Source organism: Hibiscus syriacus, unplaced genomic scaffold (genome assembly GCF_006381635.1).
Source record: "Hibiscus syriacus cultivar Baekdansim isolate YM2019G1 unplaced genomic scaffold, ASM638163v2 tig00110819_pilon, whole genome shotgun sequence".
Classification (NCBI taxonomy): Eukaryota; Viridiplantae; Streptophyta; class Magnoliopsida; order Malvales; family Malvaceae; genus Hibiscus; species Hibiscus syriacus.
Window position 1 is genome coordinate 1,134,842 of NW_024062875.1, and position 72,089 is coordinate 1,206,930.

Genomic DNA, 72,089 nt, shown 5'->3' on the forward strand with positions numbered 1-72,089 from the left:
CTTACCATTCCGAAAAGTATAATGAATTCAAACTTTGCAAAGAAGAGACACAATCTCATGCAGTGCAATCCATATTCGATTTTCTTACCGATAATTTCTAGTGATCATAGAATCCATCTTTCTTCACAACACGAACAATAATAATTATTGTCGTATTTAGCAGCAGTAAGAATTCGTTTCTAAATTGTTGGTAAAATAGACTGCTGCAAAACGAGGCATTAGCACTAACAGTAAAAATATATATTGAAATATATAAATAAAGAACCGATGCCTTAGAAACAAATTCGCTCCGATGTATGAAATCGCTACAGTAGGCGATCCGTCCCCCGAGTTTAACACGGTCGCTCCAAATTTCGTACACCCGAAATCGGAGAGTGAATTCAGAATGTTGAGAGTAAGTTGAGAAGCTGAATTCAACTCTCTATTTATAGGCTAGAAATAGGGTTAAAATCGTCCATATAAAAAATCAGGATTAAAATCATTCTTTGTAACAGCTGAAACGTCTAGATGAACCTGACTCAGAAATAGTCCAGGTTCATTGCACCATTATTTAGCTGTTATAACTCCTGAAATTATATCATATAACTCCTGAAATTAAATCATATAACTCCTGTAACTCCTGATATTAACAGTTTGTCTCCTCTGTACAAAGCTGGAAATCAGTCCAGATACATTTTAACGTTTTTGATTTAATTTAGGAAAAAACTATTTAATTTATGATAACTCATAAACCAATTGATATCAGTTGAAATCTTTCACATTTTCCATTTGTTTCTTTCAAAGAGAAATTCCACGACCACGAGCTGATCCGTGTCGTGTCGTGCCGAGACGAGACGGACGGCGGCGACAGTGGTGCGCGAGAGTCCCCCTTGTTCTCTTTCACTCAATAAGGAAGTGGGAAATCCAAACCATAAATACCCATTCCCAATAGTGTTTCCAATATTATATGGGATTGAGCATTATCAACACTATATGCGTGTTAATTAGTACTTACAAGTCTTAGTTAATTTTTTTTGCTTTTATATAATGTACATTTCATATTTTTTAACAATTAATTATACAATTTAGATTTATATTTAACATATCGATAATATATAATTATATATACTATTAGTTAATTAAATCATGGCATGTTATAAAAAAATGTAAAATAAACTAATTTATAATAATATAGCATTATCTTATACAAATGTATCAAATATTAATAGAAGCAATAATTTCAAAAAGAATAACTAAAATAAAAACAAATGATCTTATTATAATTTGCAAGTGATTACCATTTATCATTTTCTTCACCGATCCAAAATATATGTGTCGCGACCGTCTTTCAGGTTGAGCTCGGAATTGGGCTTCGACTTGAATAATTAGGTTAGAGTCGCCACCGATCATTTAAAAAAATATTTAGGTTGATCGAAAACCATCTTACTTGATCTGCGTCTTACCAGAAATGTTTCGGATTCGGGAGTCGGTTACAGTCAAGGAAGGATTAGCACCCTTGTACTGCCCTTTCGGTACCAATTAATTTGTCGGTTGTCTTAATTGCGAAAATTAAAATTTCAACTAAAATTTAAGAACCTGATTCAAATTGCTTACCTTTAATCGATTAAAAATATCTCTAAAAAAATCGGTTACAATAGTGTATTGAACATAAGTAAAATAGACATATCCTAGGAATATAACAATTAAAGGTTGAACAATTACATGGAAAATGGCAGAAGTGAAGACATTGTGTTGAATAAAATAATAGATAAAAGATGCATTGCACATCGAAAAGCTAATGATAATCATTCATATTTGTTGCCATTTCACAGAAGATGTAATCATAAAATTACCTCAAGGACATCAAATGAACATAATTCTTTCATGAATGTAACCACAAATGATCGTGCAGTCACTCTTCACCGGCACTGAACATCTCATCCACCATCTCGATAAAAATGAAATGTGGGAGTGTAACGAATATGCTGTGTTGTTTCGGGGCATTCATCGATATCATGAGGCTCCATAATTGATAACAGTCCATTAAGATGAAAAGGGTTTACGGGAGTTTCGGAGGACTTGATACGAAGAGGACTGTCGTTGAGACTTTCATCGGACGAAGCACTGATCAAATTTCCAGGCTTGTTCGGTGGAAGATCCAATCATGTGCCTTCAAATCCTTTCTTTCTTCTATCTCCGGAGTCTCCCATGGTTTTTCCTCCAACTCTTTAACTCTGATATTTGCTGTCCCCGTTACCTTTTTTATGCTTTTAATCTTTCCATAGAGAGTTGCTTCCCTCCGAGCCTGAGTGATATCACCATGCAAAGCCTCACATTTAAAGTTTCTTGACATGGCATATGCAAGCCGATCATCACCACGCTTTGTTTGAGTAAAAACAATACCCTTTCCTCCATTCCCATGGTCTGTATCAAAAAAAGAAATAATAGAAAGGAAAGCCCCCTGAAACGCTTCCAGATTTTTGTTTATATTCAAAAAATAAGACCCCACGTCCTCAGCAAAAGATGTGAGGTGAGGAGATAATGGGTGCAACGAGTTTCCCACGAAGAAGAACAGTTAAGATACGTAGGGGTCCCACATGGGCCTTATGCATGGCATCACCACCCGGAAACTCACGTGGCCTAAACAATAGCATTGGCCCTTATCTTGGTTTTCATCTCACGTGCTCCATTAACACCTCAACTCCTGTACATTCACTCCTTCGACCCAAAAAACCATCCGTTCATACATCGATGAATTGTACATCACCAAAAGGATGCAACAAAAGAATTACAAAAGATTCGGGAACACTCGAAACTGGAACCAAGAACAATTATCAAAATTAACATTTGGGAAGATCAGACGGTGAGGGTTCCACATGAGCCTAAAAAATAATTGTAATTTATAAATTAATAATAATAATAATAATAAATAAATAATATTTTTTTAAACCTGGACAAAAATGGGTGTCTACAGCTGCCCCTCTTTGCACATTCTTGTGTTAACAAGGATAGGACAAAGACGAAAAAGGACAATCAGTTTTTTGTTCGGTTCTCTTTTTTTCTGATTTGATTTGGGGGACGACATTGCTCATAGGTGATGTAACCTCCTCAGACCGATGCGGCTAACCCGATCTGATCTGGAGTGTCAAATTAGGGCCACCGGAGCGACCCACTGTAAAAATAGCGGAAAAATTTAAAACTTTTATTAAAACATGTAAATTATAAAATGATTTATCAGTACGAAGAGATAACACATATTTTCAGACTCGTATATAAAACAAATACAATTACATGCCCCCTAATCACATGTAGCGTACTCTGCAAGCAACCTCGGAAGAACTCCCTTACTGAATTCGATAGATGCACTGGTACAATTCTTTTAACATGCAATGGTGAGTAATAGAGTGAGCTTCGGAAAGCTCAGTAATACAGAACTACCAGATGATGCTACATGACATGCAGATAAATGGGAAGCCATAATTTCCTTATTGAATCAAACGTATACCAATTACGGAATACTCTGGGGTTCCATTAGTAGTTCATCGAGTAGAAGCCATGAATCTCAATTCATAAGAAACCTTTCATACAATCATGTTTTCATGAGGTCGAATAGGATGTTTAGTGTGTTCCATCAGTACGATAAAATCATAATAGGTACACTAATCAAATGATAGTTCAGTGAAATCCCATAAACCATACTGTAGTGGAGCTTTTTAAACTCGTATTTTAAAACCATCTTACAAAGAGTTAACCTAAGGGAACATCTTAGGGCCTGAGAGCCTATCCAAGAAAGTTCGAGGCCACGGGGCCTACCTAAGAACACATCTTAGGGCCGTGGGGCCTACCCGAGAATAATCTCAGGGCCGCAGAGCCTACCTAAGAGTCACATTAGGTCCATAAAAGTTGTCCAGCTTGATCAGAGCTGTACTTTACAAATATGTATCTCCAAGATACAATTTATACCATGATACAAATCCATAAGCTATCACCATTTAGTCGGTGCATCCATAAAACAGTAACCATAAATTTCAGTGTACCTCATGTTAAAACAATAAAACAATTTATTAAAATATAAGGAACACATTAGAGAAATCCCATTATTTATCAGAGGCATTTTGTAGTCATCAATATGGATAATAGAAAACTTATGTAATTTGATCATATTCCAGGAACGAGGTCCTATTGAAGAGAATCGTTACTAATCGATCTAAACAGACATTTAAGGTTAATACTTTAGAATCCCATTATGTTTTCATGTGTATCCAGGATAACCGGAGTGATTTGAGTCGAAAAAGAAGAAACGAATATTCAGGGCAATTAACATCCATGACAATCGATTGGATTATCGAACAACTTGAGCTGAACAATTTTCAGAACTGATGTATGTCGATTGGTCAATTCATTACCCTTCGTGGTATTCACTCTATAATACCAACAATTCTTGTCCATAAATCATCTTCAGAATCATCGCTAAATATACCTTAAGGAATCGAACATGCATCCTTATAATCTTTATTTTCTTTCCACATTACAACAATATCAAGAATTGGTGACGTATTTGATTCTTAGATCATAACCATAGGGATCGTACATCATACAAGTTTATTGTATTTCCAGACTCATCCAATTACTTACTAAATTCTCCGTCATTAAGATTCCTTGGTTCATTTAGCAATTAATGATATCTTAGTTACTTCAGAGTTTTCCAGAGTAATTCAGACACTTCTGAGTTTTGGATACATGTTGTACTTCCGTTCAGTTCACTTTGGTCATATACTAAAATCATTTTGGTATTCGTGATTGATTTATCTCACGAATATCCACTTCTTAATATCGTACGCGCTCTAGCGTTGAGCTGAGTACTTCCATAATTATTATCAATCCAAACTTGAGGAGACGAACTATCATTCAAGTGGTATCTATGCCATTCAAGTACTGATATAGCACTAGCAATGTTTGACCGGCTTAAATTGTGTTTCATAACATTAAAGAGCAGTACAACATCCGTGTTTATTTGAATTTCTTAATTAATCCAAGACATTTACTTAGTATAGACCATAAGGGCATTTTGACCATTTTGGTTCTTAATGTTTTTCCATTAATTTCAAAGCTTGAGGATATCTATTCATTCCTGAACTTGGTGATATTCTTAAGTCATTTCCATTACAAGGGTATTTTGGTCATTTTACAAATCCCAAGTATTTTAATCAGTTCATTCCGTCTGATCTTATTATTTAATTCAGACTTATCATCTATTCCATTCTATACGAACAATTCTGACAGAAGAGTACCCTCGATAATTTATTCTTCAGGTATTTACTCATAACTCGAAGATTTCGAGTTAAATACTTTCTCAGATGTTACTAACGAATTATCAGAAATTTTCCATACAAAAATAGGATCTCAACAAGTAAATCAGTAATTTATGGAGTTTAAAATGAATCCTTAAAGTATTTTCTCATTCAGGGTCAACTCGGACTACTTTATCACTCAAGGGTATTTTCGTAATTTCATAGCCAGATAATTTCGATATTAACTCTTAATGAAAATAACTATAATTTAGAGATCCTATGGTTAATCGCTTTCCTGAATATTCTTTGATCTTGAAATGATTCCTTAATAGACTTCTAGTATCTTGTATAAATCCTCTTGGGTTAAATATAGGTTATCCAAATTTCCTAAGTAAAACTAGCATTTCTTATGCACATAAGTAGTTTCATAAAATCAATATATCTTTTAGAGTTATCAATGAACTTCCAGAGACAATTCTTGTCATTTTCCAACATAAGGGTAATTTCGTAATTTTACTTAATCGAAATATTTCCGTACCTTATCAAATGAGATAAATTATAAAATTTCATATATAGTGTTGATTCCTATATCACTTAATCTCATAACTTGTAATTGAATTCAAAATGTTCTTCAATTCCTTATATTAGTCATCTGATCCATATTCAGTTACCAAAATTTTTACTGTATTCGAATCGAGTGTAGAACTTCATTAATTACACATATGAGACCAAACATTTCTTATTCATGTATTTACCAATATCAACATGTTCCATAAAGCATAAAGAGGTAGTAATGAATTACCTCGATTTCTTTGCCATACTGATTAACCATTAAATTCCATTTGAACGCCCTCAATCTTGAAATCAACTTCCAATATTTTTCTCACGATCCAGGTCATCAAAATTACTAAATCGTATCCAAATAATTTCCTCGACATAAAGATAGCTTATTAGAATTGAAATAATAATTTGTAAACCCAATTAGTATAATTGAATACTTGTGGGGTTACTATAATAATTAATCACTAAAATTAGGGATTGAACCGAAATAATTTACACTATTGGGCCATAAACAAAAACTAATAAAAACTAGGAGACAAGGCTGAGTTCTTACCAAACCCGTACGACTCATGACACGATTTGTCCCTTTATTCTCCTAGACACCACCCACGTGATTTTTCAGGTTGGAATCACAACCCCCATTTTCCTTCGTCTGAGCAGTTTCTTCTCTTGCTGAAACTCCATTAATTAGAACCAAGATAACTTGTGGGCGATTTAATAAATGTGTATTCATAACTTCACACGGGTAAATCAATGGGTATTGAAACACTTATCTCTTTCATCAAGAATCATACGCAAAGTTTGAGCTTTTCTAATTTCCTTCGTTAGTTGAGGATGAGTATTCCGCATCTTCAAAATGTTTTCACTATTGTTTCTGCTCGATTGCATTTGGTAACTTCATATGAACAAGTTCTTAGAATCTTTTCCAAGATTATGATACATGTTGGATCATTGTCAACAACAAGCACACACAAACCAGTAGGGAACTGATCTAGGACTGAATCTACTGCTTTCCAAGCATCACTCGAGTTAGCAATCGACATGGATCCTTTTCCACCACTTGAAAACCAGATTCGAAACCAGAAAACAAGGGAAATTTTGCAGAAAGATGTTCGGTTTCACATGTTTGAACTTCCACTAACTCGACAAGAATCCCAAAAAGAACAAAAGATTGATACTTGATATACAGAGTTGAAAATTCAAAGAAACCCCAAAATAATTAAATATTGAGCAATGATATAAGGCTACTCAACCACTTCAATCACTATCCAACACTATATTATTTTATATATATATAATTTCATTTGGACCATTATGCTGGAAATAATGGTGAATACTAGCATAAAGTGAAAGCCGGAAACAATGGATTCCAGCAATGTCATTATAATAATTTAATCCCATCAAACCCAACAATTTGTCCACATCTACCTAATTCATCATCCTCATTTGTTTAATAAAATAATGGTATAATAAAACAATTATTTTCCAACCAACTTCATATTTAATCTATAAGAAACATAACCCTAAATTGGGGTGTTACAGGTGATAAAAAGGTATGATCTTCTAAGGGTGATAACACGGTTCCTATGACACTAGGTTGATTTATTGGGCACGATATCATTCTTCGTAAAGTTGAAATCGTGGACCTTTTGAGCGCGATAACCCTCGTTGTGACGTTGAAATCGAGTTCAAAGTATTTAAAAGTAGCTCCTAGATTGTCTTCTAGACCTATATACTTTGTTGTGAAGCTAAAATTTGACTTGAATGAAACATGTTTTTTATTGTTGTGTCACAGATGACTCATTCATCGTGAAGTTTAATCAATCTTTTGGGTACGATATCCTTCGTTGTGAAGTTGAAATCGTAGGGTGGCTCATTCGCTGTGAAGTTGAGCTTTGAATTGGATACCCTTCGTCGTGAAGTTGAAATCCAATCTTGTGTAAGTTGTATTTTTTGAGTCCAATATCCTTCGCCGTGAAGTTGAAATTGACTCTGAATGAAACTGGAAAGCCCCTTCGCTGTGAAGTTGAGCTTTGAATTGGATATCCTTCGTCGTGAAGTTGAAATTGGCTCTGAATGAAACTGGGAAGCCCCTTCACTGTGAAGTTGAGCTTTGAATTGGATATCCTTAGTCGTGAAGTTAAAATCTAAAAGTTGCATTGTTGCTTATGGGCACGATTCCCTTCGTCATGAAGTTGAAACCGTGGATGACCCCTTCGTTGTGAAGTTGAGCCTTGAATTGGATATCCTTCATCGTGAAGTTGAAATCCAATCTAAAGATAAATGTTGCTGGTGAGCACGATTCCCTTCGTTGTGAAGTTGAAACCGTGGATGGCGCCTTCGTTGTGAAGAGCCTTGAATTTTATATCCTTTGTCGTGAAGTTGAAATCCAATCTTAATATGAATGTTGCTGGTGAGCATGATTCCCTTCGTCGTGAAGTTGAAACCGTGGATGGCCCATTCGTTGTGAAGTTGAGCTGTGAATTGGATATCCTTCATCGTGAAGTTGAAATCCAATCTAGAGTTTGCACGATATCCTTCGTCATGAAGTTGAAATCGTGGATGGCCCCTTCGTTGTGAAGTTGAGCCTTGACTTGAATATCCTTCGTCGTGAAGTTGAAATCCAAGTATTGTATGTTGCTTTGAGTTGTATATCATTCATTGTGAAGTTGAAATTCAATCTAAATATGAATGTTCTTCGAGTCCAATATCTTTCGCCGTGAAGTTAAAATTGGCTCTGAATGAAACTGGGAAGCCCCTTCGCCATGAAGTTGAGCTTTGAATTGGATATCATTCGTCGTGAAGTTTAAATCCAATCTAGAGTTGGCACGATATCCTTCGTCGTGAAGTTGAAATCATGGATGGCCCTTTCGTTGTGAAGTTGAGCCTTGACTTGAATATCATCCATCGTGAAGTTGAAATCCAAGTATTGTATGTTGCTTTGAGTTTGATATCCTTCGTTGTGAAGTTGAAATCCAATCTTGAGTAAATTGTGTCGCTTCGAGTTCAATATCATTCGCTGTGAAGTTGAAATTGACTCTGAACGAGACTCGAAAAGTTGTTTTGTCGTCATACGGTCGCCCCTTCGTTGTGAGGTCGAGCAACCACCATCACCTTTTGAATGTGCTTTTGAACCGAGTATCTTTCATCTTGAAGTTGAAACTTGACTCAAAAAAGCTGCAAAAAATTATGTATGCTAAAAATGATAAATGTGATGCTCTTAAGTATGTCTAAGATGCATGCAACATGAATTAATTCTTTTTTATCTCTTGAACGGAGCCTCATTTTTGTCTCCTGGTCTTGTCCTTGGACTCGACCATGCCCCATTTTCTTCTCAGGTTGTTCTATCTGGTCTTTTGGACTGGTTGTCTCGTGAAATGCTTGAAATTTGGCATTGTTCGTTCTTTCTTCAATAGATGCAAAATGAGCCTTAGCACATTCTAGGACCTTTCACATTTAAGACTGTCCTATTTGAGAATGTTTTTTTCCTTTCTCTTATCTTAGGAAGGAAGAAAAAAGATAAAAATGCAAGAACTTTGTAAAACATTGCCTCTTAATTCAGGCTTGCAATCGAATCAAATCATAAACATAAGCTCAAAGAATATCAAAAGAATCAATAGCTCTTTACCGCTTTCAGAGTTATAGCTCTATACCGCTTTCAGAGTTATAGCTCTTTGACAAATGTGAGTTGGGTTTTAGGTTGGCTTCCTATTTCTTAAGGTTTCGACCACCAAAATGTTATTTTTCGCGTGTTCTTTTAGACATCACAACATGCCCCTATTTCTTGGCTTGGCATTTTAATCGGATGTGGACAAAATGACGCAACTAGCATAATCAATTACTAGACCTTCAATTTCGGTCCTCTGAAATCTTCCATTTGTTCAAGCTTTGTAGGCTCCTCTAACAAAGGCAGAGCAAAAATATCGGTTTAAAAATAAAATTCTTGAGTGCTCGTGTGAAATTGACTATAACAGGTGTTCCTTAACTCCCTTAGTCCATCATTACCGAATATTTCTTGTTTTGATAAATTTGATTTAATTTTCCATTGTTTGGCTAGCCGAATCCATAAAGCCGGGGCGTTTAACCAATTATTTTAGAGGGACAGCTTAATATTATAATCACTTTTATCATGTTTAACTGAAGGGTTCATCTCATCACAAAGTCTTCGACATGACAAAAGCAGTGGAGTAAACACCGAATTGCCAAGTGTCCGAGCAATGTCATGGTTTGAATGCAATCTATTCATAAAGTCAGGACTTTCGAGTTTCTTCTATAACCAATTTCCTTAGTGGAATAGCTCAGCTTTACGGATTTAATTTCTTAAGATTATCAAGAAGAACCTGTTATAGTCTAGGTGTTTATTGAAAGTCAAAAATTTCATCTTTAGAGTTCAATTTCTGAGCAACTGACCTAAACTATATTCACCTACTCGACTATTCCATATGTAAAGATCATGATCATCATTGAACGTCTTAAACAAAAAGTATAGTAATTGTCACATACAAAAGATGCCTCATGTTGTCCGCACCTATGCACTTCTAAATACCAAGCCTTATGAAGGGAGAAGGCTATTTGCAAGAGAAGGATATGGTGTTCGAGTGTATATTCTGGGTAATGTCAAAGACCTTTGTTTTATTACTTTGTCAAAGATCTGTAACTCTGAATCATTTACAAAGTTTTTTAATTTAGCTGATATTAAAAGAATTTCAAGTTGTAAATTTAATTCAATGCTCAGCGCAAATTCATTAAAATGTCCTCATAAAAAGAAATATGTCAAAGTTCAAAAACAAGTTACAAAAAGAAATATGAGAAGGTTCAAAAAAACAAGTCCAAACAGGACGCTGCAAAATGGAATAAATCCTCATTAGGATGCCCCACTTGCCCAAGGATCATTCATTTGATTCAAGCCAGACAACCGTGAAATAATATGGTAAACCAATAAGTCTTGATTCCTAGTGATGGAATCCAAGGTACTTTGTTGATTTTGATTTATTTCTTCCAATTGTAATCTTAGCATGTTCTCTTCAAGTTGAGCAATCTTTTCTTCCGTTTTCCTTTGCACGAGTGTTGTGAGGATGACACGTGTCCGAAGCTTGTGGAGGTGCGTCCAGTGTTTGTACCCCTTTGTTTATGAAAATCTTTTGTTAGTTCGTGTGGATGCAATGAAAAAAAGAAAAATTATGCGAAATATGTAAGAATACATGATGCATGAAATGTTCGAGGCATTGATCCAAAAATGTGTTTATTATTATAAATAATCCTTATTGGGAACAAAAGTGTTACGTCTTAGGAGACAAAAAATATTTTAAAGGTATAGACCCCGAATAGCTTCTGACAGGTTGATTCGTCTTCCGCATTTTTCTGTCACTGGTTGAATGCCGTGTCGAACCATTCCGACTTCTCTAGCTAAACTATACAAGTGACGAGTTGTTTGCTCCTAAAAGTCTTGAATAACTGTATCTCCCGCTTTCACTCTCTGTTGAGCCTGTTCCTAATGAAAGTGCTTTTGGAGCCCTCCATCGATAGGAACTATCCAAAGTTTATCTGCTTGTTTCTTGAATTTGTCAACAGTGGTCTCCAGCTTAGCTAGGGTTTCGCCATCTTGTTCTTGTTGTCTTTGAAGAGATTCTCCAGGTCAGTAACCATCTTCTCGTATGCCCCTGCAAATTTTTGCCAACTCAAAAAATTAACTTATGGTGTGCTCGGTGTAAATCTCGGACCCTTCTAAACTGGACTTTTGTGTTTTTCACCTCTTGTATTATAACTCCTTTATCCTTTAATATAGATTATTTATGTTTAATGAACACATTTTTGGTGAATCAACACCTCTTTTGAATGAATGATGCAAAAAATAAAAATAAAATAAAAGAGAACAAAAATGAAAAAGGTTAGTGAGGTAAATCAAAACAATAATGAAAATGAAAAATCTTACTCCGCATGATATCTACCCCACATGCTTATTATTCCTACTTGGACATGATCTCTATCCCGTAAGTTGATTTCGAACAAGTCCTAACCGGATAAATTTCTAGTTCACATGCTTTGAACAAAAAATAAAGCAGGAAATAATCAAAACAGCCTTAAATGAGGTTTTGGGTGGGATCTAATTCCATGCAGTCTCCCGGTTTAGGTTATAAAAAAAAGGTACACGAGTTCTCCTTGCCGGTGCCCCCTTGGGCTTTCCAGACCCTTAGTCCTAAGCCCATTACAAGCTTATGTGGACTAAGTTAAACTCGAGAAGAAACATTCCCTTATGTCTATGCGGTGAATAAATTCACACGAAGACATAAGGTATATGAATCCCGAAAGCTACTTGCTAGGTTTGTGCGGAGAATAAATTCTCACGAAGGCGTCGCTTTCACCCCTACTTAAAAAGGGTTTGAAGCTCGGGTATAGAGCCAGAGATAGAAACTTTTCAAAAATCTGAAATCATTGAAAAAAACGTAGTGCAACTATTTATTTGAAAAATAATCAAAGGTAAATAATTGGAATCGAATAAATAAATTAAAATTAAAATTTGCAATTTTCGCTCAAAAAGACAACCAAAAATTAATTTTGGTCTGACTCACTTACTTGTCCCCAGCGGAGTTGCCAAGCTGTCGCGACCGTCTTTTGGGTTGGGCCCGAAATTGGACTTCGACTTGAATAATTGTGTTAGTGTCGCCACCGATCATTTAAAAATATTTAGGTTGATCGGACACCATCTTACTTGATCTGCGTCTTACCAGAAATGTGTCGGGTTCGGGAGTCGGGTTCGAGAGTCGGTTACAGTCAAGGAATGATTAGCACCCTTGTACTGCCCTTTCGCTATCAATTAATTTGTCGATTGTCTTAATTGCAAAAATTAAAATTTAAACTAAAATTTAAGAACCAGTTTCGAATTACTTACCTTTGATCGATTAAAAATATCCCTAAAAAAGTCGGTTACAATAGTGTATTGAACATAAGTAAAATAGACATATCATAGGAATATAACAATTAAAGGTTGAACAATTACATGGAAAATGGCAAAGTGAAGACATGGTGTTAAATAAAATAATAGATAAAAGATGCACTGCACATCGAAAAGCTCAATGATAGTCATTCATATTTGTTGCCATTTCACAGAAGATGTAATCATAAAATTACCTCAAGGACAGCAAATGAACATAATTCTTTCAAGAATGTAACCACAAATGATCGTGCAGTCGCTCTTCACCGGCACCGATCATCTCATCCACCATCTCGATAAAAATGAAATGTGGGAGTGTAACGAATATGCTGCGTTGTTTCGGGGCATTCATCTATATCATGAGGCTCCATAATTGATAACAGTCCATTAAGATGAAAAAGGTTTACGGGAGTTTCGGAGGACTTGATACGAAGAGGAATGTCGTTGAGACTTTCATCGGACGAAGCACTGATCAAATTTCCAGGCTTGTTCGGTGGAAGATCCAATCATGTGCCTTCAAATCCTTTCTTGCTTCTATCTCCGGAGTCTCCCATGGTTTTTCCTCCAACTCTTTAACTCTGATATTTGTTGTCCCCGTTACCTCTTTTATGCTTTTAATCTTTCCTGAGAGAGTTGCTTCCCTCCGAGCCTGAGTGATATCACCATGCAAAGCCTCACATTTAAAGTTTCTTGACATGGCATATTCAAGCCGATCAACATCACACTTTGTTTGAGTGAAAACAATACCCTTTCCTCCATTCCCATGGTCTGTATCAAAAGAAGAAATAATAGAAAGGAAAGCCCCCTGAAACGCTTCCAGATTTTTGTTTATATTCCAAAAATAAGACCCCACGTCCTCAGCAAAAGATGTGAGGTGAGGAGATAATGGGTGCAACGTGTTTCCCACGAAGAGAAACAGTTAAGATGCGTAGGGTCCCACACGGGCCTTATGCATGGTATCACCACCCGGAAACTCATGTGGCATAAACAATAGCATTGGCCCTTATCTTGGTTTTCATCTCACGTGCTCCATTAACACCTCAACTGCTGTACATTCTCTCCTTCGACCCAACAAACCATCCGTTCATACATCGATGAATTGTACATCACCAAAAAGATGCAACAAAAGAATTGCAAAAGATTCGGGAACACTCGAAACTGGAACCTAGAACAATTAATTATCAAAATTAACATTTGGGAAGATCGGATGGTGGGGGTTCCACATGGGTCTACAAAATAATTGTAATATATAAATTAATAATAATAAATAATATTTTTTTTAAACCCGGACAAAAACGAGTATCTACAATATGAAAAATCCTTGAAAAATTCTGGAGCCATTCATTTATAAATGGAACTTTATCTTTTCAAGCATGCTTTTTGATCAATTTGATATCTTTGTTCTTAAACATGTAGAAGATTGATATTAAAGGACCTTATACTATCCCTATAAACCTTAGAAACAGATCCAGACCTTAACTTGAGTGTTTAGAGAAGTTATATATATATATATATATATATATTGAGCTTGAAATGATCATTTCTGGTACATTTATTGTATAAAATTGTAATTAAAAAATGGGTAAAATATTTTGGGAGTTTTAATACCCATGCTTGAGGTATCGACGCGAACCCTTTGATATCGATATTGAAATTTGGCCATAAATACTAATAGCAAAGTTAGGATTCTAGTGTACTATTTTAGTATTAATGTTGCCTAAGAATATTGATATCCTATGGTTTAGTATCGATATTGCTTAATATTGATACATACTGCTTAAAATGTTAAAGTTTAACTTCTAAAATATTTATGGGAATGATGGCCAACTCAAAGTGAGAGAATAAGCTTAAATGAAAGCCTAATGACTAAATATAAGCTTAAATGAAAGCCTAAATGCATTAAATGACTAAAGTGCTCTTAAGATAGGTAAATTACCAAAATGACCCTATGTGGATAAAATTATGAGAATACCCATGAACATTTAAAAAATTAAAAATGGGTATTCAATTGATAGAACATGTAAGATAACCTTAGAAATAGGGTTAAGAGAATTACATGGATTGAAAAATAATGAAAATGCTTAATGCATAGGACGTCTAAACGTGTCATAAGCTATTAAAAGATTATCATAACATCTTAAGAGAGAGATAAAACCATATAGTGATATGAGAGGAAATGTTTTCACACAATTAATGTGTATTGATTTAGTTGTATAGTTAAATTATCTTGATTGCCCTTATATGAAAAATGTGAATATGCGTAGTTTATGGGCATTTATGTATGTTACAATCATGTATGACGGTAGATTATTGTTTATGTGTGATCAGATAATAGTTTCTTGCATTATGTTGGTATTAATTGTTACCATTTACCAATACAATTAGTGAGACTGAGTTCCTTATTCTATTATAGGTGTCTAGTGCTATGTGACATCATGTGCTAACTAATATTGTTTATTTACACATGCTTAATGTATCAATGGGATATTAATTGATTTTAGGTGAAATTAGGAGCCGTTTGAGGTTATTAATATTGTGGGTATAAGCCGTAAAGCTAGAAATTAAACCATGAATGATGATCTTATCGTATAAATCATAGACTAATGATGGCTAGCATGTTACCCTATTAATGACATCGCAACATGTTTAATTTCACGAAATATAGTAACGTAGAAGTGTGCCATTGAGTTTTATAAAGCTCAACGTTTAGCTGATTGTAGTTTAGTAGACCATGTTTGTTCGAGGAGCACTATCACAACAAGGCTTCCAACACATTCTCTTCAAAGTACATTACTTAATTACTTTAAAAGGTATGTGTATTCATAAAACTCTTATTTATATTTTGATCAATAATTCTATTGGCATTTTGACTTATTTGGTGTCATATTAAATTGTCATAGAGCTCTGATTTTATAGTAACACTTTTATAATTGGTCTGAATGTCATTATTTTATTATGTTATATTTATGATATGATTGAAATAAAAAAGGAGAGATAATTATTAACTTGGTGTTCGTTTTGACGGTCTAATGTGATATTTTATATCCATAATGTAATGAATTAGGTTTTGGGTATTAAATTAAAAAATATAATTATACATGTAATTAAACCAATTCTCACCTCTAAGAATATAAAAGTATAGAGATGACCATTAATTATACTCGATTCAACAAAAACACACAATTTACAATAATTGATCATATACACCATAAGCTTATAACTCCATCCAAATTTAAAACGACTTTCCAAACATACATCATTGTTTATTTGAATTATAATTAAAAAATCAAATTTAAAATAAAATATGTTTAGATCATTTATTCAAAAATAAGTTCTATCTTAAATACAATAATTTAATCAAATTAAAATAAAAATAAACATTCTATTATTAAATTTTATTTTTAATAATTTTATTATCTTAAATTTAAAATTTAATCATTCTATTTTAATTTGAAATTTTACATTTATAAATCTATTATTTATTAACAAACTCAATTTGATAACAGCTATTAATTTTTTGTCGTAAAACTGATGACATAATATTTCAATGTAAAAGATTATTTTTTATTGTCTTTATTAATAAGAAAATTATAAAGAATATAAATACACATCAGCACTTCAACAATAATAATTAATGTTGCTATTAATTTAGATTCAATAATAATATCATAAAATAAAAAATATCCTATCATATTAAATTAAAGGGTAAGCTACACGGATGACCAATCAATTATTGCTCCCTTTCATTTTGACCATTGATGTTTCGATTTCATCAATCAAACCACCCAACTATTTAAATTCTTCAATCAAGCCATTGATTGTAAGCTTTTAACGGAGGAGATGATGTGAAAGTTAAAAAATTTGGTATAATCACACATTTGGTTCCTGTTACTTACACAAGATGTCAATTTGATCCTAATTTTAATTTAATTCAATAGATTTAATCTTCTAATTAGATTGTGAAACGTGTTAATCTCTAATTAGATGGTTATTTTTTATTTATATAAATCATTAAATTTATTTTCATAATATAAGTAGATGATTAAATTTATTGAACTAAATTAAAATTAGGATCAAATTGACACCTTGTGTAAGTAATAGGGACAAATATGTGATTGTACCAAATTTTTTAATAAAAGCTAACCGCTATTGGCTTGATTGAAGTATTTAAATACTTAGATAATCTGATTGACAAAATCGAAATATCAATGATTAAAATGAAAAGAGATAACAGTTAAGTGATCACCAATGTAGTTTACCCTAAATTAAATAATTAAGTTTTAAATTTAAGCATAATAAAAGAATAAGAGGTATGATTAAACTTGACCCACCCGGTTAGAGGAAAAATGGATTTAATTTTCATAAAAGGAAAAATAGAAAAGATAATGTCAGGAAAAGGGTGGGTAAGAGTGAAATTATTGAATAAAATTCAAAGAATGGAAAATGTAAAAATAAATAAATAAATAAATACAGCGAAAGGAAGGGGGTAGATGTGAGACTGACAGAAGCATCTGCACATGTACCTTTTCTTCATATAAAATCCCATCTCTCCTCCTTCCTTTTCTGTCAGCTTGACGTTCTCTTCTTCGAGGGTAGTTATGCGGCGTCTAAAAAACGGTTAATATATAGCGTGATCGATTAAATAATTAATCGGTTAAAATTTATATCGGTTATGTTATATTATTTAACCGGAAATATTATAAAGTACAATAACATATTAGGTAGCGCTTATATAATGTAATAGGTAGCGCTTATATTTACCTATTTTATAAGTAAACCGGTATATTTATACCAATAGTATTGCAAATTTACCTATTACATTGTATTATATTGAAAGTGTCCATATTTTTTATAAAAAGGATCGATACTTCTTTTAAAGTTATGTAATTTATGTTTCAATTTTTTTTAATAGTGTTTCATATTTTCCACCTACAATATTAATTTAATAATTTCATTTGCACAAAAAATTATTTGATTTTTTGATATTTTATAAAATATTATTTAGAATTTTTAATTTAATAATAATATATATCGTAACGTAAAAAATAAATTATTAGACGCCTATAATTACTAAATTAATATCTTAAAACTCACTCAAAAGATAACCCTAAATTAATATTTTCCACAGTGAAAAAAGTATGGACACTTTTATAAGAAGGATAGACACTTTACAATATAACCACTACCTATTACATTATATAAACGATACATATTACATTATATAAGCGCTACCTATTACATCATATTTTTACCTATTATATTGAAAGTGTCCATACTTTTTATAAAAAGGATCGATACTTCTTTTAAAGTTATGTAATTTATGTTTCAATTTTTTTTAATAGTGTTTCATGTTTTCCACCTACAATATTAACTTAATAATTTCATTTGCACAAAAAATTATTTGATTATTTGATATTTTATAAAATATTATTTAGAATTTTTAATTTAATAATAATATATATCGTAACATAAAAAATAAATCATTAGACGCCTATAATTACTAAATTAATATCTTAAAACTCACTCAAAAGATAACCTTAAATTAATGTTTTCCACAGTGAAGCAATTGGACTACACATATTTGCCCGGGACTTTGATTCAAAGTAGGTGGACTGATGATGCGAAGGCTTCTGCACCCAGCTATGTTGATTTGAATGTGTCTCCAGAAGTGATGCAAATGGCAAGGTTCGCTGCTCTACGTTCAACGTCAAGTAGGTTATGATACATTGCATCAAAGACAGACGAGTCTTTCAAAACCGCAAGAGATGAAATGAAAAAACTAATAGAAGAATTAGAAAACTCGTTTGGTTTGAATCATTCAGTCAACCAGAGCATTGTAGTAAACAATGTTCGTGACCCTCAACGAAAACAACGCAAGCGAAAAGAAGTGCCGAAGAACAAGGTCGAGAAGAAAATTAGGCGATGTGGGTACTGCAACGGTGAGGGGCATAACAAACTAACATGTCCTCAAGTCAAGCTCAGTTTGAGTACAAGCACACAGCCTACATCAACTGATTTTTTTGAAGACGGAATGAAATGACAACGATCTCCATATAATATATCGTAAGTATCAACATGACTCCTATTGTATGTACATATAAATATTTTGAATGAATGAACAAAAACCGCGTTACTTAAAATTACCGACACTTTTTTAAATGGTATCGACACATTTTTCTTCCAATCTGGGCATAAAGTACCGACACAATATTATAAAGTGTCGATATAGGTTGTAGACCTATTCGCTCATAAAACCGGTATATTTATACCGGTTATATTACAAAATTATCTATTACATTATAAATCTGGGTTCCGATGTGTAAATGTCGATACTTTTTTAAATCGTATCGACACATTTTTCTTCCAATATGGACATAAAGTACCGACACAATATTAAAAAGTGTCGATATAGGTTGTAGACCTATTCGCGCATAAAATCGGTATATTTATACCGGTTATATTACAAATTTATCTATTACATTACAATTATGGGTTCCGATGTGTAAATGTCGACACTTTTTAACAATGTATCGACACATTTTTTTTCCAATCTGGACATAAAGTACCGACACAAGATTAAAAAGTGTCGATATAGGTTGTAGACCTATTCGCGCATAAAACCGGTATATTTATACCGATAGCATTGCAAATTTACCTATTTTATTATAATATGTTGAAAGTGTCCATACTTTTTATAAAAAGGATCGATATTTTTTTTAAAGATATGTAATTTATGTTTCAATTTTTTTTAAGTATGTTTCATGTTTTCCACCTACAATATTAATTTAATAATTTCATTTGCACAAAAAATTAGTTGATTGTTTTGATATTTTATAAAATAATATTAAGAATTTTTAATTTAATAATAATAAATATCGTAACATAAAAAATAAATCATTAGACGCCTATAATTACTAAATTAATATCTTAAAACTCACTCAAAAGATAACCTTAAATTAATGTTTTCCACAGTGGAAAAAGTATAGACACTTTTATAAAAAGGATAGATACTTTACAATATATTAAAAAAGTATAGACACTCAAATGTATATGTACACATAGAAGCAAATATGGAATAATTAATGAAAATATACACACAATATAATCACACCAAAATATAAATACACAAGAATGTTCAAATAATGTACCGACAAACAAAATTAATCCGATGAAAAAGGGTTGTTTCTAACGAAGTCCGGAACATTAGAGGCATTCAACAAATTTTCCAAACACTCAATAAATTTGTGTCATACCTAGAGCTTTGTCGTTCGAATGGGAAGCAGCGTCAAAGGTATGTGGATATATGTAATTGTATTTCTATATAAACACATAAGTTGTTAAAATAATCAATGTCTGAACACCTGTTCAACTGGAAAAACATATTGCATAAATGCAACTTACCGGATTATAAATCATTTTTTCCGCTGAATCATCGACCAAAAGTGTATTTAGCTCGTTAAAATCTGGACACGCGTTCCAAACATCATTGAGATCTTTACAGTAGGTAACAGAATCGTATGTTTTGCATTTTTTTTGATCCTGTTCACAAACAGTCGAACATAAATATGTAGGAATCATAGACAACGAAAAGTCAGCAAACTGTAATGACATTCATCTTACCCACACGAATAGAAAATGCTCGGAAAATACAGGTAGTTTCTCAAGTACACGGTCGACGTTATGCCTGAGATTGTAATCAAGTTTGAATGTTAACATTCAAATGTATATTAACGATTTTGACTACAGTAATTCAATTGCTTCAAACATGTTCTAACCTCATCTTTGAAGACCAAAGGGCAACAACAAAATTGTCGACACAAAATTGCATAAATTCAAATAATCCTCTTCTGAGGATAACATCTACAACATGAAGAAAATGAGATTAAAGTTCTACGCTTATATGTTAAAATAATGGATACAAAAGAATAGAATTAAAACCTGTCGGTAGTCTTGGGATGTAGGCAAGAACACCATTGAGATCAAAAATTAAAAGTTTTCTTGAAGGCGGCGTTGCAGACACGATATACTTGTTTGGATCATCATCTTCATCATCATCGTCATCATCGTCATCATCTTCATCGCCAGCTTCATCGTCATCTTCATCGTCATCTTCATCGTCAGCTTCATCTTCTGCGACCGCTTGGTTATCCACATCTGTTAAAAGAAAATAAAATAAAGTTCAGAACGTGTAAATGTTAAGAAACATAGATAATGAATTACCTAACTCGTTTGATGTCGTTGACGTAATTCGTTACGGAACATGGAGACTTCACGTTGCAATGATGAAATATCGGATCGCATTCCACTCACAAGGGAATCAATATGCTCCCGAAAATTGACCATGTATTCCATCAGGGTCTTAATTGTGACATCCTCTGCAACTGGAGCTTCTTCCATCATTGCGTCTCCACTTGGTTGCTCTTCTTCATGGCCAACGGAGTCCATTTCCTCCCTCTCTTGATCTAATCCGACCTCCTTGACACGCTTCCAACCGAGTTTTTCAACAAAATCATATCCCGCTTTTTTAATAAATACCATGTCAATCTTGCGGGTTAATCGAACAGGGGCGTCATGCGAAAAATCAACTTCCTTCTTCTTCAACAGATGGGTGATGACACATCCATATGGTAGTGTAGTTGAAATTGTTGCTCCCTTTGTGACCATATATACAATTGTATTAAATATGAGTTTTGCAATGTTTGGAGCCGTTTTGGATTTATACTTTGCTATCCACCAATAATCGTTGTCTCGAAGCATTGAATGTTTTCCCCCACTAGGCCGGATATACCATGTGAGCATTTTGTGAAACATTCTCGACTCTACATCGAGGTGAATTGGGCTATTTCTAGTAACCCGTTTAATTGTAGACCAATCTACACCGTTTTCATCTGAATCCCCTGTATTCGCTACACCTAAACCCTCCGCAATAGTTTCTGGAGATATATATATATCCTTCCCCATGACATGTGTATTAATTCCTATTATATTAGTCTTATTAGGCTCGTGCTGTAAGGAAGCATTGTTGTAGAAGACTCTAACTAGGTTGGGATAATATCTTGGTTCTACACCAAGGAATTCAAGCCAACCCCAAGATGTAAATGTGGATTTAAAACTAAATACATATTTATCATCAAACAAGAAACCCAGGTCAATGACACGTTCGGGACGAATCTTCCTTACTTTAAAACTCGTCTGCCATCTTTGTTTCTCCATGTCGGATCTAAAGTTCAGAGTTTCGAAGGACCTGATTTCCTCAGAAGAATCGTTTGTTACAGAAGGAGGTGGTTGAGAAGAACTGGGTTGAGAAGAGCTTTGAGAAAGACCTCGCTTCTGACGCTGACGTTTTGGAGCCATTTTGGTTGGATGCTATTACAATGGAACACAAACACATTCAGGAAAAAAACTCCAATATAGAAATCAATCAAACCCATAAAATATCAATAAATTTACCTAAATATCTGATCGTCACTTATGATAACGGTAGAAGAAAGAGGAAGAGTTATCTTCTGTCTGCTTGCCTTTATGTTTAGGGTTTCTCGATTAAGAGTACTATATATAGTAAACGGTGGAAAAACACTTGATATTTAAATTAGTATCGACACAAACTAAAACGTGTCGACACATTATTTAGACATATTCTCTCATAAAACCGGTATACTTGTACCGGTTAGATTGAAAAATTACATATTACATTATACTTTTGGGTTCGATGATTTTGGGATCGACACTTTTTATATATGGATCGACACTTTATGGGTGCACCCTGTTTTCCATTCATTCTGGAACAAAAATATCGACACAAACTAAATTAGTGTCGACACATTATTTAGACATATTCTCTCATAAAATCGGTAAACTTGTACTGGTTAGATTGAAAAATTACATATTACATTATACTTTTGGATTCGATGATTTTGGGATCGATACTTTTTATATATGGATCGACACTTTATGGTTGCACCCTGTTTTCCATTCATTCTGGAACAAAAATATCGACACAAACTAAATTAGTGTCGACACATTATTTAGACATATTCTCTCATAAAACCGGTAAACTTGTACTGGTTAGATTGAAAAATTACATATTACATTATACTTTTGGATTCGATGATTTTGGGATCGATACTTTTTATATATGGATCGACACTTATGGCACCCTGTTTTACATTCATTCTGGAACAAAAATATCGACACAAACTAAATTAGTGTCGACACATTATTTAGACATATTCTCTCATAAAACCGGTAAACTTGTACCGGTTAGATTGAAAAATTACATATTACATTATACTTTTGGTTTTCGATGTTTTTGGGATCGACACTTTTTATATATGGATCGACACTTTATGGGTGCACCCTGTTTTCCATTCATTCTGGAACAAAAATATCGACACAAACTAAATTAGTGTCGACACATTATTTAGACAAATTCTCTCATAAAACCGGTAAACTTGCCGGTTAGATTGAAAAATTACATATTACATTATACTTTTGGTTTTCGATGTTTTTGGGATCGACACTTTTTATATATGGATCGACACTTTATGGGTGCACCTTGTTTTCCATTCATTCTGGAACAAAAATATCGACACAAACTAAATTAGTGTCGACACATTATTTAGACATATTCTCTCATAAAACCGGTAAACTTGTACCGGTTAGATTGAAAAATTGCATATTACATTATACTTTTGGTTTTCGATGTTTTTGGGATCGACACTTTTTATATATGGATCGACACTTTATGGTTGCACCCTGTTTTCCATTCATTCTGGAACAACAATATCGACACAAACTAAATTAGTGTCGACACATTATTTAGACATATTCTCTAAAACCGGTAAACTTGTACCGGTTAGATTGAAAAATTACATATTACATTATACTTTTGGTTTTCGATGTTTTTGGGATTGACACTTTTTATATATGGATCGACACTTTATGGTTGCACCCTATTGGCCATATTGTAAATTTGCCTTTTACTTCAAAGTATCAACATGACCCTTAATGTGTATAAGAAACATGTACAACAACATACTGCTAACTTTTCTCATCTCATTCATAATTATATTCACATACAAAAATATAAATCGTATACAAAATTATAAATCTTATACAAAATTAACCCTACATTTACATCATTGCATCCTTTTGTTATTCTTATGTAATATTGCAGCTTTTGTTATCTCCTGTCTTCGTTCATTTTGATTGTGGCTTACGAGATCGTTTAATATTCGCGATCGATCCCAGTCTCCAACAACCTATATTCAAATTGTCAGAACGTTAAGTATTGTCAACTACAGCATTCAATCTACGACTTTTAACAATTTTACCACAAACGAATTTTTCTATCCACTTACAAAATCACCAGTTGCCCTTGTAGAACCAATCGATTCCATCCACATCATCACATACATGCCGCAATCATGTCTGTTACAAAATTGAAAACCACACATGTCAATTATGATGAATACTGCATAAATTAAGCTTTCTATTTGTGATAACATCTCATACCCATTCAATTGCTTATTCTTCTTATGCTCCACAAATTTGAAATTTTTCAAGGGATACTTTCCTAGAGATCCACAGGATTCAACCCAAATGCGTTTCTTATTATAAGAATCTAATATTTTAATCTGCATTAAAATAGAAGAAGTTATGCACCAAAAAAATTATGCATTATAATTTACATAATGTCCTTTCATACATACATACATACCAATCTCTTAGCATCCTTCACTCTCTGTTTAGCTGCTTCAGTTGTAAACATACTATCATATATTGTTACAACACGATCTACCATATCCAACACCAACAGATACCAATGTGAATTATAGTAGTTTATTGTGATCATGATCTGCAACAAATTTCACACCCAATTTGACAAAATTCAACATTCTATATCCGAAAACATCATTTGCAATTAGTATGGTGTCTTATCTTCTCACAGTCGGTGAATTTCACATAGTTATCCAATATGACACCCCAGAAGGTAGAAATACTCTCAACACTATCTTTGTTGTTGGCATCCAACGCCTGTTGCTGTAATTACGCAACAAACATTATTAATTTACCATCTATAACACTACTTTTCAATATTTATTAATTTAACTCACCGCTAAGAGGTATGGAAGGTAGCCAATCCTCCGGAGTGACTTTTGAGAATCGTAGCATATGGTCCAGGCGAGCAAATCGATAACCTAACAAAATTAATTACACAATCAGAACATATTCAATAAGTTTTAACATTTTCTACTTTCTACTTACCACACCGCCAACCCATTCCGTAGGCTTCAACGTTGCAACGTCGTATACAGTAGCGAATTGATTTCCCATTGAGATTACAGAATATCTGTATGAATCATTAGGATTAATATGTTGTCATGAAATATTTAAATATCACTCACAAAACAATATATTTCACTTACTCCGATTCTAACTCGCTATTCCATAAATAATCACAAATTGCAGCTTCGATGTCATCAATTCCGCTTGGAATATCCGCTTTTTCAACCTACAATTTTGCATACAAATTTTTGTCACAACAACATAATAAAAATCAAATTAAGTTTTCTTTTATTCAACTTACCTTCTGCTTCTTCTTCTGGGGTGCAGGACATTCCGAATCCAAATCTGCTGCTATAACACTCTCCGGTGTATAAATAACATTGACTTCCTCCTCACTTCTTTCTCTCTTCTTCTTCCTCCTCCCTTTTCTTCTTCATATTTTCAATTCATCGTATTTTTTTTTCTACATAGCTCTTCATCTCGTTATTTCACCCTTCAATTGATCTTCATCCAAGTATTTATCAACCACCCCCTTCACCCCCGTAAGTTCACTCCTCAATTCCACAACCTCCTTAACCACTCCTCAAATTTTTCACTCGTCACCATCTTAATATCACCCTTAACACCCCAACTTCTTTCACCACTTCACCCCTCAACACCTCAACTTCTTTCACCACTCCATCTATTTTTCCTTCCACTACCCCCTTATGTCTCTCAAGTGTATCTTCGACTCTCTCAAGTTTCTCTTCGACTCTTGATTGTCTTTGCATGATTTCAAATTGGATTTTTTTGATATCAGCCAATTCAGACATCAAAATGTCGAAGTTACTACGTTTTCCCTCACCGTCGTCCCACTCACCGTCATCCCCCAATACAACCATCCCTCCTTTCTTCTCCTCTGCCTCCACTGCCTCCTCTACATCCTTGCCAATAACCTTCAAAATTAAATTACAATATTAAGACATTGATTATATTCTTAATATTATTTAATTACATTTATTACCCTTTCTTGCTTCTTCGCTCTATCCAACTTCAACTTCACCATCACTCTAACCACCTCTTCCTTCCCCCATGCACGGATGCGTGCCACTCCGGTTCTTTTATAAGCCGGCACTGCCTCACAGCCCGACCAAAAATCGAACAGTGCAACCTGCATTTATAATAAAATTTATATTTTTATATAAAAACACAAAAAAATTCTTCAACTCATTTACCTCTAAGATTGCTATGCACCCTTTGAGGTATCTCTGGCTGCCCTTTTTAAAGTTGATTATTGATTCAATCAATCTCGAATGGATATATTCAGCCCAGTTGAATTCACCCTTCAAGCCTTCATCACAAATGAGCTTCATATGTTCTTTGTTCGTTGACGTATTACCCGTTGGACAAAGAAATATACCGACAAGGTATAATAGAACTCTGGCCTTCAGCTCATCCCCAACGTAAGATCCACTTTTTATTTCCTCTTCAATTTCAGCATATGTCACCTTATGCTTCAAACCATATTTGGAGGCAAGTGCTTTCCAGTCCTTACTTTGACAGACTTCTACAACACTTTTGCCTTCATTTTCTACCCCCAATACGGCTGCAGCACATGGGATCCCGAGAGGAAATGAAAAATCACCATATTTAGCAACATATTGCCTGACATCAAATTGCGCCATCAAGGATCGACACAATTCCCTCCGAATAGGTCGATCCCTTACTCCTACCAACGATCCAAAACCTATTTCTCCCAGCACATTCAACTGACCATTCTCCTTAAGGTGTTTAATTAATAAATTCACTCTTTTAATGTTGCATCTTGTCGACACTTCCTACATTTTTTAACAATATATAAATGTTATAGTTCTTATATATTTTGTATCAACGTATTTACAAGTTTAATGAATACCTTATTTTCATGTGCTTTCCTCCGTTCTTTGTATTCTTTACTATCATTCCTTGACTGTGTGATGTAAGGTTCCTTTTCAGCATCACTCATTGAATTCCATTTGGACCTCACATCTTTTGTCACCTAATATAAAACATAAACGTTTCTTAATCAATACATTAACACTAAATACTACTCAATGTCAATTTCATTTTACATACCGAACCGCTCTGTGTGCCATCTTCCTTCATCCTTTTGCATTCGGCCATACTGTTAACATTTAAAATTTATCGATACTTTAATCCAATTACCATTTCAACAATAATAACAAAAAAGACATCAATACTTACTAGAAGTACATATATCCACCCTTGGGTTGCTTTCGAGTCTCGGCCTCAATTTCAAAGTCATCTGCTCCACCAACAATTTTCCAACCTATTGACTCCATTTTTCCTTCATATATCAGTTTACGCAAATCAAATTATTTTGTTACATACACTTTATTCAATATACAAATATAGATAACTACTCTTGTGGTAAAACGGTTTTCTTCAAAAGAATTTGAATGGCCACAACAAAATGTGTCGGCACATTTATACAACCTATAATATCATTTTCTACCTATAATATTTAATAAAAGTATCGACATTTATATTTTTCCTTGAATATCACTTTCTACCTGCAATCGTTCCCAAATGCTTCTTTACTCCAAAACCCCAAACAACACATAAAAACCCTATCGCGATTACTGTAATAATAAAAAATTAGGGTTTCGACAACATACTTTTCGATTAGACTGCAGCAACAAACAAACAACTTCGCTTTAGAAACGCCTTCTGAAATGCAGCAACAATTACGCTTCGCTTTCAAAAACTCGTCCGTTCTATCTATTTTCAGAGGAGATTTAGCTTATATTTTGATCGGATATGTTATTTATATTTAATCGATACAAATACAAAAGTGTCGATACTTTTATGTCAGGTGTCGATACTTTCGAAAGGATAATTACCTATTTCTTTGAAAGTGTCGATAATTTATTACACGTACTTACGAAAGTATCGACACTTTCAATATATCCGGTATCATTTTACCGGTTTTATCATTTTGATACCGGTTTTATCATATTTTTACCTGTTATATCGTTGTGGATCGATATATTTTTTTAAAGTATCGACACATTATAAGCGCTAAAACTGCTTCTCTTTTAAATTCACAAAGTGTCGATCCTTATATAAAGTATCGACACTTTCAATATATCCGGTAATGTTTTACCGGTTTTATCATTTTGTTACCGGTTTTATCATATTTTTATCTGGTATATCGTTTTAATATTTCTTCATGACTTAGACATACTTTTATACGTATGGACACTTTTATAAAATGATATATACTTTTTTTAAAGTTATGTAATTTATGTTTCAATTTTTTTAATAGTTTCATGTTTTCCACCTACAATTTAATTTAATAATTTCATTTACACAAAAAATTATTTGATTATTTGATATTTTATAAAATATTATTTAGAATTTAAATTTAACAATATTAACCAAAGATAATAATAAATATGTTTTCCACAGTGAAATAAGTATGGACACTTTTATAAAAATGATATATATTTTTTTTAAAGTTATGTAATTTATGTTTCAATTTTTTTAATAGTGTTTCATGTTTTCCACCTACAATATTAATTTAATAATTTCATTTACACACAAAATTATTTGATTATTTGATATTTTATAAAATATTATTTAGAATTTAAATTTAACAATATTAACCAAAGATAATAATAAATATATTTTCACAGTGAAATAAGTATGGACACTTTTATAAAAAGGATAAATACTTTACAATATAACAGGTAAAAATATGACAAAACCAGATTCATTATGACAAAACCGGTCAAATTTACTTGATATGTTAAAAGTATGGACACTTTTATAAAAATGATAGATACTTACCGATAACCAAAGTTTACCGGTTACCAAATTTTTTAATAGTTTTTCATATTTTCTACCTAAAACATTATTAGTTGTCAACATAATAGGTACCGCTAAACCGAATTTATTAAATATATTTTAATGTATCCGATACTACCGTATATTAACCGTATATTAACCCGCCTTTCCTGACCCTTCTTCGACAGAACGACAAGCTTTTAATAACAACATTTCATAATTCCCTTCCTTTTCATTACCAATTACATCAAATATGCAGGCGCTTTCTCCTTCGCATAATCTCAATTCTCATTCTATCATTCGGCGCCTCAACCGCTTGACTCGGCTCGCCATCCGTTGCGTCTACCGCCATGACTCGGTTCAATTCCCTAACGGAGTCGGTTCAAGCCGTGCCGATTGGCAGAGCTCCTGCACTATTCTATCCAGCAAAGTCTTCTCTCAAGATCAAGGCTCCGGCGACAACTCCACCCCTCCTTCCAACTCCGACCACATCGCCGCCGCCGTCAACGGCCACAAGACTTCCTTAGACCTTAATCTTGTCCCCCTCGATAAAAACAACAAACTGCAACCGCCTGCGCAGAAACCGTTGTACATCACCGATCTCTCCTCTGCCCCGATGCACGGATTTCAGCTGCGTGTAGCTTACCAAGGAGTCCCCGGAGCGTACTCCGAAGCTGCAGCGGGTAAAGCTTATCCTAATTGTGAAGCTATCCCTTGTGACCAATTCGAAGTCGCATTCAAAGCTGTTGAGCTTTGGATCGCCGATCGAGCTGTCTTACCGGTGGAAAACTCACTAGGCGGTTCCATTCATCGGAACTATGATCTTCTCCTTCGGCACCGTCTCCACATCGTTGGCGAAGTCCAACTCCCAGTCCACCACTGTCTATTAGCTCTACCGGGTGTGAGGAAGGAGTACCTTTCACGCGTCATTTCTCATCCACAAGCTCTCGCCCAGTGCGAACACACGCTCACCAAACTCGGACTCAACGTCACGCGCGAAGCCGTTGATGACACCGCCGGAGCCGCGGAGTACATAGCTACCAACAACCTCCGTGACACCGCTGCCATAGCGAGCGCACGTGCCGCCGATCTTTACGGACTCCAAATCCTAGCCGACGGTATCCAAGACGATTCAAGTAACGTGACGCGCTTCGTTATGTTAGCTCGGGAACCAATTATCCCACGCACGGACCGGCCTTTCAAAACGAGCATCGTTTTCGCCCACGATAAAGGGACGAGCGTGCTTTTCAAAGTGCTATCGGCGTTTGCGTTTAGGAACATCAGTTTGACGAAAATCGAATCGCGGCCGCACCGCAATAGGACGATCCGTTTGGTTGACGACGCCAATGTCGGAACCGCCAAGCATTTCGAGTATATGTTTTACGTGGATTTCGAAGCTTCAATGGCGGAGGTTAGAGCTCAAAACGCGTTGGCTGAGGTTCAGGAATTCACTTCGTTTTTGAGGGTATTGGGCAGTTACCCAATGGATATGACGCCTTGGTGCCCTTCCAGGGGAGATCACCAAGTCCCATGAAAACCATTTTCTCTTTTACTAATTATAAATCCATCAATGGATTTCACAACAAACCAAAAGATTTTGTTGTTGCCGTTCTTGATCTTGTTATTGTTTAGTAAATACTTTCGTCCTTCCAAAAATTATAAGTTATCCCCTTCTTTACTTTTGTTCATACACATCTGTATTTTATTCTTTATATTTTATGTTTTGATTTCCAAATTATCATTTTCATCACCATCATTTTTAAGATTTAAATAATTAACATTTATTCATAATATTTATTTTTTAAATAAAATAATATGATTAATTAAAAATTATAATCATAATCATCAACTATCATTTAGTCTGATAAAATAAGATTTTTAAAAAATAATATTTAAATTTTAAATATTAATATTATAAATAAAATAAATTAATTATAAGGACCGCATATAAGTGTTATAAAATAAACTAAAATCATGATAAAATTAAGTTTTATTTAAAGTAAAAACCAAATCAGCTACCAATAAAATCGAGGCATAAATTCATATATTGTAGCACCAGACTATATAATCTAAAACCATTATACCTTCAAAAAAAACTATTAGTTATAATGATTCTCTGTTTTACATTAGGATAGGTCTCATTAGCCTAAATAAGGCTTAAGTCTTCTAGTTACCACATGAGATTTATAAATTTTGATTTCATGAATTAGAGTTGGATTTTTAACATAATCTATATTTAATTTATTTTCATACTTTTATAAGAATATTTTTCATAATTTATTTGTAAATAAACCTGAATTTAAATTTTCAAAATCATCCTATAAATGTAACATTGGAATTGAAATAGGATGTTAGCTTACATATTAACAAAATCGGGCAACCCAATTTAAATTATATAAAAAAATCAACAACATCAGTTTAGTGAGATAAGACACTAAATTCTTTAAATAAGATTAGAAGTTCAAATATTGACGCTTATGAATAAAACAAATTTGGTTAAGAAGATCGCCCTTCATACTAAATATTGACGTTAATGAATGAAATAATCAATTAATAGATCAGATATTGATGATTAAATAAATAATAATAATAGAAAAAGAGGTTGGTGAGGGGAAGAACATGAACATGATGAAGATGGGAAAATGGGGTGTGGTAGGTGAGAGAGGTGGCCTTGCTTTGTAGTTGAACTTCAAACTTACCTACTCTTTTCTTATCTATCTCTCTCGTACGTCGGCATTTCCTCACCGGTCATTTGAGTACATTTGATCATAATTATACAATGCCAACATTACATAAAAAATAAATATTATAAATATATAATATAAATATAAATAATTTAATCGATTAAAGTTTAATGTAATTAATGATTATTATTATAATATTTTTAATAAACCGAGTTTAAATTCATTTAATGATATATAAATTTATAATTTAAGAGTACAAATTATAATATTGAGACTAGAAAAATAAAAATTAATATAGTAACTCATGTGTCCCTCCATGTTCCATTTTCATTTCAATGTTTACCTATTCGACACCCTTTTCTTGTAAGCATGTTGATTTCATAGGTGGAAATTAAAGACATTTTTATATAATAAAAAAATACTTTTTTCTTATTAATTTCAAATGGTATTCGTTTGCATATATAGTAAAATAATAGAAGATATAGATAATTGAATATATTTTTATCTTACGTGATACAATCAATTAGATTAAGATATTGTTTCATTGATAAAATAGAAAGGCATGTCTTATGAAGGATTTTTTTTCTTCTCTTAAATGTAGTAAGAAATTTGATTTAGAGTTTAAAGGTTTACGGTGTTAGTTTTAGATTTAGATTTTTTTAAAATTTAAGGTTTATCATTTAGGGTTTACTTTTTTGAATTTAGGGTTTGTGGTTTAACGTTTGTGATAGTTTTACTTTAAATTTTATTCACATATTAAATAAATATAAATTAGAATGAACTCATTGTAAATAAAGATAGGTTAAATATAATTTACTTTGAATTATATATATACATATATATATGAGATAAGATCCTGCTACACAAGGTGAACATTTTTTATTTTTTTCCCGGTGAATACTATCATGGTCCTAATTGATTTCAAACGATCTTTCATATTTTTATGCAATAAAGAATTCGATAATACTATAAGCCCAATGTCAATCTCGTTCCTTTTTTTCTTTTTGATAGGAAGGAACTCATGTTCATATAATTTGGAGATTTGTGAAAGCGTGTATATATCATCCATGTATTTTTTTTTATATAAATAATATGGACATATGAGCAAGCGATTATGGCGTGGGACATGAACACCTCACTGCTTGAAAAACTGTAATTACATAATTGGTATTGAAAATTCATCCGATACAAGTAGGTTGCGACATCTTCCAAAAGTCGTATCATCACCGTAACATGAAAACTATGATTTGCACACAGAAAATTTTGAATCAACATCACATTTGATTTCGCAACGTTGACTTTTAGTTGTGTCTTAAATTTCAGATGAAAAATAAGTCAAACTCATCATAACAAATGCTTCTCTGTTCAGATTTACAAACAACGAAGACAGCATATAATAAATTGTTTTCACGAAGTAATTATGAGAAAACTGTATGTTCCATTTAAAGATAAATATATAGTTATGTCAAGATATCGATCATATAATTATATTGATATCCCCATCATATATATAAACTCGCGTCTTTTTATAGATCACAACTATGTAATCATAGTTGTGTTATTCTTTTTCTTTCAAATCTTCCTCAAACCAACATGGTAGCAGTTGCTATCCTAATCAATTTTGTTTAGAATTCATTAAATATCTCAATATTAAAAAAGAATGTTAATTTCATTAGAGAATCTTTTTCAGAGTTCGAGCAGCAAATTATGCATTGTTAGTAATTAAGAAATATTTTGAACAGATATTATCTTATGATTATCACATATTATTAAAAAAAATTGGCATAATATTATTAAAAAATAGAGCTATAGAATTTGATACATTATTTGGATCTACAATAGGGATGATGCCAATTAGGTTATGCTATATTTCTTAGATTTTTTAAATTCAATTCTTATTTTTTACATTAATTTTATGGTTTATTTTTATTTTGATAAAATGATATTGTTCCTTTTTTTTACATATATTTGATAAAGTTTCAATTTTTTCCATAACCAATTTTGAAAAATATATCGATTAATTTTATTTGAACTCACTTCTAATGTAGATCAAATCCAGATATTTTGATAAAAATATATTAATTAATGTGCTTGTTTAAACTCCAAATATTTTTAAATTGTAACATTAAGCACTATATCAGTTATAAATATTTATGATATTAATTAAAATTGTTTATAATATTATTTATCACACTAATTTGAACATTTTATGAATGTAATAGTAGTGCATTCAACATTCACATTAAAGTGATCTTTTTCATAGTATGGAATGATTATAAAATAATATATGTTTTTAAAAAATAGTTTATTGACAACAAACATAATAGCTCGAATATGAATCTTTTAAAAAATAATATTATATTTTATCATTGAAACCATTTAATGAATTCTTCACTCTAAAACTCTTAAATTTATAATTTACATGATATAAAATTTAAGCACATATTATATTCCTATTGAAAGAAAATAAGTCGTCATAAATGATTAATTGATCCAAAAACTATTCGACACACCAAGAAAAAGTCAATGGCATACCAAATTAGAACATTTCTGAGAAAGCACCAAAAATTTCATCACACGACCCTTAATTGCGTTTGAATTTCTTTTATTCTCGGTACATGCTAATATGAAATCAACAAACAAACAAAATGTGCTTGAGGATTGTGACCATTTCCCTGTAACTTGCTTGGAAGAAATATATTACAAGTATTTTGCGTGTATCGAGTCGATGTTGAATTTAAAACATTTGTAACATTTAACCGGAACATCTTTTTTGAAAAAAACACAAACTAAGGTAAACGAATTGTTGTTATTCCTTGAGGTTTTGGGTTCGAGCACTATGAATACAAGGGATATGGACTTTCAATGTCAAATGGTTGATAGTTATCTTTAAACAAATATTATCTTACACTCACCCTAAATAAATTAAAAAAAAATATTTGTAATATTAGAAGACTATTTTAGAAATTTTAATAGTTGAGGGACTCAATAAAACAATGTACTATAGTCTAAGGATCATTTTGTAACTTTTAATAGTCGAAGAACCATTTGTGTACTTTACCCTCTATAAACATAATCGGATCTCTTGCCACATTGAATGTGCCTAAAAAGTTAAATTTATGTAGAATTAAAATTGGGTTCATACTTTCCTTCCAACAAACAAATGAAAAGGTATTTAATTGGTGTGTCGACTCCTTTGAAATTTACCAACTCTTGGTGGAAGTTGCCTTTAAATGCCTCTCTTTTTTTTCTTTCTAAAGTCAAATTATTCTTATTTTAATTGTTTTTGTTTTTATTTTCATTTTCATTAATTATCAAACGCGAATTTGTGTCCAACAATAATCATTGTGGTAGCATTTAAATTATAATTGATTTCAGCCCACTTGGTAACATTCATCAAATCATTACCTAAGAGAAAAATTCTAGAAATATTTCCAAACATCATCGCAATATTCCTATCCATGAAATTTCATAATTTTCCCTTTTTTGAGAAATATTTGGAAATGGGCCCATACCTATTGGGAAATTGTTAAGGGTCTTAATAAAAATTTGTTGGACTTCAATAAACTTTATGGATTTTTTTTAGCATTTTGGTAATCAACGAATAGTAACGAGGAAGGGAAGTTAGATTGCCAACAGTGATTGATTAAAACAACTTTTTAATAGTTTTTAAGGAAAACAGTGAGAAAGTAGCTATGGTGGATGGATACGAAGAACGGCCAGTGATCGGAATGTGTAAATAAGTGATGAGCAGTTGAGTGTTTGATATTAATTTAGTAAGATGAATATTGAGAGAGAAAATATTAAATGTGTACTCTGAATTAAAGTAAATTGCAATACATCGCTCTTTAACTAACTAGTTAACACCTTCAACAAACTATAACAAATATTTAACAGCTAAGCATTCTATCACAATATTATTCATCATAAATTGTTATGACGGTATCATAATTGTTAATGTCGAGTTTTATTAATTAAAAGGTCACATTGATTATTTTCTTAGTTTAAAAACTACATTGAGTGCAAAATAAATCTAAAAACCACATTCGTTTTTTTTTTAAAATTAAGGACCACATAAATACTTCATTTGCATGTACGATATTGATACTTTGAGGATCTAATTATAATGATTTAAAGTTCAATAAACAAAATCGAAATATAACAATTGTTTGGGAAAACTTGTTGAGAGTGGGATTTGAACCCACGCCCTTTCGGACCAGAACCTTAATCTGGCGCCTTAGACCAACTCGGCCATCTCAACTTCGTTGTCCGTAAATCAACGGGTATATTATATAACTAAATCTATTAGCTTAGAAGACCTTGTAGCTGCTTTTTATGAGTTTTGACCCTAAAATACTTGAGCTTTCTTGTCAGCTTGGACATGACAGCACATTGGTAAATTTAGGAGTCATAGGCTTATTCGCTAGCCATTAGTGTGTGTCAACTTAATTTAAGATTAATTGAATGTAATTTCAACAGAAAATATTATTATTTTCAACTTGAAAAGTTATATAAATTTATTATATTTTTTATTTAACCTAAAAAATTATATAAATTTCTAATATTTTCAGTTTAATCTAAAATGTCACTTTGTCCAACCTAAAATATTAAGTTTTTGATAACATTTTTTATTATTATAAACCGATTTCTACCATTTTCTAGTCTTATATTAACAAGTATTATAGACTCTCCACTAACCGTTGCTTATAAAAGGATTCAAAAGCAAAAGCTTTTACTATGGGAAAAACCAAAGCCACCTCCATTTATTCTCTCTGTTGAAACATATAAAATTACCATTTGTAAATTCTTATTAGTAGCAATGAATGAAATATAAAATTGAAAATTTTGTGGTGACTTTGGCAGCTTTTGCTTTTGAAAAGGACAGCACTTCTTCGGGAATGTATATGCAGGAATCAATAGGGTTTGGAATCAAATCTGCATGTGAACGATCATCCATGCATATTAAAAAGAAGAAGAAGAAAAGCTTCGAGTATTGTTGATGGGAGTAGGGGTGGAGGGTGTTTTCAAATAAACAAAGAAACCCCAAAGACTGAAGAAATAGGTTGAGAGTGATTGGATGTCCTAATTTACTAATTTAGTAGAGACAATAATTAACGTACTGATCTCCTAATTTACTAAATGCTGTCAAGTTATTCGGTGTCCAAAAGGTTGAGAATTATTGGACCACCATGGCAGACCGTGACCATTAATGCTGTTACCTCTCTTCTCTTTCTCTCCTAATGTTGCTGCTGTTGTCACACATTTAAACAACTTAAAAAATATAAACATTATTATTGCAATCCAAGACCATGGTGTCTCTCTAGCCTTTAGCCCCACATCTTTTGTAATTTTATAGATTTTTTTAGTCTTTCATGTGATTTACAGTGCCTAAGCTTTCTTTGCACGTATTTATACTATACCAATTCCCAGCACTTTCAAGCACTCGCTTTCTCTTTTTAGTCTATATGTGTTTCTAAGTTTGTGAGCAAACCATGAAGCAAAGCTTTCTTTCTGGTGTTCTTCTCTTCTTAGTATTACTTATCTCCTTTTACCATTTATCTGCTCGTTTCATAGCAGACAAACGAGGTGAGCGTGTCTCATAGTCTCAGTTTAATTTCGGAGTCGAATCAGATCAGATCTTTTAACGACGATCAATGAAGCTAAAATTCAGTAGCTTCTATGCAGGAAAAGAAGAAGTAGAGCTTACTCAAATCACAGATAGGGAAGACACTGAACTAATGAATGTAAGCTTAAACTTACCCTCTTTTTTCATCAACGTTGGTTTCTATCCTCTAATGTTTTGGCTAAATATTTGATGTTTCTTGTTTTCCTATGCTTTGCAGCAACTATTTGGAGTAGAAGCTTGTGATGCTGGAGATGATGAGTGCCTGAAGAGAAGAATGATATCAGAGGCTCACCTGGACTACATTTACACCCAGAACCTTAAGCCTTCAAAGACTCTTCATTAAGATTTACTTAACCTTGCATAGTCTGGGTTCTGGTTAAGGTCTATGTTCATATGTATCATGTATGTTAATCTAAGCTTAAAAATGATGATTAATGTACATGTAAATGTTAAACCCAAAATTTGTAGCCAAATGGTTTTATTCTTTGTTCTCTCTAATCTAGGTCGCCAAAGGACAACGTTGAAAGCAAAGCGCTAACTGTTAAGCAGTCCCCTGAAAGTAGTACCAAAATTAAATGGAGACAGTTGGGGGAATTTATGCTCTTTGAGAATATAGTGACAGATGATCCAGCTGCATTTATTCAGTTTCATCAGTTGAAAATTCCAAATCTTAGGGCCTAGGTGGTGCTGAAATTGCAGATTCCACGGATTACACTAAATAACATCTTTGCACTGTCTTAAATATCAGTACTTCAAATTGAGTAATGTTGGTTTAAGGAAGAAGAATGAATGGCAGCCTCTTATACAAACCATGGTGAAAGACATTATTAGATTAAACCAAGGTCCCATCCCTTGTACGTGGATAAGATCACTCTCAAGTCCCAACCAATCAACAGAAGCTGATAGATGCTAAAATTTATGTTGAAATCGATGCGAGAGCTCTATCAACTATGTTACAGGTTCCATGGCTTCCTCATATACGTGTCCATTACAGTATATTTGAGCATTTAGATTAATTTTGCGCAGAAAAACCCTGTAGTTTCTGCAACAAGTATCCGGATGCCAGAAAGGTTACACTCCCTAATGTCAAAACCAAGTTGCTGCATGCACAGAACATTCCCCTATTTGAGAATGGATTTAAAGCAACAATAGGAATTATCAGAACTGGTGCCTCATTTTTTTATTATTGGGCTCTGAATTTTGTAATATGGAGGAGGCTGGAATGCGGGTTGAATAATCGGTCGCTTGGTTGTTTGAGGCTTGTGGGTCAAGTTAAACTGGGCCTAGAGGCTTGTGGGTGGCTCGGTGCTGAAATAGCCGGTGGTATGTTGGGAAGAAATATTGAATTTGTTAAAAGAGGGAGTAAATATTGAATTTGTTATTAATTGACATGTTATATGTCATTTAAAAATTAATGACATGCACAAACTCTAGTGACCTCAGTGGTAAAGAAATTGTTATTATATTTTAAGGTTCCGGATTCGAGCACTATCAATACCAGGGGTACGAGCATTCAATGTTAAATGGTTGAGTTATCTTTGAACATATATTATCTTGTACTTATCCCACATTAATAAAAAAGAGAGTAAACTATGCGAATAGTATCTTTTGTTTAGGGTCTGACCGACTATAGTCACCAATTTAAAAATTAAGGATAAATGGTCCTTCACATTATAAGTTCGTCCGGTTTAAGTCCCTCTACTATTATTTTCCGTTAACCTCCTTTTGTTTAAGTCTCTAACATGGTTGAGGGACTAAAATTGAACGGGAGTTAATAGGTGAGAGACTAAAATCAAACGGATCGATAACATTATGGACTAAAATCAAACGGACTGATAACGTTATGAACTATTTCCCCTTAATTTTTAAACTGATGACCAAAGTCGATCAGATCAAAAACATAATGGACTATTAGCATAGTTTACCCAAAAAAATTAATGATATAATTTTAAGTTATTATTTTTTAAATTTTAGGTGATCGCTTTATAACGTATTTTGCCATTATTAAATCAAGAGCTTTTTAAAATATATATATATATATATATATATATATATATATTGAAATGTGTTTATGAAGAGCTATATTTTTAACATTTACATTAAATATTTAAATTCTAAATTAAGATTCTTAAGACAATATCAAATTAACCATTAAAAACATATTTTACACTACAGCAAAAATGGTTTTTAGCGGCGGATGTAGCGGCATTTTTACTGCAAACGCCGGTAATTGTTTATATATAGCCGCAAAATACTATACTTTAGTGGCGTTTGTATAAAAACGCCGCTAAAGAATCGTAATGTAGTGGCGTTTTTATACAAACGCCGCTATAAACTAGTATTTTAGTGGCGTTTTTACACAAACGCCGCTATAGACATGTACTTTTGTGGCGTTTTAATACCAAACGCCGCTATAGACTCGTACTTTAGTGACATTTTTACACAAACGCCGCTATAGGCACGTACTTTTGTGGCGTTTTAATACCAAATGCCGCTATAGATTCGTACTTTAGTGGCGTTTTTTACACAAACGCCGCTATATACACGTACTTTTGTGGCGTTTTAATACCAAACGCCGCTATAGACTCGTAATTTGATTGTTTACTTCAGAACGCACCGTTTCTTTTTGCTTGGACTTAGGAGCATTTTACTTCGCCTAAACCTTTCACGTTCTCATATTCTTCAAGCTCTAATGGCAACTCGCGCCTTTTTAAAATCAAAGTTTCCAATTTTAACGGCGATCCTCCTTCAGAACCTCACAAAAAACGGCATAACGAGATCTCCGTTTCTTCTAAAACCTCAGATTTCACCTCTACTACCCGTTATCCATAAACCAATTTCAGGGTTTAAGCAATATCATGATGGGAGACCAAGAGGTCCCCTTTGGAGAGGTAAAAAGCTGATAGGGAAAGAAGCCCTTTTCGTAATATTAGGTTTAAAGAGATTTAAGGATGATGAAGATAAACTTAAAAAATTTATTAAAACCCATGTTTTAAGGCTGTTGAAGATGGATTTGATTGCGGTTCTTTCAGAGCTTGAAGGCCAAGAGGAGACTTCTCTGGCTGTGAAGGTACTCGTATTTTTCATTTCTATTGATTTTTTTTTAAATTTTTCTTATTTGGATTGTATCTTAAATCTGTCGGATTCGTAATATTTTTTTGAGTTTAAGTGAATTGAGATTGCTTTTATTCTGTTCGATCAAATGCTCGAAAAAGATTTTGATATAGTTTTTAAGTGAAATGATATTTTCTTTACCTTTATGATTACAGCCCCCTTTGCCTATTTTGTTACCAGCATCAACTGGACAAGGTTTGCAAATAAGTGCACAGTTAACACGACAGGATGATCAAATATTTTACAGCTTGCTGTTTGAGAATAACACACAGATCGCTCTTGATGGGTTCATGATTCAGTTTAACAAGAATTCGTTCAGTCTGGCAGCTGCGGGACCTCTTCAGGTAATCACAATTTGTGTGATCTTTACACTTTTGTTAGTTTATTGTTGCATTTTCGGGATATAACTGGTACTGTCTGTTAGGGGTGCGGTGCAGTGCATGTCCGTTTTAGTTCCTGTTAGTTCTTAACTCAATTGTCCCAGGGTCGTTTCCTACTGTTATGCCAAAGTTTCTTGTTGGGAGGAGAGGTAATGGTTAGATCTAGCTAGTTTCGAGTCTGTTTTGGCCGGGATGCATTGTTGTCTGTTTTTTAGGTGCATTGGTGAGAGTTCGATTTGTGTTTTTTGGGGTGGTTTGTGCTATATGTGTGAAGTTTGGCCCCGGTTTGTTTAATTGGGTTTTTGGATTCGGTTGTTTGCTTTTACGGTGTAATTTTTGGTTGTAAAAAGTTTAAATCGGAAGTAAAAAGTTCCCAGGTACTAATCTATATGTTTAATTAAAAAAAGCAAGTTGCAAAGGAGAAAGAAGAAATTTTTGCTTTATGCGGTTTTGCTATGATCATTTCCTTTTAATACAGAAGCATCATTTTTCTATGTTGCAACGTGAAACTGAGAAACTTCCACTCTCCCCTGATTTTGTAAAGCCTTCTTGATCCTTGAATGTTTACTTCTTGATCCTTGAATGTTTACTTTTTGTAAAGCCATTGCAATATATTTAAACTAATTAGATCTAACAACATTTGTCTATGTACCTTGTTTCAAGTAAAGAATATTGATACTGATCGAGTATATTCAAAACGAAGAAGAAATAACAGTTAAAATGCTTGAAACTTTGCTAAGATAGCCAATTGACTATGATGCGTGGACTGTACAAGCTTTGAAGTAACTTTTTCCTTTTAGTCGTTTCATACATCAAAACCATTGATCCACTTCTCAAGGAATTTGATGAGATTAATCAACGGTACTTGTGATGTGGGATTCATATGCATCTGTTTACAGAGTGCTAGCCGTCTTAACTGAACATTTGGAAACAAATGTTTACGGTTTAGCTTGTATTATATCGGGATTACTTCAGTTATTTCTGGTATCTTGTTGACTGTTTTGGATTCTTTGACATACCATCCAACCATTTCTTTTAGTCTTGGATTTTACTTTTTGCTATTGAAGAAACTTTTGTTTTAAATATTTTTTAGAACTGAATTTTTTAAGGACGGTCTTCATAAAATCTTCATACATGACTTTGTTACAATTATGACATCGAGACTAAAATGTATGGTTTTGTGCAGTGCCCAGGAATTTCAGATTGCTGGAAGAGCTTGAGATGGGCGAAAAGGGAATTGGGGATGGAACTGTTAGCTATGGAATGGATGATACTGATGATATATACATGCAGTCATGGACTGGGACTATTATTGGCCCCCTTAATGTGAGTCCCTCTCTCTCTTATTCTTTTCAGTAACCGTTGTGTTTGATTTCTGTGATTGTGCGAAAGGGGTTTGAAGAACTTTTGGGTTTATGTAATTGTAAGATAAACCCTAGAAACATTAAATTGTAATGCTTTTATTTCTTCGTTTAGGTTGAACTTCAAAATCAAATAATATGACAATATCATTGAGAGGGACAGCGATTAAGAAATTGAACAAAGAAGTTACTGCATGCACGTGAAATTTTTATATTCTTATTTAAGTATAGGGATTTAAGTATGATTTCACTATTTTAGCATATTTGTCACTGTTGACCTATCATTGGCAATGATATTCTACTCTATATTAAGCTTGGTAAATGTTGATTTATGTTTTCCGGATAACTTGTGTGGTTTTGATAAGTTCGTTCCTTCAACATCTGCTCCAAGGCTCCAACCATGATTATTACTATATATGACTGTTTGATATTGTTCAGTTATAACTGGCTGCAATCTCTAGTGATGTATTTGTGTCCTATTCATCAATGTTGAATAGTGTTTTTTGTTTCCAATCGTAGGTTAGTTAAAATGGCTATGGAGAACACTAAATTTCTGCTGGCTGCCCAATCAGTGGATACAAAAGTTCGGACTGAGGCAGAGACTATTTTGCGGTAGTTCCAAGAACAGAACATGCATCTTTTCCTTCTTTTTTTTGTCAGTTGAGCTTTCAATGATATTCTAGTGACCAATGTTGAACCATGTTACATTTTAATTTTATTTTATAAATTTTGATTTATTTTTCTACATAATTTGTGTCGTAATTAAATTTTAAGTTTATTGTTATTAGATAATGCTATAGAATATTAAATTTACGTAATATAAAATAAAAAATGATATATGCGAAATCAGATAACCATAGCAGCGTTTGTAAATAAAAGTCACCAGAAGTCAGGTTCTTTTGCGGCGTTTTGTGAAGAAAACGCCACTATATACATAGTTATTAGCGGCGTTTTTTTACCACAAACGCCGCTAAATATCATAACATGTAGCGGCATTTTCGATAAAAACGCCGCTAAATCTCAACGCTTATTGCGGCGCTTGTTTGAAAAACACCGCTAAACAACAACACCTATTGCGGCATTTTTGGGAAAAACGCCGCTAAACGACAACACCTATTGCGGCGTTTTTAAGACAAACGCCGCTAAATAGCAACACCTATTGCGGCGTTTTTTCAACAAACGCCGCTATATATCGTCACCTATTGCGGCGTTTTTCCTTAACAAACGCCGCGAACTTTAGCGACGCTATTTTCAGCGGCGCTTTTTGCGACGTTTGTCATAACGCCGCATGTGTTTTTAGCGGCGCTTAAAAACGCCGCTATATGTAAAAAAAACGCCGCAAAAAGCCGGTTTTGCTGTAGTGTTAATAGTACCTTTTGTCCTCAAAGTAGTATTTAAATTTGTTATGCTCACGAATTTGAAATATCTTTTGTTTTTTAAATTAATTATACACACGAAATTTAACTATTTTCTTTTTTTTTCAAAACTATTATATTTATAGTTGTATTGTTCAACACAAAATATTCTTTTGTTTGAATAAATCAAATTATGTTTACCAATAACGTCATTAGATGACACGAAGAAAAAAATAACAATTTTATCTCCGAAAAATATTGAACCTTTTAAAACACAAAATTTGACAGTCTTTCTCTGTCATTTCATTACAATAGGAGAGTCCTTGCAAATTTTCATTAGCTCCAAAATTTAATCTCTTTTGAATCTAGAGTATATGGCCAAATATGAATTTTCTCAAATGTAGAATGTGTTTCACGTTACCAAATGTCCAAACATCTTAATTTTGATCGTACATTTGCAGCTTTACAAGAGTTATTATTCTCTCGAAAAAATAACACATGTATACACAACTGTATATATGGTAAATCAATCCAAAATTGAAACTCATATGAAAATTGTTATCGGAATCAAGAATCCACTCATCGATTGTTACAAAATCTTCATCTAAAACAATTAAAAGTTCACCATCAATAGTCTTCCACTACGTTAGCTTTCCTTGATTTCTCTAATTGCTTTTTGTTGTGATTATCAGTATATCTTTAGGGTGCGTTTGGTTCACGGAATGTAAGATTACCGGTGGGAATAAAAGATTATTAGGGAATAGGATTACCGATAATGTTGTATTTTGTGTTTGGTTTGTTTAGCAGGAATGTAAGATTACCATGTTTGGTTGAAGGAATAAAATATTATTGGAATGTATATTTAACCAAATTGTCCTTATTATATATTTGTATAATATTATAAGTTGAAAAATATTTATATATTTTCTTTAAAAAAAATTAAATTCATAAAATTTATATAATTTTTTTACAAAATAAAAAATATAAAAAAGGTTTAATGAAAGGGTAAAATTTTATTTTAACCCCTGAACTTCATATAAAATTTTAATTATAGACTTTTTTTGTAAATCTAAAATAGTTTAAGGACAAATTTGTAATTTAACATTCGTAGAATTTTTATTATTCAATGACAGAAAAATGATATTTTTGAAGAAAAAAATTTAAGGGCATTTTAGTCCAAAACGCCGGTAATGTTACAATACCTAAAGGAAGAGAGGTAAAGACATTCCCGGTAATATGCCCCAAAAAATTCACTATTGATAATAAAACATTACCGGGAATGACATTCTCGGCCAAACCAAACGGGAGAATGTGGATTCCATTCCCGGAGGAATCCCACATTCTCCGTCCAAAAGCCCCCTTAGTTTTTTATTTTATAGCTTGTAGCACTCAACCTTAATGTGTCTATTTTTCTTGCAGTAATAATATGTTGTTTTATACTTACTTGGGTTTCGATCTAATATTAGTGTAATTGTCAAAATTTCTTTTTGTGTTCTCCCGCGAACAAAAAACTTTATCCCCAATAGTCAAATCCAATAATGAAATATTTCATCTTATCGTACAAGAATAAGGAGTCATAAACTTCATCAAATGTGAGTGGTTCACAACTATACAAAATTATATCTCTTAATATTGAATAAGAATGAGATAACGAACAAAGCATAATTATTTCTAAATCCTCTTTATCATAATTCATAGTCTCTAAATTTGAGACAATTTCTTTAGAGATAATTAAGTGTTTTATTAAAGACTCGCATTCTGTCAAATAATGAGAATAAAGATGTTGCTTCAAATGCAACTAATTACGGTTTTCTTCATAGATAGTTGCTTCAACTTCTTCCATAACACAATGACAGTCTTCTCCTTCAACACATCATATAGAGTTTCATTCAAGAAATATTGATGTAATTGTGATAGTGACTTTAGATATTTACGTTGTTTTTCTTTTAGTATCCATGTTGAAGACACCTTATCTAACCCTAACAAGGTATCTTTCAAGTCTATCTACACTAGAACTGCTTATATCTTCACTTGTCATAACATGAAACTGGTGTTACAATCCAACATTAAAATTTCATACTTCAAGTACATCATTATTGTGATTAAGACAAACAACTTGAATGTTCTAATATCAATTTGTTAAAATATAACAAGTATATTGATTGCATAACAAAATAGACATCAAAATTTTACATGAAGATTCTTTTTGAGAAAAATCACGGGCTAAAGAAGAAAATTTTTACTAATATTAAAAATAGAAGAATACAAGAGTAACCTTCATAAATAATTTGACATCTAACCATATTCTCCCTAGTATTATTTACAGAGATAGTTATTTAACTACAAATGAAACTTGCATAGTAAAAAATCTACTCAAATTATATTTTCTACTTTGAACCAATCTAAAACAAAAATCTTTCTACTTTTAATTAAATCATGTTTCTACTTTCTGAATGTTTTTTTTTTAATTTTATGTCTTTATTAATTTTGATTTAATCAAATTCGAATTAAACTCTGACACACGTAAAAAAAAGCAAAACAACAAAAAATAAGGTGAAGAGTAATCGAAAAACCCCAGCTGCCTAATAAACTTCAACCAAGCTTTTTGTCAACGTAGTAGAGGACAATGTCATATCAACACCAAGCCTGCCAATTGCTTAGCCACATACAACTTACCCAATGCATCCATTTCCAAAGCTCAATAAATTTTTCTGTTTTAAAAAGAATTAAGTAAAACAAAATAATTCTATCTAGAAAAGGATTGAGAGCATGACCCACATTCAAGGATTGAATTTAACAACACCCATTCTCTAATATAGAATTCCCAACACGAGATTAAGAAGACGAAGCCACATGGCCTGCCCCCTCGCCATCTTTAACTTCATTTATCCATTCCTCACCAAAACACAGATTGTTTCCAATCGGTCAAATTCGGAACGTAATGGAATGGATTTGAACATAGAAATTAATGAAGATAATATACAATGGCATTGAAGAACACTGCATGTTGGCTGCCACTGATACTGACATGTTTCACCCCCATTCGCCAAAATAATGGACTATTCCTAAATTGTGTGGTAACCCTTCTATTCGGTTAAAAAAAATCCAAACTAGACTTTATCATCTTCTCAATTATTTAAAAAATTATAATAATCAACAATCTCTCGAGTATGTAGTTAAAAAATCTTAGTTAACACATCTTTTCTCCCTTAGTTTGTGAGTTCAATATTCATTAGAAACAAAGTTCTCATTCTCATCCTCCCTAAATAGGAATTGTTAAAAAAACTATAATAATATAATTAATTAAAGTTAATCTATTTGATTTGATTAATTGATATGCTGAAACATAATATTTGTGTATTTTATTATTTTAATCTAAACCAATCAATTATAATGTAATATTTATTCAAAAACTCTAAACTTTTTGACAATGAACGCATGTATTCCTGCATATGCGATGTTCAAGTCTGAGACCTTAAAAGATAACAATAAATCACTTAACTACTGAAATCACTTTGTTCGTGCTAGTTAAAGTCTGTATGGCCAAAATTTATTTGAAAATGTTCAACAATACCGGTCACCAAACTTGTCTATCAGCCACACACGACCACCCCATCCCTAAGATGTGAGGGCATTGTTTAGCCGTTTGGGTGATAAAATAGGCATGCTCTATATGACTATATAGGTACATAAAACGTTTTTTCATATATTTCCTCACCCCCACCCCACCCCCCCCCTTTTTCTTGTCCCTTTTTAACTTGTAATTATAAATTTAAAGCCAATTTTACAAAGGCAATGGTCATCCCATTCCCATGCGTGATTATTTATCATTTTTCTAGTTGTTAAATGTTAGATAAATTATGTTATATATATATAATTTGATTTTTTTTATTAATGTATAATTTTAATTGATAATTAAGTTAAATTTTATTATAATTATAATAATTGAAGATTATTTGACAATTAAGTTTATTTAAGTAAAAAAATTAATGGAGTAATGATATTTTATGATCAAGTTTGTTTTCTCTATAAACATAAAGTATTTCTTAAACTTATAAATAAGAGAGATAATTATTTTGGATAGATATAATCACTTTTATGATCTTTATATTGGGGTGCTAGTTGCATAGATAAGTACACGACTTTTGTGAGAATATTGAGGGAGTTTTGGGGATCATCAAGTATTGGGATATTTGATTAAGATCTCCAATGCAGGATTACCTCTAAATTAAGCTCTCTTTAATTAAAGACAAAATGTCAAACATATATATCAACCAACACAACACCACACGTATCAAAAGCAACGACTTAGAATTGCGTAAGAAAAACATGTTACTCGTAGCTTATCAAGACGCGTAAAGGAAAAACATATCAAGAATTAATTAAAAAAATCAGTTATGAATTCATGGGATTCTTCAAAAGATGCGTTATTAATTAGAATCTGTATACCAACATCCATCAGCAGCTACTAGCCATGAAAATAATGGAGGTGGGGCCTCATATAAGGTGGTTGCCCATCTCTTTGTTTTTGCCATTTAATAATTGTACTAATTTCCCACTTTCTCTCTTTTTTTAGTGAGAGATAAGAGAAAAGAATTAAAAAACTGAATTATTTAGATTATTTTTTATTCAGTTTAACCCATGAACTTATCACATGTGATTCATATTATATTATGTATGATATGTTTTTAGAACATCACGTATCATAATTAAAAATTCAATATTAAACTAAATTAAAAAAACAAATTTTAAAATAATAATAAAATGCAATTTTAAAGATTAAAAGATCATTTAACTAAAAATGTTTATGGTCGATATACGGAATAGCGTTTGTTAATTTAAAATTCAGGGTAAATTATATGTTTAGTATATTAATTATCATTTTTGTTCTATTTTGGTTAATTAACTATTTTTTCATATTATACTTAATGTTTAGTTTTAGGTTTATTTTAGTCATCCACTATTAAAAATTTAATAGTGAAAATGATGTGTCATCATAAGATAATGTCACGTCATCATTGAAAAATATCATATCAGTAGTTTTATTGATTTTTTAACAAATTTGTTACGACAAATATGATAGGATATGATTTTGAAAAAAATGATTTGATAACTAGAATATAACAAAAGTGATAATTAATTTATTAAACGTGTAGTTTATCATAAATATTATTTGACCGTATGAAAGACTAAAGAGTATAAAAGCAGAATGTAATTATATGAACAAGTTGATATAGTGTTTATTCATAAAATACAATAGAAAGGGGCCTTGGAATTTGGATGGTTTGCTTAAATTTCATTAGGGTTTCACTTTCGTGTTAAAAATGGGTGCCCACCGGCGGCACCAGTCAAGTCCCTCTCTGGTAAAGTGGTCTGTCTGTTCTTTAGGACCCACTTCAGCTGGCTGGCTAATTAGACCCATTGAATTTGGTCACCACTTACATGTATTAACTAACTTATTGTCAAAATATTCTACACCATATATAAATTTTTTACTAACTAACAAGATTCACTTAAACTATACATTTTTAATTTACACTAATAACCAGTTTTTCTATTATAATTTATTCTTCTAAATTTAAATACTCATCTACATTACAATATATTTCTTATGGACCCAGGAACTAACCAGGTTCACTTAAACTTATTATCAAAAAGTTCCTGACCCTTCTCCTACATAAACATGCAAGATCACGGATGGACCGCGTGGGAGAGGAAGATTTTAAATTCTCTTATATTTTAAATTTTTTATTAATATTTTGTTTGCACCTCGTTAAAATTTTATACATTAATTTTCTTTTAAAATTTATAAATTCATTCTCTTAATAAAAAAAAATTATGCGTTAAGCCCTGTGCGAAGATCGAAAAATACACTAAAAATTTTGATAAATCTCAAAACCAACTTTCTTCTTTTACTCACTGCCGTTATTTTTTAAATCAGAACAAGCGTAATTGTGTTAATTGTATATTTCTTTTTATTTATTAAAAATATTTAATCTTACTAATTTGGACGTGAAACGCATATGACAAAATGTACTTTTATTTTAATTAATACGTTTATTTAATAAAAGATATTTTTCTAATTAATTAGAAATAAGTATTATTTCTTTAAATATTTTCAGAAAATTACTGTAAAAAAACTAAAATGTCTACTAAAAAATCATTTAATAAATACGTAAACATTTACACTTTTAAAAAGTAAAATTAGGAAGCTCCATTATTCCACGTGGCAGTCTTGTGGGGTTTCAAAATTAAACCAATGTTTTTTACCCTATCTTTTTGCCACGTGTTGCAAAACTACCGGATCATGCATTTACATACAAAAACCGAACTCACTACGTCATCAGCCCACTTTAGCGATGATTTTACCCCACTGACACCGTTTGTTTTTATTTTTACTTTTCTAACACCGTTCGACCAATATTTCCAAAATTAGCACCCTTTCTGCTGAGTTGGCAAAGGCGCGTCCCCGGGGGCGCGCTTTACCCGGTTTTTCGCTGAGTTGGATGCCACGTATGAAAGGCGCGTCCCCGGGGACGCGCCTTTGCCAACTCAGCAGACACGTATTTTGTTTTATAATAAATAGTTTATTTTATTATTATTATAAATTAATAATATATTATGTAAAATGTTTCGATTATATTATGTAAAATGTTTCGATTATAATGTAAAAATTATAACTAATAATATTAAATATTATATTAAATAAATATATTAAATATATTTATGTATTTAAAAGTTAAAAAAAATTATTTAGGTGTACATACATTGACAATTTATATAAATGCAATAACATTAAATTATTAGAAATAAAAACATTCATTTAAAAACTTTAATTACATAAGAGTTAACGGTTATATGATGATAACAGAGCTGGACATTTTTTTCTATTGTGCCCGATGTTTCTACAATGCCCACATCGTTTTTGTTCTGTTGACTTCTCCCGAATATCCATATCACAATGTATTCTAGTAGATTTTGGACGACCTGAGTCCCTCAATAGCAATGGATCTGGGACAATTGTAAGCCAAGTTTGAATCTCATTTGGGTCTCTTTCGTTTCCTATGGGCGGAAACTCAAATTCATATACCTTGAAAACTTGTGAAAGTTGGTATACGGGATCAACATAATTTTTGTAGTCCAAATGCGAATGTGAGCAAGCAGCAATGACATGAGAGCATGGATATTTGAGTGCTTGAAAGAAACCACAATCGCACCACCTCTCTTGCAGATTAACTCTGAAAGAGTTAGCTTCAATCCCTTGCAGCGGACGTGGCATTTCGGTTACACGAAACAATTCACGGGTGCGAGAAAAATTTGTAACTAACATCCCATTTGATGTAGCCATTTTTTTCTGTAAATCGGCTACTAGTCTTGGGTGGTAAATATGTCCGTTTTGCATCCAAGTAAGAGCTTGTCCACCGAGTTTTGCAAAGAGTTGACCCAAACGAAAATAAGTCGTTTTGACCAACGCCGTGACTGGTAAATGACGCGCCCCCTTTAAGGTTGAATTTATTGCTTCAGCCAAGTTTGTTGTCATATGACCATAGCGATACCCCCCGTCATATGCATTTGTCCACATTTCTTTGCTGATGTCCATAATGTACTCGCACCCCTTCTTATTTTTGCCAAACAGCTCTTGTAGCATCGACTCAAACCTTTGAGGTAAGAGTTCGTAACCTAAGTCATTAGGAATATGTAATAGTTAATATGAAGTATAAATAAGTAATAAGAAATTGATAGAAAAATTGGGAAAAAGTAACATACCCATCCGCACGACTAACTGACGTTCATCGTTCTTCTTGTATTTTCCGTAATAGTTTGCAGCAATATGACGGACACAATAACGATGTTGAACATGTGGAGGTCTATACATTGTACCCAAAGAGTCCATTGCTGCTTTTATCCCGGCTCCTCGGTCTGAAATAATGCATACTCGTTCCCTGGTGACAACATGTAAACGTAAATTTTTAAGGAAAAAAGCCCAAGACTCAGTGTCTTCTCCTTGAACGAGGGCAAACGCAACAGGAAGAATATTGCGGTTTCCATCTTGGACCACAGCCAATAATAAAACTTGCTTGTATTTCCCATACAAGAAAGTACCATCAATTTGGACAATTGGTTTACAGTACTTGACTGCATTAATACACTGAGGGTAAGTCCAAAAGACTCGGTAAAATTGGCAGCGATCGCGAACCATTCGATCATTCACGTAATGATGTTGAGTTTCGAACTCAACAATTGTCCCGGGATTAAGTCTTTGCACAACATGAAACCACAGATATGTCGCATCCGCGGGCTGTTGCCGGTCAAGATCTGATTAAAGTGCGAAAAGGAAAGTACTTTTGGTCAAAATCTTTATAAAGTCCCTATAAAATATATTTTTAAGGATATAGTCCATTTATTATAATTTATTATTTTTAATAGAATATCCAAATTACCCATATCATAATTTATCTATTAATTGAAGAATAATATATATATGCAAGTGCGTTTACCAAAATTTTCTTGAATATTAAAATATTAATTATGCCAATTAAATTAAAATCCAATGCGCAATTTAATATTTTTTGTAGTTTTATACATTTTGAGATGTATATTTTCATTCTTGATTTTTGTTTTTCTTGTAAATAGAGTAATATTTACAAATGATCATTAAACTATGATAAAATAAATTTTTAGTCATTTAATTTTCAAAAGTTATATAATAGGTATTAAACTTTAGATTTTGTAAAAAAATATAAGTATCGATTATTAGCTATAATTAAGGGGTAATTTGGCATTCTAAATTACTAAAAAGAATATCTTATTTGGTCCGTCAGTTGTGACTAAACTTTTATTTTCATATTTTTTCATTTTAAGTAACAATTTAGAAAAATAAAAAAAATATTTTTAAAATACATTGAATTTCAAAATTTAGTTTTGAAATTGGAAATATATTCTTAAAATTATATTTAAAGTTATTAAAAAATTAAATAATTGAATCACTTTGTAAAACAAAAAAAATGACTTCACTTTAATTGAAATTGTTGGATCTCGAAAATATAAATTATAAATTTTACAAATTTAATCATAACTAAATAAAAATTATTTCTAAAATAATTTGATAAATTAACAAATTCATAAAGTTGTACTTTTTTTAAAAATGTAATTTTAAAAATTAATTGTGAATTTTATATATTTCTCAAAAAAAATGATTTTTTATAATTATTACTTAGAAATGTTAAAAAATATCAAATATGAAATTTTAGTTAAATTTGAGGGGTTAAATGAGATTTTTTTAATTTAATATATCGCTTCACATCTTTAATGAAAATTGAAGATGCAATATCTACTTTACAAAAAAAAATAAAGTTTAGTGTTCTTTATATAACTTTTGAAAATTTAATATCTAACAAGATTTTTTTAACATTATTTATTGATCATTTAAAAATTTTACTTTACAAAATTAGTGATATACAATGTGTGACATCATTTTATAATTTTCTATATATTGATATATATGGTTAGGGATGGGCATGAGACCTGAACCCGATGGGTTCCGACCCGATCCAACCCGATCGGATCGATTTTTTAAAAAAATATCGGGTTCAAGTTGGGTCGGGTTTTTTAATGTGATGTTCGGGTCGGGTTGGGTTCGGGTTTAGGTGAAAAATATTTGACCCGACCCAAAAAATAATATATTTAGGAATAATTACAACAATATCCCTATATATATTATTAATTTTCAATTAAATCATTGTTTTTATCGAATAAAAATAATATTTTATTATTATTTCGGTTCGAATTTTTAAGTTATATATCGGGTCGGATTTTTAAGTTATATATCGGGTCGGGTACGAGTAGGGTGAAATCTTGTTTCATGCGGGTCGGGTTGAATCTCGGGTGAAGGAGTCATTGTTCTCGGGTCGAGTCGGGTGGACCAAAAATCCGATGCATGCCCATCCCTATATATGGTTTAATAAGGTAAACATTTGTTTCTCTTTATCTCCTTTTAAAAGGTTATTACAAGTTTAAAAAAGGCAAATCAAAATATTTAATAAAATCAATAAAAAAATAGTATTGGAACTAAAAATACAGAATTCAAAAAAAGTAAAAAAAAATACAAGGGTAAACTATATCTATTATCACTTAATTATGAAAGGATTTTAATTTGAGTGATGATCTTTTAATTTTATTAATCATGCTATTTAACTATTTAAATAATATCAATTAAGTCATTAACAATTAATATTTGATAAAAAAATGATGTGATCGTTAATATATTTTGTATAATTATACATTTTAATTCTATTACTTACATATTCTATCAATTTAATCATAGTTTTAAGTTAATTCAATAAAAGTAATCTTATAATCAAGTGGTAACATGTCCCTCCCTCCCTATGTTTAAAAGGAAAAAAATGGCACAAGAATAAGAGTAGGGGAATCAAACCTAGTCTACTTGGGAAACCAAGTACATGTCCAACCATTAAATTGTTGAGTTAATCGATTGACGGAATCGGCCAAGAGGGGGGTGAATTGGCAATTAAAATTTTGGTGGAAGTTTTTGCAGAAAATTGAGAGTAATTGCACAGCGATTTAGAGTGGTTCGACTTTATCAACCAAAGTCTACGTCCACTACCTTAGCTATCCACACTAAGGATTTTCCAACAAAATCATTAATTTGTTCTTTCTTTTGAGGCCAAAGAGATAACCTTACAACTTCCTCAAGAATATACCCCAATTCTTGAGAACACTCTTTTCTCAAAGAGAAATACAAATTTGCAAACTTACAAGAAAAACCTCACAAGACAAATATGTTTGCACAATTCTAGAACAAAGAAAGAACACTCAAGAATAAATACAATTGAGCACAATAAGTGTTCTTGAAAGCAAAATGATTATTGAATAAAAAATAGGCTTGAAATGCTCAAACTTGAGGTTTGATGCTTTCTCTTTGATTCTCTCTTGATTCTAGTTGCTTGATGTTTCTTATTGTTGATCAATGGCTTCTAAGCTTGCTTAAATACACCTTGAATCACTTCTGAACGTTGGGGATGATTAGAGAAGATAATATAGCCGTTTTAGTGTGAAAACAATTAATAAAACAGCTTAGAGCGTGGGGGGAATCGGTACCCCCTATGGGGAATCGGTTCCCTAAGTGTAAAATTCAAATATTTCGACCGTTATACAAGGAGGGAATCGGTTCCCTCCGAGCATACTGGAAATCTTGGAGCCAAACCATTCAAGGGGGAATCGGTACCCCCTTGGGGGGGAATCGGTTCCCTCTGAGCAATCTAAAATTTTTGGCTTTGAAATGTTTCGAAATACTTTGTAAAATTATTTTGAAATTGTTTTAAGATTAAAACTTAATTTTACACTTGAGTAAGGATTAAAAATGATTTTTGAAATATCTGGAGTAATGTTTTGATATTCGAATATTTATATCGAATATATTTAGAAAATCATTTGGAAAATCTTAAAACTCATTTAACTTAAATTGTTATATCGAAATATCAAAATGTTTTCAACAATCTCCCATTTTTGATATAACAAAACATTTTAGTAATTTTAAGATTTTACTCCCCCTTACTTTAACACTTCTCCCATTTATCATTTAAAAAACACTTTTAACACTTCTCCCCCTTTTTGTTAAATCAAAAAGACATTTTAAAGAATCTAAACAAGGTTTTGAAATCATTTAGCCAATTGATTATAATTTAAGCTGCTAAGATCACAAGCAAGAGAAATGTTAGCCATTAGTTTCATAATCAATATTCACAATTAATGTGATATGGCAAAATTGGTCATATTGCTATAATGATGTAAATGATGCAATAATGAATAAATCACACCAAATATATAAGTTCAAACCATCCATAAATCCAAACAAATTCAAAAACCAATCAATCAATCCACACATTCAAACATTCCAAAATATTCAAAATGTTAAAAAATAATAAGTTTGGAGTTCAAAGCAAAAACATAGAATCAAACATCCGTAGGAGGATCGGGAGGAGGAAAACGAGTTCACATAGCGGCCATCTCAAGTGAGAGTGCATCAATACGTTCATTCATCGAAGCGTTGTTTGTGCGCATCTCTCGGAGAATTTCTAATTGTTGAGCTCCAATTGTAGATAAATGAGACTCTATAGAAGTAAAGCGCGAATCCATGGTCGCATATCGGAAATCAAATGTCTCTATAAATGATTGAAAATATGGAGGCATTTGATTCGATTGTTGTGCGTGCTCCTCGGGATGCTCAGGCTCATCTTCAGCTTCATCGATATCCCTCATTAATTGTTCAAACTCGGGATCTTCGTCAGCTTCGGGTGGAGCTTGTGAAGAACTAGCTCCCAGAGTATTTACAGAAGATCGAACCCATTCACTGGTTTCCTTATCCTTAATCCATCCCGCTCTCGTTAAAGAAAGAAGATTAATTTGTTTCTTAAGGGGAAAAACGACATCTAGACCGACTCTAAGCCCAGCTTTGGAAAACATATTACACAAAAAGCAACCGTAAACAATAGATGAACAGAGTTTCTTATTAGGAACAAGATTTACGGTTTCAACAATTTTAGCAAAAATAATCTGAGGTAGGTTAATTTTAATATTGTTTTCGAAACAATGTAACCACCAAAGATCCAAGGCTCTAAGAGTAGAATAACGACCTCCGGATGGTCGAAACCACCAAGAAATCATTAGATGAAGAAAACATTCATGTAGGTCTAAGACACTCGTACTATCTCTTCTTTTATAACGAGATCCTAAAACCTGTTTTTTATTTGAAATACCATCGTTATCTAATCCGAATGTATTGGCTATGTAAGCCGAGTCAATATATAAGAATTGTCCTAGGAGGTAGGAACGAATTCCTATGGTTTCGGTTTCAGTTTGGTTTTTAACACAAACAACATTATAATAGAAAATACGAACAAGTTGATGATAAACGATGGGTTCAAGGTCAAAGAGTTTATCAAATTTCCACTCTTGTAAAAGAGGAAGATATTTAAAATTAATAGCTAACATAGCTTGACGAGAAGGAATACGTTCTTCCCGGATTTTGTAAGAGTCGAAAAATTGATAATACCAAAAACGATGATTTCTAAGACCAGGATGATTGAAACACGAATTTTGGATAGTCAAGTTAGGATCAATGGGATTAGGATTAGAAATTGGAATATGAAGAGGATTTGGAGGTGGATTTGGTTGACGGTGTGAGCGACTAGATGATGACCTAGCACGTTTAGGATTGGACATGGTTTAGGAAATCGGAATAGAATGGATAACCTACAATTTAAAACACATGTATACAATTCAATCAATCCCAAAACTTAATTGAGTTCTCAATATTTCAAGGTTCTCTAAATCAATCCTAATGGGCAAAGTTTTTGAAAACTTTTGAAAAATACGGTTTTGAGAAACAATATATGTATAGTTTTCATAATTCAATCAAAACACAATAATTTGAAAATCAATTTTTTTTAAATTTCGAAAATTTAAAATTTCTTGTGTTTTTGATGAAATTAGTTGTAATATCTAGTTTCTAATCACTAAACAATCAATGCCCGATCTAAAATTCATCCTAGAACTAATTAAAACTAGTCCTATGTTCAAAATTAATGAAATAAAGAGTTTAGAAAATTTTACCTTGAAGGATGAGATTGAGTGGATTTTGATGTTGGTTGCACGATTTTAATGATGATAGCAAGTTTAGAAGATGATATTTGAAGTGAATTCCGATTAAAATCGATGATTTGATGTAAGAAAGGAGATAGGGAGAGAGTTTGGCGGTAAGGAAGAAAATAGAGGGTTTTTGAGAAAAAGCAAGGGTTCTGCCCGTGTATAACCAGAACCCCATGGGGGTATCGATTCCCCTGTGGGGGGAATCGGTTCCCCTTCAAAGGGGGAATCGGTTCCCTCAGGGGGGATCGATTCCCTTTGCACCAAAATGCTAAAATCCGATTTTAAACACCCAAAATGCTAAATTAATTTCCTCTAATAGTATTGGCAACTCATATATTGAAAATTAATCATGTTCAAACAATTAAATTAATCTTTAAACGATATTTGAACATAAAATTAATTTTTCATCAAGAATCATAAACTCCCCCTAACTAATAGCAATGAATGCAATCAAAAATTACTATTATAAGCATTTTTCATTAATTCTTAAAAAATGTTAAAATTATTTTTTTAAACACTAAGTGAAGATAGGTTAGTCAAACCTAATTCTCTCATAAGTGTCCAAAATTTTTCCTTGTTTAAGGGTTTTGTAAAGATATCCGCTAATTGGTGCAAAGTATCAACAAATTCTAGAACTACATCTTCCTTAGTGACATGGTCTCTAATGAAATGATGTCTTATTTCAATGTGCTTAGTTCTAGAGTGTTGGATGGGATTTTTAGTGAGACAAATAGCACTAGTATTGTCACACTTGATAGGAATAGTACCTACTTCAATTCCATAATCAAAAAGTTGTTGTTTCATCCATAAAACTTGTGCACAGCAACTACCAGCTGAAATGTATTCGGCTTCAGTGGTAGATAATGCAACACAATTTTGTTTCTTTGAAAACCAAGAAATCAACATATTTCCAAGGAATTGGCAAGTACCGGAGGTGCTTTTCCTATCTAATTTACATCCTCCATAATCCGCATAAGAAAAAGCATGCGAGCTAAAGCTAGAGTCTCTAGGATACCAAAGTCCTAAACTAGGAGTGTCCTTAAGGTATCTAAAGATTCTCTTAACAGCTAGTAAATGTGATTCCTTAGGACATGATTGAAATCTAGCACATAAGCAAACACTAAACATAATGTCCGGTCTACTTGCAGTTAGATAAAGCAAAGAGCCAATCATTGACCTATATAATTTAACATCTATACATTTACCTCCTTAATCTAAGTCAAGCTTTGTTGAAGAGCTCATTGGAGTGTCATGAGGTTTCCCATTTTCCAATCCAAACTTCTTGAGCATATCTTTGACGTACTTAGCTTGATTGATGAAGATGCCATCTTTTCTTTGCTTGTGTAATACCCTAATTTTGTCCGGGCCATTAAATTTTCTTGAAGATGTTCGATAATTAATTTGGCGATAATCATGCTTAAATGAAGATCTATTTCAAGTGATGAAGCGTGGAAGTTTGAGTTTGGAAGTTTTGGTGCTCAATTGGAATTGTAACCGTATATGGAAAATGAGACACAAATTGAGATCCAAAATCCAAATTAAATGTCTAGTGTCCCTTTACATCGAACCCAAACTAAATTAAAACACTAGACTAGCTAGACCCAAATAATTACGGTCCAAATTACATATAGCCCAAGACCCGACCTAAGTTTAAGGCCCGATTCAGCAGCTTGATCCAGACCCAGTTGCAACTAGACCCGGTCACCAGCAGCCTCACGTGAGGCTTCTTTGCCCATACGAGCACCAAGCCCGAGCTCCAGCAGCCCATGCTCCTATGTTTTGTCCCCCACGTGAATCACACAACCGAGACATCACTCTGCCCGAGCGCACAACACCCGCTGCTGTCTCTCGTGCGCCCATTTGGACCACTGCACCCGATCAGATAGAGCTCGGTTCCCCATTCCCACTAGCACCACGCCCGAGCATTCCTCGGCTCCCACATACTTGTGCACCCATGTGAAGCACTGCAACCGAGCATCACACGTGAAGACCCTGTGCCCAGGCTCCACTGAACGAGACTCCCAGAAGCTCCTGCCAGGACCATACCCGAGCAGACAAGCTCGGCTCCCCATCACCCGTGACCTACAACATGCGAAGAACGAGGGCATTCAACAAAACCAGAAACCAATAGGAAAGACAACAATCAATGTAGAATCACGGGGGGATATCAATTGAAAAGGAGACCATCATCAGAAAAAGAAAGGGGAAATCAACCACGAGACGGAACGAAATACACAGCAACCAGTGGCGATCATTAACAAAAGGAGGGGGGAGATCATATGAAAGAAAAACAGTTTGTAAAAAGAAAGGCTTCGACTTCCCTATTTGAAAAAAGCAAGGTGTAAACGAGGTCCCTTTTTGACCTCCTATTCGAAGAGTAATATAACGCAAGGTTTTTTCTTCATTATCATCTACAATCATGCTTTCCTTTATTTGTTTTAAATAGCTTTCCACGTAAATACAAAACTGAAAATAGTAGGGAGTAGAATGTTTACCTTAAGGGGTTTAGCCCCTTGTCGGGTTTAGCGGGTTCTCTCGTCGGCATCGGGATGCAAGCATTCGTGGCTTAGTTTCGAGATGAGTGAGGTCTCGATTTGCTGTTAGAGTTAGAGAAGTGGTTTGGTCTGGTGTGATCTCGGCCTTGGTGGCCGTTGGGTGTGGTGGCCGTAGTTTCTAGGGCCGTCGGGGGTCTCGTCCTTAGGCCAACCAAGTGTGTGCATGTGGGTTTAGAAGTGTTTAAGAGCAGTAGAAAGAATAGAAGAGCCTTACCTGTCCGGGTCCTGCGGCGATGGAGTGGCGGCCGAGTTCCTTCTCTGGTGTCTGTTGTGTGTGATTGTGGAACAGATGATGGGGGAGAGAAATGAGAGATGGGTAGAGTTGAGAGAAACGGCGCAGATAGGGGGGAAGAAATTAGGCTTAGCAGAGTTTTGATCTGTTTTAGGTTAGATATTATTTAGGTTTTAGTCAAAACGTCGTCGTTTCAGCTGATGCTTTCCTAGTTTCTAATTCTGACTCTGTTTTCTGCGCGCATTCCATTTCGGTCCCCAAGTCAGGCATAATCAAGTTTTATTGTGTTTTTAATATTGTCTCCTAATTTTCGGATGTTGCATCTTGGTCCATAAATCATTGTTTGCATGTTTGTAATTTTGTTTCCATATTTTACCCGTATTTAATTTCAGTCCCAAATGTTGTGTCATTTAGCTTTTGTTACTTTAGACATTTAACTTCTGAATTGTTGCATGTTCGTTTTAGTCCATAAATCAACATTTGCATGTTTATAATTTTGTCTCTTTATTTTACCCGCATTTAATTTTAGTCCTAAGTAGTGTTGTAGTTGAATCTTTACTGTTTTAAACATTTGACCCTCGTGTTCTGCATGTTGCATTTTAGTCCTGAGTGGTAATATACTTAGTTTCTGTTTTCTTAGACTTTTGACTTTGAATGTTTTGCATGTTTCTTTTTAGTCCTATGTATGTTTAGGGTTTATTATAATTTTAGTCCATTATGGTGATGATTTGTTTTATTCTGGTTTCATTGTTTACTATGTGTACTACTCGTATGTTCATTTCAATGATTATTTTGTTTATATTTTGGATATTAAAATTCGGTTTAATGTGATTTGGTTTTTAGTGTAACATGTATAGTTTGGTATGTTATGTTTTTATTTTTTCGTATTTAAGTTCATTAGTATGTTACATATTAATATGTTAAGTAATGTTAGTGCATGTTAGTTTTTCATATATTATTTATTAATTAGATAATTTTTAATATCGTGTGTTAACCTCGTGTGCATAACTCGATGTATTTACATAATTTAATTAAGGGTAATATCTTTTTAATTTAAAATTGTTTTAAGTGGTTGTCTTAACTGATTAGATATCCGCTTTGACGATTTTAAATTAAAAGTATATCCCACCAGTAACGCCTAATTAAATTTGGATTAATCACTTTAAAATTTGGGAATGAAAGAAAAAGAAATATTCGGCTATTTAAATTATTTGAGAAAAGATCGTTAGAACTCACCTAAAGATCTGGTCTCAATATTTGTAAATAATCGAATATTCTTTATCTTTCTAATGGCTTGGTAATTTTAATTTAACCTATTTTGTTGCTTTTTGAATGTTATAAAATTTGCATTTATTATGGTTTTAAGGGATCATTAATCAAATTAAGCTCGAACTTGTGAAATTCGTTGCAAAGACAATAATTAATCGACTAGGTACCGATTTAGGGCGTTGTGGGGGTGCTAATCCTTCCCCACACGTAATCGACTCCCGAACTCAGATTTTGATAACGCAGACCTCTACTTGTCGTTTTAATTAAAATTAATTTTTATTTAAAATGACAAAATGTTTTTGAGTGCCCAATCACACCCTAATCAAAGATTGGTGGCGACTCCTCGAACCTTATATTTTTACCGTAACGGAATTTCCAATTTTTCGAAACGAGAGGTTTTCTAAAATTGCATCGTTTTTAATTAAAAATTCAATTGAAAAGATAATAACTAAAGATGATGCGGTTTTCAAAAATCTCGCCCCCTCCCCGTTTAAAAATCGTTTCGACAGCTTGGCGACTCCGCTGGGGACTTTTTTTTAGAGAGTCAGGCCGATAGTCGATTAATTAATTGTCTTTGCAAACGAAAGTTATAAGTTCGTTTTAATTTGGTTTTTGAGCCCTTGTTTGTTTGGAATTTCTTGTTTTCATTTTTTGTGATTTGGGTTTATAAATAAATAGTTGTACTAACGTGTGATCTACATGTTTCAGTTTTCTGACCTTCACTTTGTTGTGTTTCTTTGATCGAGGCAAAGGATTATGAGTTTCCCCATTGTTGCCATAACTTTTTCTAGAGCCTTCTAACTGTGCTCTGTCCTATTAAGTAAGGGTGAAAGCTACGCTTACGTGAGAAAAATTATTTTTCTCCGCACGGGCTTTAGCTAGTAACCTCTGGGGTACATGCTTTATGTCTACGAGAAAACATTGAGTTTTCTCGCATGGATATAGGGAAATGTATCCTCTCGGATTGAACTTGATTCGTTTTAAGCCTATAATGGGTGAGAATCGAGGGTCTGGCAAGCCCAAGGGGGCACCAGCAAAGGACAATTCGAGGACCCTTTTAGTGATACCCAAACTCTGCCTGTCTTATGCTGAATCTCTGTCCGCGGACATGAAGGGGAAACTCATTCTAACATTTTCCTCGAATTTATTTTTGCCATAAGTACGAGAACTAGAAAAGCATGCGGTTAGGTTTTATATTTTCGCACAAAACATGTGAATTAGATACCATGCGGTTAGGATCTTTTATGAATGACAAAACATGTGGGTAGATATCATGTCGGGTAGGATCTACTAAAGCATGATGGGGTAGCCAGCATGTGAGGGTAGGTTTTATGTGATGTTTACGATATCCACTATCCTGTTGTTTATCTTATGTGTACTAACCCGTTTTCGTTCTATGTCTATTTTATTGTGATTTTATTGCATTTGCATCCTCATGTCATCGAGGGGTGTTAATTCAAAAGTGATTGACTAACAAGAAGGCTGACCATATTGAGGCAAGAAATTCTCCACTATGTAGTCAAAACCAGGAGATTCAGAGATGTTCAAACGATCCATGGAGGACACCCGATGAATGAAGAGATCTGAAGCTGATTGAAGAAAATGTGCAAAGACCAAGATGTTGACTCAAGGGATAGATATAGTCGTACCAAAGACGAGAAGACCGTTCATAAAGACGAGAAGACCGTTCAAAAAGATGAGAAGTCCATTCATAGAGACAGGAAGACCCTTCATAAAGACATGAAGACTACATCACATGGGAGGTAAGAATGAAGATTTTAAGATTCAAGACATTCGACGTCATCAACGGTGATAGAATACGCCGACGATTTTGGAGGTGCAATACCAGATCCCATGAAGAGTACGACCCAAGGAAATGAAGAGATGAAGACTCACATGTGTATTTCAACTACATGGTGTACTTATTGAATTCTTGTTGTCTAAGTGAACGGTTGTTCTATAAGTGGTCACTTTCGGGATTAGCACCTCGTGCATTTGCATTTGCATTTTGCATTTTCGCATTGCATGTATTAATTTAAGCATTTTTACATGCATCAATCATGAAAATATGAGAGTAACTCGTGAATGATGATGTGGCAGAAGCTCTGAAAGCAAATTGAAGTTACCCCGAGACGTGTTTCTGGAAAGATAGAGAGCAATGAATGAGATATTAGCACGAGTTAGTAGGATCGAGAGAATTCAAGAACGGCTCGTAAAGACCCAACAAGAAATGATTGATGAAGTAAAGAAGTTCCAAGTTGAATCTAGGGAACAAATGTCCAAGTTGATGAGCATGATGATTACAGTGATATATGGGGAGAAATCATCAGATGACCCTGTTACACAAGAAAAGATGAAGACTTCGGGTGAGAATCTGAAGGTTAGCGCTGCAGCCAATGTGATGATAGCAAATGATCAAGAACCTGTTAGGGGATGTGGTAATTCAAGTCAACTCCAAAAATCAAGTAAGATTCCAGAAGATGCTACGGAGATCATACTGGGAAAAGCAGAAGTTAAGGGTGAAACTTCTAATACGAAAGTGGAGCCGGACTCAAAGAAGAGAGGCATAGAGGATGTTCAAATGCCAGTGAAGAAGGCCAAAAAGAATAGAAAGAAGAAGAAGGGGATGTCTCTGATTTCGATTCCGATCTCATATTCAGACTTGTTACCCTTTCTTTTTGAAAGTGGGCTCCTAAAGCCTTTTCCTCCGAGGTATAATACTTATTTGCGTCCAGACTGGCAAGGTGTCAAAAGATCATGCGGTTATCATTCTCAAGAGTTTAGTCACTCTACAGAAGATTGTACTATCCTGAGATATAAAGTTCAAAACTTCATCACGGAAGGGTTGTTATGCTTTGAAAATGGAAAACCTAAGCTCCCCGGAAGCTCAAAACTTGTCGATGAAGGGAGATATGCAAATCAATGTCTCTCCCAAGATGTTGGTCAAACGTTAAACCTTCAAAGTGAACATTCCAGTGGTCAGTCACAGGGTCTTCAATATGATCATAATAACGGCAAGGAGAAAGTAGGGTCAAAAGAGCTTTCATCTAGCCAGATATATCCCAAGTTGCTCCAAGCCCAGCTGATTGCTCCACGTCTGGCCAAGCCTTTGTTGCCCCCTTATCCGAGTTGGTATAATGAGAAAGTTTCCTGTGAATATCATGCGGGAGCCCGAGGACACTCCATCGATAATTGTAGCAACTTCAAACGACAAGTCCGAGATCTTTTGGCTCAAGGAGTTATAGAGGTGGATGCTAAACAGCTGAAAGTCAATCCCCAGAATAGAGTTGACAGGGTCAAAACAAGTGAAGTACATACGGAAGAGAGTGTTGAAAAAGAGAAGAGCAAAGTCAAGGAAATCGAGGTATGTGAAGCAGAGATAAATTACCCAACTCTTGAGACCTCTCTGACACTAAAAAAGAAGATAGAAGTGGGAAGTGACAAGATAAAAGTCAAAGGAGAGGTAGTCCGAGACTGGCCGCAGAAGATGTCTTGGGAAAATATGACCCTCAAGGTTTTTCAAGTGCCCATTTCTAACTTGCTATCCCCTTTAATCAAGAATCAATACCTCACTCCAAGGCCATTAAGAATGAAGACTAGCCCATCCGCTTATGGCTATGACCCGAATAGTGCTTGCGATTTTCATCTAGGGGCATTGGGCCATCACACTGATAAGTGTATACCATTGATGGAAGAGATAGAAAGGCTCGTTGAAAAAGGAGTCCTGACAAGAGAAGTGATCGAGAAATGGGGAGTAAGTGAGGGTAAAAACCCTAATCCAACGGGGCACCCGCTATTCTAGGGAAAGTAGGGCCTTTTGGTTGAACAAGTGAAGGTTGTGCTCTACCACAATCGCATTTTTCATTTGCGGCATCTTGTTTGAACATGTTTTTTTGTACTTTCTCATCTTTCTGTTTGTAAGGATATTTTAAATGAATTCATGTTACTTTAAGGATGGTGAGCATTGAATCGAATTTTTAACTTGAAATTCTTTGAATATCAATTGAATTAAAAGCTCTTTAATGATTAGAGTTATAAATCTTTGACAAAATGACAAGATTGAAACCCGATAAAACAAGGACCTTGACCTTACCCCCAGAAGATACAATCGAACACCATACCCTTTTCTTGCAGGAACCGATATAGCCTTCTCCTATCATAAGGGAATGAACCATAGGCTTGGTATTCAGGTATGCATAGGAGCGGACAACATGGGGCATCTTTTGCGTATGACATTACAAAATTGACTAGACCATTTTGGTTGACGACGTTCGATGATGATTAGGATCTTTACGGATGAAATAGTCGAGTAGGTGAATCTAGTTTAGGTCAGTTGCTTGGAAATTGAACTCTAACGATGAGATTTTCTGACATTCAACAACACCTAGACTATGACAGGTTCTTCTTGACAAGCTTAAGAAATTGAATCCACATACTCATCAAAATATATAATATACATGTATACAATAAAGCTGAGCTATTCCACTAAGGCAATTGGTTATAGAGGAAACTCGAAAACCCTGGCTTTATGAATAGATTATACTCAAACCATGACCTTGATCGGGTACCTGGCAATTCGATGTATGCTCCACTGTGATTGTCAAGTCAAAGATTTTGTGATGAGATGAACCCTTCAGCTAGCCTGATAAAGGCAAATTACAATAAGGCTGATTTCAGCTAGCTCGATAATGGCAAATTAAATCAAGTTTATCTAAATAAGGAGTTGCGATAAAAATGGACTAAGGGAGTTAAGGAACACCTGTCATAGTCAATTTCACACGAGCACTCAGAAATTTCATTTTTAGATCGATATTTCTGCACTACCTTGGTTAGAGGAGTCTACGAAGCTTGAACAAATGGAAGATTTCAGAGAACTGAAATGGAAGTGTTCTGGAAAGTCTAGTAATGGAGTATACTATTTGCGTCATTTTGTCCGCATCCGATTAAAATACCAAGCCAAGAAAGAAGGGCATGTTGTGATGGTCACAACGATCAAGAAAGAGATGGTATTTTGGTGGTCGAAGCCTTAGAAAATAGGAAGCCAACCTAAAACCAACCCCTCAATTTTGACACTTGTCAAAGATTTATAACCCTGAAAACATTAAAGAGCTATTGATTCTTTTGATATTATGTGAATTCATGTTTATGATTTGATTTGATTGTGAGTCTGAATTAAGGGACAATGTTTTATAAGATTCTTTCATTCTTTACTCCCTAAAATAAGAGAAAGAGAAAAGCATTTTCAAACAGGACAATTCAAATGTAAAAGGTCCTTGAAGCGGGTGAGGCTCATTGTGCCTCTATTGGAGAAAAAATAAGCGGCGCCATAACATGAAGCATTTCGCGACCTTGAAGTAGAAGGTCCAAGAGATCAGAATAGATGAAAGACAGAACTGGCAACATTTCTTTGTGACATTGTCAGTAACCCAGTAAGAAGAAGATTATCTCATCATTCAGAAGGGGCACATATCTCAGCCCGAATGAAAATGAAAGACAATGTGTTAGAAGGGTTGATCACTTCTTAAGTAGCATGAAGAAAATCCCTCAAACTATTTGACAACACTACTGTGTAGTGACACCAGAATGAGAACATTCGTATATGTTAGGGCACGACTGAACCCACATCATGTTGAGATGATAAGATTTAAACCAAGGAGGCATTAAGAATGAGCCTTACAATTTGAGGTAATAGGGGCATTTTGAAAGGCCCGTACCAGTATAAGATAATGTTGGGGCACGACTGAACCCACATCATGATGAGAAAATAAGATTCAGACCAAGAAGTTATTGAGAATGAGTCGCGCAACTCGAAGTGTCAGGGGCAGACCGTGAATTTGAGCTGAGTTTACCTTGTAAAGCAAGTCAATTGAGCATCGACCAATGGCAGAGTCCTGGAAGAACAACTCTAAAAGCATAATTGAGCCGAGGATGGAAATCAGGCAACACAGTCGTATTGCTGACTATAGCAAGATATTGAGAGAGAAAACACTTTCTCCGAAGTGAAGAAAGAAAGCAAAGATGACAAGAAGATAGAAGAATATCAAAGGGCTCGTAAAAAATGCAAGTTGGAAACTATGAGTTGCTACACGAGTATAGAAAACAGACCCTGGAAAGAATGATCAAGTAGAAGAAGACTGAGTTCGCCAATTTGAAGGCAAACAAAGATTGATTCAACATTTATGCATTTATGAGAACATCATCTGCATAAAAGAAAATGCATGACACAGATACATTTAATTGCATTAATGATTTATGCATAAACACATGATTTTGACAGGTCTTCCATTGAAGAGAGAAGATGCAGAATGTTGAAATCCCGATGATTGAAAGGGAGATTTCAAACCTCAAATACAAAGAGTTGCATTTAAAAAGGCACACCCTGAAGAACAGAGAGGTCTAATCCACAGAAGAAGCATTGCTTTGAAGTGAAGACCATTAGATGTAGAAGAAAAACGAAGATTTTCGTGTATGAAGAAAGACTTGTACACATGAGATTGGAGAAAAGTCAATCCTAAGCCTTCACCGGAGAATAGTGAAGCAAACCATCTGAAGCCTTCACCGGAGAATAGTGAAGCAATCAATCTGAAGCCTTCACCGGAGAATAGTGAAGCAAACCATCTGAAGCCTTCATCGGAGAATAGGGAAGCAATCAATCTGAAGCCTTCACCGGAGAATAGTGAAGCAAACCATCATAAGTCTTCACCAGAGAGTAGTGAAGCAAACCATCTTAAGTCTTCACCAAAAAGTAGTGAAGCAGATCCATTTTAAGCCTTCTCAGAAGAGTGTTGGAACAAACCATCCGACCATCAGATGTACGAGAAAAAGAAAAAGTTTTCGAGTGCAAAGAAGCTGATCAAGTGATTAAAAGGAAACGCGCGCGAGGAGTCATTAACCGATTCAAGGTCTCAGAAAGGGAGAGGTTCAAATGGCAGTCAAGTCAAGGAAGACTCTCGTATTCAATTGCGGCGAGACAAGCTCTCACAAGAGAAATGATTTCGAAAAGATTCTCTTAAATTCTAAATTTTTGAGTATAATGTTTTTCGAATCTTCAAGCATACATTAATGATTGATAATGTTTGATTTTCAGGTTCGACCTTTGAAGCAAATCAAACTCAAGCCTTCACAATAAAGTGGTGAAGCAAATGAAGATTATTTGAGTTCCATACTCCCTAGAGAAAGAGGGAGCGAACCCGTTTGAAGATGTCCGAGTTCCATACTTCCTAGATAAAGAATGAGCGAACCCGTGTGAAGATATGCGAGTTCTATACTCCTTAAAGAAAGAAGGAGCGAACCCGTTTAAAGATGTTCGAGTTCCATACTCCTTAAAGAAAGAAGGAGCGAACCCGTTTGAAGAGATGTCTGAGTTCCATACTCCCTAAAGAAAGAGGGAGCGAACCCATTTGAAGATGTTCGAGTTCTATACTCCTTAAAGAAGGAAGGAGCGAACCCGTTTGAAAAGATTTTCGAGTTCTATACTCCCTAGAGAAAGGGGGAGCGAACCCGTTTGAAGAATATGTCTGAGTTCCATACTCCCTAGAGAAATAGGGAGCGAACCCATTTGTTGAAGATTGTGGGTCTTATACTCTCGGAAGAAATAGGGAGCAGACACGATCGTTGAAGATTGTTCGAGTCTTATACTCTCTGAAGAAATAGGGGGCAGACGCGATTGATGAAGATTGTGGGTCTTATACTCTCTGAAGAAATAGGGGGCAGACGCGATTGTTGAAGATTGTTCGAGTCTTATACTCTCTGAAGAAATAGGGGGCAGACGCGATTGATGAAGATTGTGGGTCTTATACTCTCTGAAGAAATAGGGGGCAGACGCGATTGATGAAGATTGTAGGTCTTATACTCTCTGAAGATATAGGGGGCAGACACGATCGTGGAAGCAATAGGGAGCGAACCTGTTTTTAGAAGATTCTTTTCAAGACTCACCCTGAAATAGCAGTGAAGCAAACCATCCATAAGACCTTCGGGTAGGATGTTTTCACAAGAATTTGAAAATGAAAAAAATGATGTTTTAAGAAGATGAAATTTTTGAAAACAAAGAATGCGATTTTCAAAATTTCACGATTTGTAAGTCCTTCGGGCCATCAGTAAGCCTTTCGAGCGTGATGAATAAATCCTTCGGGTCATCCATAAGACCTTCGGGCAAGATGTTTTTCACCAGGATAATACGTTATCCGAGCCGTTTTTAGTCTATTTCATAATGGTGTCGGAGCAAACCATCAGATCATCAGATGTGGGATGAAATCGAAGATTCTCGGGTACGAAGCAACGGAGCAATCGATTAAAAGGGCTTATGCACGTGAGATGAAGACAAAAGTCAAGAAGAAGATTGAAAAAGGAAAAATGACGCTACAATCAGACAAAATTAGGTCATTAATTGTCTTTGCTACATTCTTGTGTTCACAACAACGAGCAAAGAGGGGCAGCTGTAATACCCTAATTTTGTCCGGGCCATTAAATTTTCTTGAAGATGTTCGATAATTAATTTGGCGATAATCATGCTTAAATGAAGATCTATTTCAAGTGATGAAGCGTGGAAGTTTGAGTTTGGAAGTTTTGGTGCTTAATTGGAATTGTAACCGTATATGGAAAATGAGACACAAATTGAGATCCAAAATCCAAATTAAATGTCTAGTGTCCCTTTACATCGAACCCAAACTAAATTAAAACACTAGACTAGCTAGACCCAAATAATTACGGTCCAAATTACATATAGCCCAAGACCCGACCTAAGTTTAAGGCCCGATTCAGCAGCTTGATCCAGACCCAGTTGCAACTAGACCCGGTCACCAGCAGCCTCACGTGAGGCTTCTTTGCCCATACGAGCACCAAGCCCGAGCTCCAGCAGCCCATGCTCCTATGTTTTGTCCCCCACGTGAATCACACAACCGAGACATCACTCTGCCCGAGCGCACAACACCCGCTGCTGTCTCTCGTGCGCCCATTTGGACCACTGCACCCGATCAGATAGAGCTCGGTTCCCCATTCCCACTAGCACCACGCCCGAGCATTCCTCGGCTCCCACATACTTGTGCACCCATGTGAAGCACTGCAACCGAGCATCACACGTGAAGACCCTGTGCCCAGGCTCCACTGAACGAGACTCCCAGAAGCTCCTGCCAGGACCATACCCGAGCAGACAAGCTCGGCTCCCCATCACCTGTGACCTACAACACGCGAAGAACGAGGGCATTCAACAGAACCAGAAACCAATAGGAAAGACAACAATCAATGTAGAATCACGGGGGGATATCAATTGAAAAGGAGACCATCATCAGAAAAAGAAAGGGGAAATCAACCACGAGACGGAACGAAATACACAGCAACCAGTGGCGATCATTAACAAAAGGAGGGGGGAGATCATATGAAAGAAAAACAGTTTGTAAAAAGAAAGGCTTCGACTTCCCTATTTGAAAAAAGCAAGGTGTAAACGAGGTCCCTTTTTGACCTCCTATTCGAAGAGTAATATAACGCAAGGTTTTTTCTTCATTATCATCTACAATCATGCTTTCCTTTATTTGTTTTAAATAGCTTTCCACGTAAATACAAAACTGAAAATAGTAGGGAGTAGAATGTTTACCTTAAGGGGTTTAGCCCCTTGTCGGGTTTAGCGGGTTCTCTCATCGGCATCGGGATGCAAGCATTCGTGGCTTAGTTTCGAGAGGAGTGAGGTCTCGATTTGCTGCTAGAGTTAGAGAAGTGGTTTGGTCTGGCGTGATCTCGGCCTTGGTGGCCGTTGGGTGTGGTGGCCGTAGTTTCTAGGGCCGTCGGGGGTCTCGTCCTTAGGCCAACCAAGTGTGTGCATGTGGGTTTAGAAGTGTTTAAGAGCAGTAGAAAGAATAGAAGAGCCTTACCTATCCGAGTCCTGCGGCGATGGAGTGGCGGCCGAGTTCCTTCTCTGGTGTCTGTTGTGTGTGATTGTGGAACAGAGGATGGGGGAGAGAAATGAGAGATGGGTAGAGTTGAGAGAAACGGCGCAGATAGGGGGGAAGAAATTAGGCTTAGCAGAGTTTTGATCTGTTTTAGGTTAGATATTATTTAGTTTTTAGTCAAAACGTCGTCGTTTCAGCTGATGCTTTCCTAGTTTCTAATTCTGACTATGTTTTCTGCGCGCATTCCATTTCGGTCCCCAAGTCAGGCATAATCAAGTTTTATTGTGTTTTTAATATTGTCTCCTAATTTTCGGATGTTGCATCTTGGTCCATAAATCATTGTTTGCATGTTTGTAATTTTGTTTCCATATTTTACCCGTATTTAATTTCAGTCCCAAATGTTGTGTCATTTAGCTTTTGTTACTTTAGACATTTAACTTCTGAATTGTTGCATGTTCGTTTTAGTCCATAAATCAACATTTGCATGTTTATAATTTTGTCTCTTTATTTTACCCGCATTTAATTTTAGTCCTAAGTAGTGTTGTAGTTGAATCTTTACTGTTTTAAACATTTGACCCTCGTGTTCTGCATGTTGCATTTTAGTCCTGAGTGGTAATATACTTAGTTTCTGTTTTCTTAGACTTTTGACTTTGAATGTTTTGCATGTTTCTTTTTAGTCCTATGTATGTTTAGGGTTTATTATAATTTTAGTCCATTATGGTGATGATTTGTTTTATTCTGGTTTCATTGTTTACTATGTGTACTACTCGTATGTTCATTTCAATGATTATTTTGTTTATATTTTGGATATTAAAATTCGGTTTAATGTGATTTGGTTTTTAGTGTAACATGTATAGTTTGGTATGTTATGTTTTTATTTTTTCGTATTTAAGTTCATTAGTATGTTACATATTAATATGTTAAGTAATGTTAGTGCATGTTAGTTTTTCATATATTATTATTAATTAGATAATTTTTAATATCGTGTGTTAACCTCGTGTGCATAACTCGATGTATTTACATAATTTAATTAAGGGTAATATCTTTTTAATTTAAAATTGTTTTAAGTGGTTGTCTTAACTGATT

General features: G+C 33.8%; 2 protein-coding genes and 1 non-coding gene across 4 annotated transcripts; 2 read left to right on the top strand and 1 right to left on the bottom strand.

The window, feature by feature from the left end:
• The first annotated feature begins 29,131 nt into the window (after nt 1-29,131).
• LOC120142230 (arogenate dehydratase 3-like) lies at nt 29,132-30,599 on the top strand. The gene has a single exon (XM_039156977.1). The coding sequence runs from the start codon at nt 29,132-29,134 to the stop codon at nt 30,410-30,412; it is 1,281 nt and encodes a 426-aa protein (XP_039012908.1). The 3' UTR covers nt 30,413-30,599.
• Nucleotides 30,600-35,742: 5,143 nt separating this feature from the next.
• TRNAL-AAG lies at nt 35,743-35,823 on the bottom strand. The gene has a single exon. It is a non-coding gene; the product is annotated as a tRNA-Leu (tRNA).
• A 1,161-nt stretch (nt 35,824-36,984) lies between these two features.
• Nucleotides 36,985-37,560, top strand: LOC120142072 (putative phytosulfokines 6). Of its 2 annotated transcripts, none has more exons than XM_039156829.1 (3): nt 36,985-37,154; nt 37,254-37,306; nt 37,406-37,560. In XM_039156829.1, the coding sequence occupies exons 1-3, from the start codon at nt 37,055-37,057 to the stop codon at nt 37,529-37,531; spliced, it is 279 nt and encodes a 92-aa protein (XP_039012760.1). In that variant the 5' UTR covers nt 36,985-37,054; the 3' UTR covers nt 37,532-37,560. The 2 variants fall into 2 exon arrangements, with proteins under 2 accessions (XP_039012760.1, XP_039012759.1); XM_039156828.1 differs by having other exon boundaries at nt 36,985-37,148; nt 37,248-37,306.
• Nucleotides 37,561-72,089: the final 34,529 nt, after the last annotated feature.

Excerpts from the sequence above, each read along its gene's own strand:
- LOC120142230 (XM_039156977.1), top strand. The coding sequence starts at position 29,132 with ATGCAGGCGCTTTCTCCTTCGCATAATCTCAATTCTCATTCTATCATT.
- LOC120142072 (XM_039156829.1), top strand. The coding sequence starts at position 37,055 with ATGAAGCAAAGCTTTCTTTCTGGTGTTCTTCTCTTCTTAGTATTACTT. Across the intron at positions 37,155-37,253 it reads AGCAGACAAACGAGGTGAGC|AAGAAGTAGAGCTTACTCAA; the intron begins GTGTCTCATAGT and ends ATGCAGGAAAAG. Across the intron at positions 37,307-37,405 it reads AAGACACTGAACTAATGAAT|CAACTATTTGGAGTAGAAGC; the intron begins GTAAGCTTAAAC and ends TATGCTTTGCAG.